The sequence below is a fragment of the Amblyomma americanum genome, chromosome 1 (assembly GCF_052857255.1).
Source record: "Amblyomma americanum isolate KBUSLIRL-KWMA chromosome 1, ASM5285725v1, whole genome shotgun sequence".
In the NCBI taxonomy this organism is placed as follows: Eukaryota; Metazoa; Arthropoda; class Arachnida; order Ixodida; family Ixodidae; genus Amblyomma; species Amblyomma americanum.
The window spans coordinates 350,754,438-350,826,526 of record NC_135497.1 but is presented as its reverse complement, the minus strand read 5'-3'; the positions used below and the strand labels follow the sequence as shown (position 1 = coordinate 350,826,526).

The window sequence follows — 72,089 nt, the reverse complement described above, 5'->3', positions numbered from 1 at the left end:
CTCATTTACTGTCACACTGCTGCGGCCGGGAACCCATACTAAATGAACAAGGCTCAAATGCGGAGGAAGTAGGGATAAGAATGTTGTTAAAATGGGACCGTCAACATGTGCAGCGAGGGACGAACACAAAGATAATGAATCATAATTACTGCAACTGCTGTAATAGAGGAGTCTAGCTTGCGTAGTGTCCCATGCCCATGTAGGTACTACTACTAACACCGGAACATGACTGTTCTGGGGGGCTGGCAGAGCGGTTGGCTAAGATATCGAGAATATAAGCTATCCAAGAATCCTTGCGATGCTCAGAAGCCATATCAATGGTATTGAAAGAAGGCGTGAGGCTGGAAATAGAGGGTTGGTCGAGTTCAGAGGACACAGTGAGCGTGAGAGAGCGTCAGCATCGGAGTGTTTGTGTCCGGAGCGGTAAATGACCTGAATGTCGTAGTCTTGTAATCGGAGAGCCCAACGAGCGAGGCGGCCGGAAGGATCCTTGAGTGACGACAGCCAGCAAAGGGCATGGTGATCTGTGATGACAGCGAACGGGCGCCCATATAAGGGCGAAATTTTGTGAGCACCCAAATAATTGCCAAACATTCTTTTTCCGTGACGGAATAATTAGTCTCCGCTTTCGTGAGTGCACGGCTTGCATAAGCAACGACGTACTCATTGAAGCCAGGTTTCCGCTGAGCAAGAACGGCACCCAGACCGATGCCGCTGGCGTCCGTGTGGAGTACTGTAGGGGCGGAAGGGTCGAAATGGCGGAAAATCGGAGGGGAGGTGAGAAGATGGCGCAGCATGGCAAAAGCTTCGTCGCATGCAGTGGACCAGGCCGGTAAGTCGTGGCCGCCGGCGAGAAGTTGTGTCAGTGGGGCGATAATTGCAGCAAAATTCTTGACGAACCGACGAAAGTACGAGCAAAGTCCAATAAAGCTCCTAAGTTCTCTCAGGGAGGTGGGCTTCGGGAAATCAGCAACTGCTCGTAGCTTGGCAGGGTCCGGGAGGGCACCATCCTTGGACACGACGTGGCCTAAGATAGTCAGCTGTCGGGCGCCAAAGTGACACTTCTTCAAATTAAGCTGCAGGCCAGCGTCACTGAGACACTGAAGAACACTCTCAAGACGAAGATGATGAGACGGAAAATCCGGGGAGAATACGGCAACATCGTCCAAGTAGCAGAGGCATGTTTGCCATTTCAGCCCGCGTAGGATGTTGTCCATCATGCGCTCGAAAGTTGCAGGCGCGTTGCAGAGACCGAAGGTCATCAAATTAAATTCATACAGCCCATCAGGCGTGATGAAAGGTGTTTTCGGGCGATCAGCTTCGGCTATCGGCACCTGCCAGTATCCAGAGCGCAGATCTAACGAAGAAAAGTACTTTGCCTTCTGCAGGCAGTCAAGCGCGTCATCTATATGAGGCAGGGGGTAAACGTCTTTCCGAGTAATTTTGTTTAGCCGGTGGTAGTCTACGCAGAATCTAATGGAACCGTCCTTTTTCTTGACTAGTACAACGGGAGAAGCCCACGGGCTGTGAGAGGGCTGGATCACTCCACGGTGTAGCATGTCGCTCACCTGATCATAAATTATGCGGCGCTCAGCGGAGGAGACGCGGTAAGGGCGCTGGCGCAAAGGTCGATGTGCTCCAGTGTCGATGTGATGGCGAACCGCTGTTGCACGACACAAGGTGTCTTGATGAGAATCGAAGGACGCGCGGAAGCGCTGAAGCAAGGCGACAAGCTGGGCGCATTGGAGAGGTGGCAGAGTGGCATCGACGGAATCGGCAAGCTGGTCGGGTGAGGGCTGAGCGGTTGCGACGATGGGAGAAGTGAGGGCATTGATGTCATACGCGGGAGGGTCATCCGGAACAGGTGAAGCGTCGTCGAGATCGATGACATCAACCATGCCAAGCGATTCTCCCCGGAATAAAGTGGTCGGGATAGGCAACGGGTTCGCAACGTACAGGGCGCTACAACCACCAGAAATTGTGAGCACAGCATGCGGGAGCATGACAGATTTGCGGTGCGCACAAAGGGGTGAGGGCGAAAAAAGGACAGTAGCGTCAGAGAGTGCAGCACAAGTAAGGGGCACAAGAACAGAAGAGAAAGCCGGCACGTCGGTGTCGTCAGTGGCGAGAATATGCGCGGCAGTAGCAGGGGAGGCGTCCACAAGAGGATCACACAGCGGCGACAAATCAATTTGAGCACGTGCACAGTCGATGATTGCGTGATGCGCGGACAGAAAGTCCCAACCGAGGATGATGTCGTGAGAGGAGAGGGCAAGAACGAAGAACTCAATGGTGTAGGAGAGGCCTCGGATGATGAGGCGAGCGGTGCACGCTGCGAGAGGTCGAATGGGGTCAGCGCTGGCAGTTCGAAGGGAAATTTCAGAAAGCGGCGTCGTCACTTTTTTTTAGTTTGCGGTACAAGTTTCGGCTAATGAAGGGCACGGCAGCACCAGTGTCACTGAGCGCATGAACAGGAACACCTTCAACCAGCACTTCAAGAATGTTCACAGGAGCGGCAATAGGGCTTGAGACGGTCGGTGACGGCGCAGTTCTTGCCTCCGGAACTTCGGCGCCTAGTTTTCCGCTTGGAGGGGTGGCGACCGGCGGCGCATAGGAGAGACCGAACGGCGGTGAGGAGACAGCGACCGGGGAGTTCGGTGGTAGGAGTCGGAGCGATAGGTAGAGAGATGCTGGGGCAGGTGAGAAGAGTCAGGTGCGGAGGTCACGTGAACGTCGTACGTCAGCGCTCGCCCATAGTCGCGAGGACGGGATCCGCGGGTGCGGCACCAACGGGCCACATGACCAGCGAGGCCGCAAGTATAGCAAATCGGGCGGTTATCTTGCGTGCGCCACGGATTCAGAGGGCGTGGAGCGGTGCGAGGCAAAGGCCGGTGAGGGTGAGGCATTGGAGCGAGCGGCGGGTCAGGAAAGACGGTGCAAGGTGGCGCATAGGCAAGAACAATCGGCTGAGGTCGTGGCCGGACGACAGCTTCAGCATAGGTCAGCGGTGCAGTGACTACAGGAGGTGGATTAGCCGGCGGCAGGACCTCTGCAACCTGCTCCTGGATGACACGCTGAATGGAAGGCGACAGCGTTGGCGGTGGAGCGGGTGGGCAGGTAACCAGCGATAGCTGGCGAGCGACCTCCACCCGCACAAACTGCTGGATCTGCTGAAGAAGGGTCGACTGATCGTGAGCAGGACCGCCGACAGCCAAGTTCGAAAGGGTGTCGTCCGGGCAAATGGTACGGCGGGTGACAAGACGCTGTTTCCGGACCTCGTCATAGCTCTGACGCAAAGAAACGACGTCGGAGATGGTTGGACGATTTTTGGACACGAACATCTGAAATGCGTCGTCCTCAATCCCTTTAAGAATGTGTTTGATTTTGTCCGCGTCGCTCATGGTTGGATTCAGACTGTTGCATAAATCAACCACATCCTCGATGTAGCTTGTGAAATTTTCGCTGCTCTGCTGGGCCCGACTGCGCAACCGTTGTTCGGCACGAAGTTTTCGGACAGCGGGGCGGCCGAAGACATCGGTAAGGCTGGTTTTGAGGGCCGCCCAGGTAGAAAAATCGGCTTTGTGGTTGCGAAACCACAAGTTGGCGACGTCGGTCAGATAAAAGATGACGCTTGTCAGCTTGACGCTGTCGTCCCACTTGTTATAGGCGCTTACGCGTTCATAGGAGGCGAGCCAGTCTTCGACGTCGGTGTCGTCCGTGCCGCTGAAGATCGCAGGGTCGCGCTGACGCACGGGACCGGAACAGACGACGGTGGCGGAAACAGTGGAGCCAGGCTGGGGCTGGGTGTCAGTCATCGTGATAGAGGCTGGTAAGGGGTGTAGATCTTCAGGTCCGTAGATCCGTAAGGTCTGTAGCTCCAGGGTGGGAACAGGCAGCACCTCCACCAAATGTAAAGACGCAAATCAGCCGCACAAGAAATGTGGACAGGCAAAATCTTTTTCGACACAGCGTAGCTCCAAGCCAAGAGTTCGAGAGCGTCAGCTTCGTCTTCGTTGTTGGCACATACCCACACTGGGGGATCGGCCAAGAATCGGGTGGCTATTCACCTGAACGCAGTTAACAAAAAGGAAAAGCACGTGGGAGCGCAACACCGGTGAATTTTTCGTCGTGAACAGAAAAGGGATGAGTGTTTTGATTTTAAAATTTTAAGAATAATAATAAAGATAGGGATTAAATATTCATGATTTATTCAAAATGTAATAATTGATAGAAAAGAAAAGGTTGGAACACTTAGCAAGGCAGTCGGTGAGATTCTATCAGGAAATTTAGAACAGCGGTACAAACAGATCTGTGGCTGAACCCAAATGTGGTGGCGCCAAATGATAGCAAGAGCGGGCTGCTCAAACTAAGACCAAGATGCTGAAAGGGCTCCTCCAGCAACCTTTTTCTCAGAGAGTTGAATCGGCGACAATACAGCCAAAATGTTCAATAGATTCAGGCTCACGGCAAAATGCACAAAGGGGAGAGAGCGCCAAACCCGACTCGTGTAAATAGAAATTTAGAGGGGGGATGCGGCAGCGCAGCCTCGTCAGCGATACTTCAAGCTGCCGAGAGCAACAAATTTTCCTGTTCCGATAATATTTAAGGTGCTCATAATCCGCCGATGTTAAAAGTGATGTGTCTTGCGTGCTTAAAAACGCACGTCGCCGAAATCTAGATGCTTTAATATAGGCTGTAGCCGGGATGATTGGCAACACGGGGCCGCTGAGGGAAGCCTTTGCGAGATTATCAGCAATCTCATTTACTGGCACACTGCTGCGGCCGGGAACCCATACTAAATGAACAAGGCTCAAATGCGGAGGAAGTAGGGATAAGAAAGTTGTTAAAATGGGACCGTCAACATGTGCAGCGAGGGACGAACACAAAGATAATGAATCAGTAATTACTGCAACTGCTGTAATAGAGGAGTCTAGCTTGCGTAGTGCAAGTACAACTGCTAGAAACTCTGCTTGAAAAACAGGGGTGAAATCTGGAAGGCGCAGTGAAAAGGACCAGTCTAAATGCGAGCAAAATATTCCCACACCTGCTTTTTCATTGCATTGCGATGCATCAGTGGCTATTGCTATATCTGTAGGTAGGGTCCTCAGATGATCTTCTAGAAGACCATTTAGAATACTCGGTGGCAAAAGTTTTGCATTTTTTGGGAATATGTCGTTGAAAACAATGTGGATAGCGGGCCCTTTGCGAAGCGCAGGAAGGATATCATAAATGTTTACATCTAAAGGCTGAAGTAATCTTTGCACAAACACTACCTGAGGGGAATTGAAACGAGACCAGGGGACACCAAAAGAGGAGGTCGGCTGAGAACAGAAAATGCTTTGGGAACGGTGGAAATGGGATTCATAGATCCTGAGGTAAGTTTGCACAGTTAAAAATTGAAGTCGTGATAAGAGAGACGGAATGCGGGCTTCAAGGTACAGCACATTGATAGCCACAAATTTTGGAAGGCCGAGGCACATGCGAAGTGCTTCCCTCTCTAAAAGGACGAGAGGGCGAAGTTTATATGTAGCCGAGCCTGAAAACACTGATCTAAATTCTAAAATTGGCCTGACATACATTATGTAGATCATTAATAGCGCATCTCAGCGCATGCCGTACCGGTGATGACATAATCTCCGTAACATGCCCACGGCACGAGCCCCTTTCGCCGCGACATGCTCAATGTGAGGTCGCCAGGTGAGTTTGTTGTCATAAATGACCCCTAGGTATTTTAGGGATTGAACCTGCGGTATTATTTTTAACGGGCAAGTGAGAGAGACCACTACAGGAGTGAATAGAGGGAAAACAAGAGTAGCGCACTTGCCACATTTAACTTCAGGTGTAATGCACTCAACCAGTGCTCAAGTGTATTCAAATAGGACTGCAACAGACCATAAAGAGAATGTATATCCGGCGCAGCAGCAAAAAACGCAATGTCGTCCGCATAGACGTAAGTGCGTACATGGCGGTGTAGAGGAATTGAGCTCAACAGAATATTAAAGAGCAAACGAGAAAGAACAGCTCCTTGCGGTACACCTCGCGTTTGTCTGTACCGCTCTGAATGAACACCATTATGGACGCAAAAGAATTCCCTGTTATGAAGAAATGCAGATATTCATGCAACTATATAATCTGGAAATTGAAGAGACTGTAGCCTATGTATCAGGATGGAGTGTTCTACACTGTCGTAAGCTTTGGCGACGTCTAACGTAACCAAAGCCGCGACCAGGCGTTGACGACGAGCAAGGAGAATTCTGCTCTCAAGATCAGCATGTACATTCTATATCGAACACCGTGGCCGGAAACCGAGTTGGCACGGGCTGAGTATACTTTTGCGGTCCACAATGGCTGACACCCGAATTAGTAACACCCTTTCTATCAACTTTACCACGTTTGATGTTAATGAAATTGGCCTAATATTATCCAATTCATAGCCTCCACCCTGATTTTTAAGTAAAGGGATCACCTTGGACAGCTTCCACTCTGAAGGTATCCAAGCGTGTTTGAGAGAGTAGTTTATTAGGTGCAATAAGGAGTTGGGAGACTCTTCAAATAGAATCTTGAGCATCTTTGTAGTAACACCATCAGGACCAGGAGCAGAAGCTGGCAATCTCTGGACAACTTGTGAAAGCTCTGATAGATTTACTTGTGAGGCATTATCATTTGGCACGACTGGTGCAAACAACAATGATCGCAAAGGTAGTAAAGACGAGAACCGCTTTTGCAGGCCTGTGGCTATTAATTCAACCGCCTGGATACCTTCTACAGGTGACATAACTAATGACTGAAAATTATGAGAGGACATGAGCTGTTTCCTAGACCGTAGAAAACCGAATAGTGCACGTCGGTTGCCCGCCTTTGAAAGATAATCGAAGTGTTCTGAGTCATATTTTTCCTTCGCGCGAGAAACTGTGCGTTTAAAGGTGGCTGCAATAAATTTATAATCACTCCAGTTATTCGGACATTGGTTATGAAGGAGCTCTTGTACAGTCCGCATTCCACCAGTTAGAAGAATTCCCTTTTGTTGGCCTCACCAGGAACTCCGACTTTTTACGGCTTTCCTCTATAGCCAGACATATGCTTGCTGACTGGTGGACCTCGGCGATGTTAGACACTGAAGCAAGGGCAGAGCGCAACGCCGTCTGAAATCTGTCATAATTTACATGCGACCGCAACTGAGAAGACGCCGGAGTAACACGACATATGATATCAAAATGAATAGGTATATGGTCACTTGAGGTGCCGCTATCAACTGTCGACCAATTCGTTACGCCAATTCCAGGACTAATGAACGTGAGATCTAAAACAGATTGAGTGTGTGAGCGAAGATAAGTGGCCGATCCTGAATTTAAGCACATCAGGTTGTGATCAGAAACCCAGTCCCAAAGGCGCTTGCCGCATGTATTAGTCCTAAAACCCCACGATACATGGTGAGAATTGAAGTCCCCAGCCACGAGAACTGGGTTTTTACAGTTTGCGAGTAAAAAGTCCAGAGGTCTAACATCCTGGACTCCATTGGGGAAATAACAATTTGCTATTGAAAATGGAGAGCACCCAGGAAGTACAAAGTCTAGTTCCAAAATCTCATAGTCAGGAGACATTTGTTGAAATGATACCACAGCCCTGTGGCAGAATTTTGAAGAGACTAAAGTTAGTAAACCCCGGCTCTTGAGTGGCGGTCTAGGCGAAATGAACGGTAATTTTTGACATTAAAATGTTTGTCGGTTGAAAGCCACGTTTCTTGCAGAATTATGACATCCGGATTAAGCTGAGTAGAAATGCAGTGTAAATCTGTGGAAGCGGAAAGAATAGAGTGACAGTTCCACTGCAGAACTCGCAACGACGCTATGGTTGCGAAAGTCTAGCAGCAGCAACTGCCTGCTCCAAAATTGTATCCTTGGGTTTAGTGCCAAGCTTCTTCTTCTTTGATTTGGGCTGGGTGCCCAGAGAAGACAACGAATGAGACATGGGGGACCCACTGCGCTTAAGAAGCCGCGCATCAGGCTCCACCATCTCGGAATAATACATTATATCAACATCCCTCGAAGTACCCGAGGTAGGTACAGCGGAATGGACAGAAGTTTGTTCCTGGGGTTGTGATGCTACTGGAATTGGAGACCGGATAAGAGGAGAGGGAATTGCTGTCGAAAGAGGTGCCAAACTAGCCTGCACGGCATGTGTAAGCTGAGTCGCTAAAACATTTGTAAGGCACTCCGACACACTTGCAACAATCTTTTCTACCATTTTAGACATCGAAGCCTCCACAGCAGCCGCAATTGCCTGGGACAGCGTTGAGTCTACCATGACACCTTGCCGAGCGGTCACACCGGCATAACCGTGGTCACGTTCTTTGACCTCTGAAATAGCGTCACGGCGCGAACAGCGTTTCCTGTCAATTATTTCCAGAATTTGAATTTCCTGAGCTCGAGAGGGACAATTTGAGTAGTTTGCAGAGTGAGCACCACCGCAAAGGCAACACTTCTCATTCTTCTCAGTGCAGGTGCTCGTTGAATGACCATCCCCACAGTTGCAACACGTCAAGTTGGACTTGCAACTGCCGGTGCTATGTCCATAGCGCCAGCAGTTGTTACACTGCAGAGGCCGAGATGATAATGGGTCTACCCGAAAAATTAGAGGCCATGCCTTGATTTCAGAGGGGCAGGAAGTGCCGGCAAAGGTAGCAATCACTGATTCAGTGGGCATCCGCAAGTTGTTTACATCCCGGCTACAGCGGTGCACAGAAACAACACCTGCAGCCGACAGAAGCTCAAGAGTCTCTGCCGGAGACAGGGAAGAGTCTACGCCTCGTACAATACCTTTCGTGCATGCCAGATGTGAAGGGATGAAGGAACTGACCCGAAGGGAGGCAAAGGATGAGGAGTTTAGTAAATCTCTTACACAGGCGAGGTCTGGCGATCTGCACAGAATCCCGCCGCGTCCAAACTGGTGAACCTCTGAGATTGACTCATAATGAGAAGTCGCCGACTGGAGAGCAGCCCTAACAGCACCAGGGTTGTTCATCTGGATTGCACCACCATCCTTAGGCACCAGCGCGACAGGGATACTGCCGACACCACTGCGCAAAAAAGCTTCCAACGGTAGGAGATCAGTGGACAGAGAAGCCGACCAGAGGGAACTCCCCTGGCCGGGAGACTGGGTGGACATAGCCCGGGCTTACTGCCTTACCGCGCAAAGACGCAGAGAGAAAATGCCACAACCAGCCACCCGAAACTTAGCCGATCGTTCCCAGCAGAGCAACGATTTTAGCCACTGGATACCGGCACTGGAGACCGGTCGAGGCGAGGCTGCTATGAACCGAGTTCCAGCTGAACTGCGTCAGCTTCGTCTTCTTCAGCTTTCTCTCTTTCGGCGGCACTGGCCGGTGGGGCATCAAACCCCAATTGTATGTCTTACAGCAATAATAATAATAATAATAATATTAATAATAATAATAATAATATTAATAATAATAATAATAATAATAATAATAATAATAATAATAATAATAATAATAATAATAATAATAATAATAATAATAATAATAATAATAATAATAATAATAATAATAATAATAATAATAATAATAATAATAATAATAATAATAATAATAAATCAATCTTTGTTTTTCGGTGCCCAGGAACAACCCAAAGGTCTTGGTGCTGGTACACCATTCACACGCACAAAATGTAAATTTACTTCACCACAAAGGAAGACACTCAGGGGAGGTAATGCAGCAATCAAGGCGATAGAAAAAAAAGACATAAACTAGGCGTGACAGCAAGCATGAAGCAAAAAAGCGAAAACAAGAAAATAGCGAGAGCAGCGGTAAATGAAAACAGCTAGAACAGGCAACAGACATAAATAACTAATGAAACAATAAACAAAGAGAATGAACACAAGAACGACCGATAACAGCTAAGTACAGCATATATCAAAATACAAACAAGAATAAAGCCAATACTAATATGAACGAATAAGAAACCTCTGAAATACAAGCTAGAAATACAATCATACACAATAAGAAATGTAATTAGTGAACGCGTTACAGACAATCAGGCGTGAGTACACAGTATTAAAGAAGTAATATTAACGAAACCAATTAGACGTGATGAACAATTAAGGAGAAAAAACAACATAATACCGGTGCAAATGCACAAGTGTAGTAAAGACAAAATGCTGAAAGGGGAAGTTATGTATTAGAAAAAGAGTGCTCAAAGTGGAACGTCACGGACATCCAATATAAAGGAAGGGAGAGAATTTTCGAATATATCAAGGTGGGGACAAATAGAATTAAACAACTTTTGCATTCTGTCTAGAGGGGAGAGGGAGTGCAGGAGCGCAGAAACTTGGAATGGTCTGAATTCCCTTATGCTCTTTCGCGGTACACGCAAAAGGATACGCGCTAGGAGCTGAGGGCATAGAATGTGACCATGAAGAAGTTTATACAAGAAAATTATATCTGCCCTCACGCGACGGCAGCTAAGAGAAGGAAGCTGCAGTGAGCTACTCCGTCTGGGACGAGAGCTGGAAGTCTTGCAAGAAAACCGATGTTGAAATATGCGTAAAAACTTTTGCTGAACTCTGTCGATTTTTTCACAGTTTGACTGGCAAGTGCTGTTCCAAACAACAGACGCATATTCCAAAAAAAATAATAATAATAATAATTAATAGGCATTTGACTTGGGATGAGGTTGATTAACGAGCAATGTTAGAAGATAATAAATGGTGAAGCACGGTGTCCTACAAAGAGGCTGACAATGCTCGCTGCATGAAGATTGCATACTGGTGAGATGTAAGGAGATATGAGTTTATCGAGTAGACCAACGTCGTGTAAATAGGCAAATAAAAAGTTCACTGCACGTCTCTGCTGCGTAAGGCAGGCTAAGGGACCTAATCCCAGTCCACTGTTAAAGGCACTCGGGTGAGCGACTCCGTACGATGTTGAAAGAAAAACCATTTTCAAATATTATTTATATTTTCATTTTTTGCACATTTGTACCTTTTACTCTGAAATGGCTCTTAACAAAACGCTGAACTTAGCGGCATGGGAAGACGCACGCATGTTCAGACCTGGAACTAGAATTTTAAGCCTGCAATAAAAAGTGCTTCTTTCAGAATGTTTGTTTTCAGTTGATCAATTCACTACCTGAAACTAAAAAAAGTTCTAAAAAACGCAGTTTTTTTGTAGGCATATAGTTGTCGTTCATGGTGTATAATATTAGTGTTCTTTTAATAATAATATAATAATAATTGGTTTATGGGGAAAGGAAATGGCACAGTATCTGTCTCATATATTGTTGGACACCTGAACCGCGCCATAAGGGAAGGGATAAAGGAAGGAGTGATGATGATGATCATGGATTTTTATGGCGCAAGGGCAGCTATGGCCAAAGAGCGCCATGTCACAAGGTATTTTTTCTTTTTCTCATGGTGGGGTCAGAGACCCATTTCCCAAGCATTTCACCCTAAATAAGCCGAGCACCAGACCAGGGGAAAGCTTGTACCCATTGTATCACCGGTGGGTACCCGGCGGCAGTGGGGATCGAACCCCGCACCTCCCGCATACGAGGCGGATGCTCAACCACTTGGCCACCGCTGCGGTATAAAGGAAGGAGTGAAAGAATAAAGGAAGAGAGAGGTGCCGTAGTGAAGGGCTCTGAAATAATTTCGACCACCTGGGGATCTTTAACGTGCACTGACATCGCACAGCACATGGGCGCCTTAGCGTTTTGCCTCCATGAAAACGCAGCCGCCGCGGTCGGCTGCGTGTTTGCGTGTAGAAATTTTTCATTTCCACACGGCGAATTTAAACATTGTGTGAATAGCTGTTTAAAAGGAAAAGGTTCAAGCCAGTAAAAAATGACGATAAAAATATGAGCAAAACGTAAAACGCTTCTCGAGAAATTTTAGGCTCTTTTGTAACTATTGTGCTTAGTACAACTTTTGTGCCAACTGTCATTGACGTAACATTGGTTAAGTCGTTGCTGCGGCATAATTTAGTATTACAACTTCTGAAGTCTCATCGAGACTTAATCAGGAAGTCAGCGGCACATCTTCAACTAATTTCTCTTAATCTAGAGAATCTACACACTTCGTTTCTTATTTCGTAGGCTCAACGGCGTCCAGGCAAGCCCCGGTGCGCTTGCGCAGAGCGATGGACGATGCCTTTCGAGGGCAGAAGGCCAGACCTCTTTTCTTTGGTAAACAAAAGCCCGTGGAGTCGATTTCAGCTAAGCCTGCCGAGATTTACCGTACCCAAAAATTCTGTAGAAAACCAGTTTTGAACGAAAAAGAGTGTATAAGCGCAATTTTTTTTTCATATATAGTAAGATTTCACAACAATCAATATATTAGGAAATCTGCCGTCAGCGGGCTTGCATTTCTTTGTTATAAGGTTTCTGCAATCGTCAAAAGCGTTCTCCATGGGTTTTCTATGGCAGTCCTAACTGCTCGATGCGGGCGGTGGGAACACTATAAAAGAAAAATCTTGTTACATATTGGAAGAATGGCTCATCAGCTTCAATATTTATATACCCGTATCTTCCAGTTTTCCACTTTTCGAAATTTTTGTCCAAAAACTTTGAACATGTGCTGCTCCGCGTACCGCTTATTTCATAATTTTGCCTCAATGTTGCAGCATATCCATTTTTGTGCATCGTTTAAAAATTAATCGGGCATATCGTTAATTTGGCTGGTTGCATGCTTCACAGCAGTTAGTTTTCAACTACAACATTTGATGCTACGCGGAAATTTTTCACTGACAAATGCCTATCGTGTTGCAATAGTGAACGGCTCGAAAAATGAATGATACGAAGCCCTGAGTCTGAGAAGCGACGTTTATCTCGGCGGTCACAAATGAAGGGCTCCGGAGTGGTCACGCCCACATCACCCTTCTGAGCCTCGCACTTCCCCGAGTGTGCGCGTTTAAGGTGCAGGTTCTTAAAAAAGCTGTAAGACGGCGGTTTCTGTCCCGCAGGTGGCTTACTGCAACGCGAAAGGAGAAATGAGTTGTCGCCATGCACTGCGGAATAATGAGAGCCGGTTAACGGCAGTTGTCAGATAAGAAGTTATACCCTATGTCCCCGCAAAAATTTGCTTTAAAGCATCCGAGATACTGTTTCACCGCTGCTGCAGCACATTGCGGTATGACAGTGCAAGCGAGATAGTCGTAGAGAAGTGTTATGCCGATGGTCCTTCGTTTCAGTTCGTAAACCTGTTACGTCGCTAGTGAAGCGGTACGTATGCTTTATTACGACCTCATGCACGACAGCATCGAAAGAGGCACCTGGTCAGTCCTCCATTTTGGCTGTTTCGGCGTAAACGGGCATTACGGATGACCATTTAGCGTGCGGGGCATCTTCACGGGGCGGCCACCTTATACTTGTGCCGTGCGTGATACAGAATATCGGAGAGCCGTGCCTAAGAAGAAGTCTTGCTAATAGCTGGTCGCCTGCTGATATTTACTGTTTTGCTGCGATTAATATCGCAAAATAGGGAATTGGAAGTATAAATAAAAGTAAAATAATGAAATTGCCCTACAACGCGAGAAGGATGCGAAAATATAAAGAGGCTGCATCTGACTGGAAACTGACTGTTCGGAACAGTCGAACTCAGATGTACGTCACCTGTAATGTGTGGTAGAGAGAGCGTAGGCAGATAGTTTCTTGACCCTCACAAAGTAAATAAGCGAGGGGAAAGCCTCAGAGTGCTTGCCAACGTTTCGGCAAGAGGACCTGCCTTCGAAGGTCTCGGCAAAGCGTTCGACATTTCCAGGGTTTAAATAGTCGTGGTTAACGAGCGCAAAAAAGACGAAGACGAAGAGAAGACGACGACAAAACAACACAAGCGCTCCCTCGCGCTCACTCGTTGATGCGCGTGTAATCCATTCCTGATTAAGATTCCTGGTGCGGCGTCATTGCACCTTAGTCTCTTGCTTCTTTGTATTTCCGCCTTTTTGTGTACATATTGCTGTTTTTTCCCAATAAATATCCAGTTACGAGTGAGCGCTTGTGTCGTGTTGTCGTCGTCTCTTCGTCTTCGTCTTTTCTGCGCTCGTTAACCATGAAGACGTACCAACTATCCCAACTTCTTAACTTAACGTTTAAATAGTCTTCACTCCGAGGAAGAAGGCCCGCTGAGGGGGAGGAGGGCATTAAGTGCGAAGGGTGTTAGGAGGGGGGGGGTCAATATTCACCCTCCCCATCCTAACACCCTTCGCACTTAATGCCCTCCTCCCCCTCAGCGGGCCTTCCTCCTCGGAGTGAAGACCATATTTAAACCGCGCCAATGATTAACGCTCTGCCCAGACGACAAGTCCTCTTGTCAAAACGTTGGCAAGCACTCTGAGGATTTCCCCTCGCTTGTTCACTTTGTGATCTGTAATGTATGCCAGTTGTATACTGTACTATTTAGTGCAGTACAATCAGTGCACTGCACTAAATATTAAAGAGGGCTAGCAGTTTCTGTATTCATCTAGACTGCTGCCGTCCTCGCCAGAAATCGAAGCCGTTTTCATCTCCCAACAGCAGCACTATCTGAACACACTGCGCAGAATTGTTCTTTCTCCCTCTTTTCGAAAAAATATATTGATTCCAGTTTCTCTCATCTCGGGGGCAGGTCCTCCGTTCTCTCATTTAAGCACCCAACCCTGCACAACCTGGCGCCTTTAGCCTGGCGTGGCCACGTGACTGTAGAACTAAAAGTAAAGTACGACTGTACAAGTAAAATCGCAATTTGTTCTGGTGCCGTCGAGCTTTTCGGCTTGATATTGCTTGCGGCTGTAGCTGAGATTGTCCTCAGTACTACCATCTAAACCACTGGCGCAAGTTACGCACGAAGAAAGTTTGTCGAAGTGTGCTTTAGGGGCAAGGCACAGAGAAGGCGACCAGCTTTTGATGCTATATTGTCTTCACCGCCTTTTCAGGAGGGTTTTTCCACGTTTTCTTCGCTGTACATAGTCTCTTGAATGTTTATGTTTACAATAAAAGCCAATATAACTCACCATTCTCGAATTTCCTTATGTTACCTAGTGGGCTTGGTTTTTATAGCATCTTGTCGATGTTTTCTAGGTACTTTTACACGACGGGAACTGTTTTTTTCAATGACAAATTGACTGTTTATGTATTGAGAGCTGCAATAACCTTGACGCATTGTAATCCATTCTCTCGAGCAGTATCTGACGCTTCAAGGAACAACCGAACAAATAAATAAACAAATGTGTTTAATTTACGGAATTAATCGGTCAACTGAGCCCAAATAGGTACCTGCTTTCGTTGTTTTATACTCCCAAGATTTCTCACAATATTCATTTCATATATTAATGATTTATATCTTAGTACTCGGCATTCAAGTTCCCCTTGATTGTGTACTTATGCACTGGGTGCGGAGAGGCCGCATCTACAGTCTGACGAACCTCGCAACACATGGCGCAACATATCAAGTGGGGTGTCTGAGCATGCTGTTGCCGTTGGCACTGCAAGTGCAGTTGACACTGTAACGCAGCCTATAGACGCTAGCAAGCATAAAATCAGATTTTATAGGACTTTGTGACATTTTGAGGGCCGATGTGGCGCACAAAGTATTTGAATTAAGTCGCTTCTAGTCAGTTACTGATATTCCTGAATAACCAATGTGCCCTGCTAGCGGTTGCACGTGAGTGGGTTGATAACCTATAGGGCTGACAAAAGGTCATTGAAATTGGTTAAAGGACAGCGCAGAGAATTAGGGAACGTGAAACGACGAAGATACATGACGTCACGAGACACAAAGAAAAGCAGTGTCGATTACAGAACAAGCGCGGAGTAACAAAACCAAATGAACAAGCTGAAGATGAGGTTGGGCACAGCATGTAACGCGAAGAAAGGATAAGCAACGCTGAACCAAGGAAACGATAACCAAAGGAAAGTAAGCGAGGCCGGAGGAGGCAGAGGTTCAGGTAAGGATGCTACATCCCCTGGAGTGTTCGAAGAAGAGCGGAGACGTGTTCTTGCTGACGTGTTCTTGCTGGTGCTTGGCTTCGAGCTCAACTGTGGTTCCCTGGTGGTGCCTACGTGGTCATCTCTGGTGAGGCCGTTCTCTGTGGGGGATTTGGCCAGGTCTCAGGTTAGGTCTGTAGGCCAGGTTAATGTGCATTTGAGGGTGCGTTTGGCTTAGGTATGTCGCTGACCTCCCCGGGTGGAGGGACGGCAACCTGGTTTGCCAGCTTGCCCACCCAAAGCTTGCCGCTAGAAAATTTTCGTAAAAATGGAATTGACATCATCCCTGTGGCTTTCGTGCCGATCGGTGAGGGAACGATCAAGATGAAAAGCCCCAAGGTCCTTCAGCAGGAGCTAAGATCTCTCACTACCCACTACCTCCAGATCTCTGAGGTGCGACCGTTCGGCCGGAGAGGCATTGTTTGCAGGTCCGCTGACATTGATTGTGTCACAGACCTGCTCCAGTGCAAAATATTTCAGTCCTTAGCGGTTAAAGCCTTCATCCCGGAACAGCTCGCATGTTCCAAAGGTATTGTTCGTGGCGTGGACCCAGCATCTTCCCCGCAGGATATACTGAAGGAGTTTCAGGATGCAGGTGTGGGGGTTCTTTCTGTCTACCGGTGCAGTAGAGAATTCAATGGTGTGCGTGTTGCGACAGAGTCAGTTATCACTACGTTTGCTGGTTCCTCCTGTCCTTCTGAACTCAAGGTTTGGCCGATAGTGTATCGTGTGGACCCTCTGCAGCCCCGTCCTCTTCAGTGCAACAACTGTTGGCGTTTCGGTCACAGTGGTAAAGCGTGTAAGTCGGCGACCCGCTGCCGGGTTTGTGGAGAAGGGCATTCAGATGACAGCTGCGCCTCTGATCAGCCCCAGTGTTGCCTATGCAAGGGCAACCACTCAGCTGATGATGTCAACTGCTCGAAACGAGCCGACGAACAAAGCCTGCTCGATATCATTCAAGCGAAACGATGTTCGAGAGCAGATGCTTATGCACTTCTGGATCGGAGGGGTAATACATATGCCAGCCGTGCGCGAAGCTCTGTTGCTGATATACCGTCAAGTTTGACTACTTCAATAGTGTCCTCAGTAGAACAGGCTCTTTCTGTGGTGGTCGAGCGAATGCTGGGCAGTTTCACCGAGGCTCTATCTCAACTTGTTGCTGGCCAATCTCTGCCTACTGAATCACATGTTTCGGCGGCTACGCCGGCATCACTCCCGAGTGCTGCTAGTAAAAATCATTCCATGTCGCCTCCTACCGTGCCCCAAGTACCGCCTGCCAACAGCGCTCCTGACAGTGTCGCTCACGTAGATCCTTGTAGTATGGACGTTGAAATGCTCACCACTTCCCAGAAGCGTCGAGCTTCTTCCTCACCCTCGAAGTCAGCTGTTCCGCAAGTCAAAGCAAAGAAAGGACCCCCCAAATTAATTCCCCAGACTGATGTGCTGAAGGAGGCTGTTGATGCCTCTTTAACCAGTCGATAATCATGGCGGGTCTAAAAGTTATGCAGTGGAATTGTCGCTCCGTACTTTCTTCTTTACCGGATCTTGAATTACTTCTTCATAAACATAATCCAGATATTGTGATTTTACAAGAAACGTGGCTCTCACCACTTAAATCATTCACATTTAAAAAATTTCGTGTTTTCAGGGTAGATCGCGTTAATGGCAGGGGTGGTGGGTTAATAACTATGATCTCTACGAAAATATGTCACCGGGCATCAATCTCGCAGACAGTTATGCGCCCTGACTGTGAGTTGTTGGCGGTTGAAATCTCCCTTCCACAGTGCGCCAAAGTCACTATTGCTAACGTCTACTTCCCAATCGGTGTTCACAGGACAGACTGTTTGGACACCTTACTGAGCGGCGCAAACAGCACAGTCATCGCAGGAGATTTTAATTCGCACCACAGTGCCTGGGATAGTCGCTCTGACTCCTGCGGCCAGCTTCTGTGGTCCTGGATGTCAATGAATGCAGTGCGCTGCTGTAATTCCGGAGCAGTAACCTTTATGCGTGGAGGATCCCGTTCAATCATAGATTTAACATTAGCATCTCGTGGGGTTGGCGTATCTGCATGGTCAACTGAAGAATCAGGTACATCTAGTGACCACTTTCCAATAACCTTTTCTATTATATCCTCGCCTATCAGAAAAGGTGGTGCAACCATGAAATTTCTAAACCACATTATGTACAAAAAATTGATATCTGCCTCACTCCCCTCCATAGTTAGCTCAGGTCGAGCACACAGAGCTCAGCGGACAATTACCTTTCTGCAAGATGCTGCTGAGAGTTCTGTATTCTCGGTGTGCACTACTGCTCCTGCCAGACAGCCGTCTCCTTGGTGGACGGAGGAGTGCGAGAAAGCTTATCGTCGTAGAAAAGCAGCCTGGAAAAGCCTTTCCTATAATCAGAGCCCAGTTAATTGGATAAATTATAAGTTCTTCTCTGCATGTTTCAAACGAACTGTTAAAAAGGCAAAGGAGGATTATAATCAAAATTTAAACACGTATCTCTCAAAACCCCAGAATAAGAAGGCTCTCTATAGATTCATGGCGCAGAATAACAGCTCTCCGGCCTCCAATCGCATAAGGTCAACGGTAATGTCTCCGCAGGAGGCTAAGCAAAACCTTGAACGCATCGCGCAGGGGCTGGCCTTACGTTTCCAGGTACAGAAAGCAGAACCTTTGCACACTCTCACCCCCAGCTCGGACTATCCTGAGGTCGACGTGTCGGAGCTCCTGCAAATTGTTTCCTCGATGCACTCTGCTGCTCCGGGATCTGACGGGATTACTGTGGGCATGTTAAAGATTTTAGCGCACGACTTTCCAACTCACCTTCTAGATATTGTAAATGCGTCATTGGAAACCTCTTGGATTCCTCACAGTTGGAAAATTGCGAAAATAATTTTACTTTTAAAAAATGCAGACAATGGATTTCAATTAGACAATATTCGGCCGATTGCTTTAACCTCAAATTTAGTAAAGCTAATAGAAAGAGTAGTACACAGTCGCCTCACAAAGCATGTTCATCATATTAACGGCCTCAGCCCCGCACAGATTGGCTTTCGTCGCGGTTGTTCCATATGGTCCGCGCATGTGGATCTCGAGAGCCGAATACGACTCTCAATGCGCCAGAGAGAAGTTTCGGCCTTGGTGACGCTTGACGTTGCGAAGGCCTATGACAGCGTGGAGCACACAGTCCTCATTAACAAGCTTGCTCAACTACAACCACCGCATTACCTCTACGCCTGGATTTGTGAATTTCTAAAAGATAGATTTTTCTTCTGTACAGACGGATCTTTTTGTTCTAATACCTATGGTCAATCAAGAGGTGTGCCGCAAGGCTCTGTTCTTTCTCCGCTGCTTTTCAACATATTAGTTCGGGACATCCCCATTCATCCTAACGTTACAGTTTATGTATACGCAGATGATATAGCTTTTTTCGCATCAGCAAATGATATTCATGTGCTCTACGGGTATTTGCAGGCATATCTGAATGCTCTTGAAGTCTGGTTGGACCAAATCAATTTATCACTTAATGTCAGCAAATGCGGCGTGCTGGTATTTCCACCCGACGCTCCTATGTACATCTCGCTAGCCTACCGCTCCACTCCAATTCCGCAGGTGGAGTCGGTTAAATACCTAGGTGTTACTTATGACCAAAATTTGGACTGGCGACACCATATTAAGAATAATGTTATTAAAGGGGAACGTGCACTGGGCCGTTTGACCCGAGTTGGCAATAAAAAAGTTTGGCATGCGTCGTGACACGCTACTGTTGCTCTATAAGGCTTATATGAGACCGATTCTGGAATTTGGTTGCCCCTTGTTCTCTGGTAGCGCGAACTACAAGCTGCAGCCATTAGCCTTACTGGAAAGACGTGCCCTACGGCTATGCCTCGGGCTCCCAAAATCAGCTTCCAACGCTGTCCTTTATCTGGAAGCGCGTATCCCCAACCTCTATTCCCGCTTCCAACTTCTAACAGTGCGTACTTTGCTCAAGTCTTTTGACCCGGCCCCAGGCGTTAGTGTTCCAATTTTTGTATCCCAACCACACCTTTTTTTGACTAATCACTGGCCACGTTATCAGCTTCCGCAAGTTAGGTTCACGCAGAATCTGTTAGCTCCGCTTCAGGTTGATCTGATCTCCTTGCAACGAGTTGCTGACACGCAGGCTGATCCCGTCTTCTATTACGACTTTATTTTCCCGTCCCATGCGAAGCATATGCCCGCACATACCCTAAATGGTCTTCTTTCTGAACACCTACAGAATTTTCCACATCATACTGTTCTCTCCACTGATGCCTCCGGCAGCTGTGAGAAGGCGGCGATTGGCATATATTCGCAGGATCTAGATTGGAGCTACTCCGTTCGTATCCCTGATTATACTCCTATATTCTTCGCAGAGTTTTTGGCCATTGGTTTGGCTCTTCTCAAAATTCCCAGACATGTCGCACGGGTTCTTATTCTCACAGACTGCCTTTCAGTTATTGTCTCTCTCCAAAATTCGGAAAAATCTTTCTTGACTCGTTCACTTAGGTTTTTTGTTCCGAGCACAGTGCGCGAGATCCGTTTGGTCTGGGTACCTGGGCATTCAGGCGTCTATTTTAACGAGGTGGCTGATTTATTGGCAAGGTCAGCTCTCAGCGCACCTGTAATATATCCCGTCCCTCACCTCATTCTGTTAGCAGCTTCACGTTTCCAGCGGTTCCAACATATTTCAGCCACTTTGAGTGATCCGTTGCTGAATACCGTGGACTTTCAACACCTAAAGTACCCATGGAATATCCGGTGGTGTAAGTCAAGGCTTTGTGAAGTGTCCATGACGCTCCTGCGATGTAGAATCCCTCACTTAAACTTGTACTTATGCAGGTGCGGGTTCGCTGCGACAAACCTTTGTGTATCATGTGGGCAAGTTGAATCAATCGATCATTTTCTCCTCTCTTGCCGGCGGTTCGCGGTTCAGAGAAAGCAATATCTGGAGGTTCCTCTTTCGAGACTAGGACTGCCTCTGTCTCTTACAGTTCTTCTATCGTTCGGTGCGAGTGCCAAGGGATTCCCGTTAAGCAGTGTATGCGGCTACCTTCACGATTACATAAGTGCAACTAATCGATTATCCTGTTAGCTATACACAAAATTCTTTCGCATGTCCAAAAAGGCTAGATTGATTCTATTCCGGATGACTCATACCTCTTGAATTCATTTTATTTTTCCCAATTTTTTTTTTTTATCTTGATTCAGTCTTCTGACGTTTCCTTCCCCGCGCAAATGCTTCATTGGCATTCTACCCTATACCTTGGCCAATCCCCCCACGTGGGTATGTGCCATATTACTTGAGGAGAAGAAGAAGAAGAAGAAGATGCTACATTAGGACTTCTTATGGGATAAAGTGCATGGTGGTTGTAGTAAGTCTGCGGCCAATGAAGATGAATGCGATAGGCGGCTGTCCCGCAATTAACGCCACCTGGGTGATGGAAGTAGTGTAATGCACTGCTCGGCACGTGCTTATGAGCGTGCAAAGAGGCATAAGATGCAGAGGAAAAGGACGAAGAAAGCAGCCGACCAGACCTGATGCCAACAACAACAACAACAACCTGATGCCCTGGAACACAAGGTCGGGGCCTTCTAGCCTGCCCACTAAGCGGGCTTGTCCGTCGTCGCCGCACAGCTGTGGTGGTTCGGCAGCTTGCCGGTCACAGCCGGCAGACGTGTCGAGCCTGCGGTCGGTGCCCCGTTACGCGGTGTTCGTCGCCGGTGTGGCCTTCATCGCCTCCGTGTGCCTACTCGTCGTTCCAGCCGCGATCGTGTCGAACGCGGCAAGCTGCGAGGGCCTGGGCAAGTGCCTGTCCCTGGAAAAGGACCTGCTGCGATCCTTGGACAAAAGCGTGCACCCGTGCGACGACTTCTACCAGTAGGCGAGAGCGTTCTCATTATGGTAGACGATCGACTATGGAGGCGTGACATGAGATTCGTTGTTGTGGCGAGAGTAACCCGATATAGACCGTTATACAGGGGTGCCCAAAAATTGGAATTTTCCGATTTTTTTAAAGCAAGAGTTAGCAGTACACGAGAGCTGTTTTTGCACGTACGTTGCGGGTCTGGGTGTACTTAAAGTTAGAGAATGACTGGCGTGGTCAGTGCAGCTAACAACAAAAATCAATTACTAAACTTATTACTCATGGTACTCTGCCTGTATGTTGTTGTATGTTGTATGTTGTATGCCTGTGTGTTTCCAGACTATTTAATTTGTTAGCACTATCGTAGCTTGACTGTGTTCTCAGATATCTGCCTCCGAATCCCGAATGAATGGGTGACATCACACACGCAAGGCGGTAACGATCGGCGCGTAATTTGCTGGCGAATATTTCTGAACACAGTCGTGTCAAATAATGCTGTCAAGTGGAGTAGTCTAGGAATCTGACCGCCTTAAAATTTTGAGAGTAGACACACAGGCTAACAGCAGACAGGAAAACATTAGATAATCAATTCTGCCTGAATACAATATTAATAGCGACAGTGTCCTCACGCTATTTATCCACCTGACCTCATGAACTACACGCGGAAACTGCTTTTGTGTACTCCTTATAGTTTGGTTTTTCAAAAATCTTAAAATGTTTATTTTGAACTTCGCGCACAATTTGGGCTTGTAAAATACTTGTACATAAGGTGTACAATACCTGTCCAATGTGGGAGGTACCGACGGTGCCAGCTTTATATTAAAAGATAGTATGATAAGAGCTCAGGCGCAGCTACATGTTAACCATGCCGAATTGAGAAAATAAATGCTGATGTTCACCACTTGAGCTCACACGGCAAAATAGTTACAGCCTTAAAAACTAAAAAAAAAATTCTCATTAACATAAAATGCAGCGGAACCAAGTTCTGGTAAATCTGCACTGCTTGCAGCTGCCGTTCGCTTATTATTTTTCGTTTAGGGCTCGATTTTGGATCTCTGAGCAGCGCCAATGGTTCGCTTCCGCTGTCGCTACCTTGCATTCGCTGTCATTGCCTTCTCCCCAGTCTTAGCTGGTATTGTCGCAAATGGTATAAGCTTAGCTGACTCTGCCAGTCTCTTGCGCGGTATTTTTTCATTATTGCCACTCTCTTGTGTAGTCGCGCACTTTTCGCAGAGGTCGGTGCTGCTGAATTCCGCTTGTAAGGCTAACGCAGAGTCTGGTAGAGCTCTCCGTCAGTAAGTCTCTATTCTCGCATATTCCCAGACACTCAATATATCTGCTGTTCGAGCTATTTTGCGCGGTATTTCTTTCACCTGGGCATCGGATGAAAACTCATGTGACCGAGGTCGTCCTCACAGGTGCTGAAGCAGCCTGCCCCAATTAATTTGCTTTTGCTATTTTTCGCTTCGTTGACTTTTTCGTCGTTTTTTTCTTAGCTTTTCGCCTTTTGAAGAAAAAGGGAGGATGCAGGAGCCGGTAATTTTCTTTAGGTAAACTACCTAAAATTTGGAAGACTCATTGGCTATCAACACCCATTTAAGTGTGCGTTTGAGTGTAATACAGATGAACGATGTGCGCATCGCATTTAAGTGCGATGTTAGAGTGTAAATACGAGCTTAGGGATGTTTTCTTTGTGCCTGCTGTAAATTAAGGTGTATAACGAGTGCGTAAATTCCCCATGATCTCAATGCTCGTGCAGACTTCTGCATAAAGTTAATTTCAACCTATCCTTTCGCTATTTGTCTACTCGAGGCACGTCTGCGGCGGATGGGACGATCCCGTGTCGGGCCACGACAAATCGCCGTCGGAAAGATACAGCGGCCACTTCAAGGACAACTTCCTCTGGAATATGCTGCGGCGGAAAATTCCTCAAAGACCCCTGACAGCGGCGGACAAAGTTTCTTTCATGCTTCTAAGCTGCCTTAAACAGGTCCGTGGTGCAGCTTTTTGCCTATTTTAAAACATAAAACTGGAGAGGAAGGCGCATTATTCCTTTCTCTTATCATTCGCAGTTGAACTTATTGTGATTAAATGCTATATACTACATTCGACTTGACAAACTAGCGACCCCACGATTAATGTCTAATGACAAACAGTAGGCACCATGTAAGAGCAAGGATCTTGATTTGCTTCCTTGTGAATGCTATAAAATGCATTCACTGATGGCACTGTCGCAGCTTCACTTGTCTACTCATCGTTGCCAATGAAGTCAAAACAAATACTACGTCCATTTTTTCTGTGCCACACACTGAAGCGACGCATCACTCAGCTTTCAGCGATATTCGACTCGGGTGTCAGAATGCCTTGAATGGTGTTCTCGTTATTGTTGCGCCGTACAATGTCCAATATTTTGCGAGACTGGAGTCAAAAACAAATGGAAGATAGTGCTCTGGCCTAACCCCGGCGACTTGAGTATACTGCAGGTCGTGAATTTGAAAGCGTAGCATATTCCTGCTTTAGCGCCACAATGAAGTGCTCAAAAATTAACGAGGTCGCCCTTGATCAGAGCATTGATCCATTAGTAATTTACGGCGTTTGCACGTGTCCAAAAGTAGAATGAAGTGGCAGTTCTCGAACTTTATCCTTCTTCACACCTTCCCTTCGAAGCCTTTGCAAAATGCAGGGTCAGGTGCCGCGCGTTCCTGAGCGCCAAAAGTAACACACGTCCTTTCGCGCTCCCAAAGCGCCTTGCCGGACGTTCTTCGGCCGTGGATGGCTTTCGACAAATTCAAAAGAAAAATCAGCGGCCAAGAGTAAAACCTTCATTGGGGCTAATAAAGCCGGCCTCTACGCCTCCCTCGAGGGGCTTCACTGGGGGGTCACGTAGATTACCCGCAGCAGTGGGCTCAGTGGCTATGGCATGGCGTTCGGTGGCCGAGCGCAAGTTGGCGGGTTCTTTGCGGAGTCGCGGTAGACGCATTTGTTTACGCGCAAAAGGCACAAGCATTTGAAATTCGATGCACGCTGAATAATCTCAGTTAGTCGAAATTGTAGTGGAGATCCACTATCAGATTGAGGACAGTTTTTGATGGGAAATCATGCCGACATCAGATTACGACATGCCTGAGAGCCCTGGTAGCAACACCCTCAACGAACACACTAATTGCCACGTTACGAAGCATCCTGCGCCTGTTGTAGTCATTGGAAGTTTTATTCTTTTTCAGGAAAAAATAAAAGAAACTCCTGCAGTATAATCAAAGCAAAGAGGTCACTTCGCGTGCACCCTCACCTACCGCGTCATTGCTTGCATTCGTATACTAATGCAACGTATTTATTTATTTATTCATTTGTTTATACAAATACCCCTAAAGGCCCTCAATTTGAGGGTATTACATGGGGGCGGGGGGGGGGGGGGGTACAGGCAAGTAATCAAAAGAAAGAAATGAATAAGCCAAAAATTCAAGAAACTACAAACAAAAAACAGATAAAAGCATATGGATCCTTGGAATAAAAATACAAAACCGAGAAAATTAAACATTGAAGCATAAATGGCAAGAAAAAGAAACATTAACAGAGCAGCAGACAGCAAAGTTAATACAAGTTATACAATGTCTATCCACAACGGATGAAAATAAAACAACGAGAATCATCAATAACATAAATAAATGCTTTCCGAAAAAGTGCCGTAAATTGGAGCTCTTTTTTCGAGTGTTCACCGAGGGTGACAGTTGCTGCGAGTTTTCTTTCCTCGTAGTGTGCGCGTTGGTGTGCGTGTGTGTCCGTGCGCGCTCACCATTAGTAGCTGTGGCATAAAGCTCATGCATTAAAAACAGCACCTTTTTTTTACCTAATGTCTGATGTCTATTCGAAATTTGTTGAAATAGTTCTGTAACAAACAATTTCTGGAAGCCATGACGCACATGTCGCAGGCATTTGCATTTATTTGTGTTGGGCAGTTTCTAGCCCCACAGAAGTTGAAATTTAAGTATGAGAGTACGTGAACGCAGTCGTCATTTTAACACTCACTTATCGAGGGCGAAAACGTACCATAAGAGCCAAATATTTATGAAATCTATATATATATATATATATATATATATATATATATATATATATATATATATATATATATATATATATTAATGTTGAACACACCGGTCACTTGCCTTCAGTGCAAGCATACGCTTGATATGAAACAGAATCCAAAATAGCTTGGTCGAAACGCAGTAACGGTAGTCGTTGTACTGTCGTAGTAAATCCAAGTGTGTGCCTCGGCCCAGTGGTGCATTTCGATCGTGGCCTATTGTTAAACTTTTTTCTTACACCGCAAACTTACCTCAACGCACCACGAAAGTCGTACACATTTACACGCTTAGCTTTAAAAATTTTTCTTCAACGCGTTCTGACACTATTCAACAAGGCGCATTTTCTGCTGAAGCAGCTGGTACTGTATACTACTTGCCCTAGATATTGAGAGCGGTGGTTCTCACGGCATCCCTCTGAATGTGGGGCCTTAACTGCTGCGCGCCCAATGTCGTGCTAACTTCCGAGACGCTCATATTGTGTGATAGTACGTGCTGATGCATCTGCCAGAGCTGGCATTTGGGTCCAGTTGAGGCTTTACGAATGTGAAATCGCCCTTTTGTGTCCCCATTCTTTCGACATGTGTAACCTTTGACTATGACAGTAGACTTGCATGTGTTCATACTGCATTCGGCACGACGCGTTGTGTGTTTCAGCTCGGGCGCGACGGGAGTGACGAGCTTAGGGCCTTCCTTCGGGACTTGGGGCTGCCGTGGCCGCACAGGTCCCCGGCCACCCGAGCGCAGCTGCTGCAGTCGTTGGTCAAGCTCTCCCTGACTCTCGGGATGCCCACCTTCTGGGCCTTCATGATCGGTCGCCACCCGGCACGGCCCTCTCAGAACACCCTATACATGACCATGGACCGGCGGCTGCTTGAGTGGTCGCATGATGTGGATAAGCTTCACAGTCATGGCGCGCTGCACCAGTACCTCCGTCGCTGCGCAGAGGTGCTTGGCGGTACGGGCCAGTCTTACAGCCTCATGATTGCCAATGTGCTCGAGGCGCACGAGAATATCTCCGATATTGTGCAGGTCAGGACCTTTTGTGATTACCTTTTGGATTTGCACTTTCATTACATTTAGCGCACATGGAGGCCGAACTCGTTCGGCGCGAACATTTTCTTAACCTTTCGTCTCATTTTTTGCTTAAACCGAGCACGCCAGGCTACCAGGAGCGTCCGTGTATATCAGCGGGATTATACTAATGTGTGAAACAGTAATATTATACTCTGATTGTATACGGAGTCGTAATCCTTCTTAATTGTTGAGTACAGCGATTCTGTACTGCATCTGGCATGTTAGTAAAGAATGGTAAGCTGTTGGAGTTGGATTAGGAGCATACGAGAGAATTCAGTGTGCCTCAGGCATCAAAAACAGTCCTCTATTGCGTAATGCTTTGTCAGACTGCAACGCACCAAAGCAGGAGTCGTGTGCTAGTCGCGAAAGCGTTGAAGCAGACCGCAGTTGTAACGTCACAGTCCTTCTGTCCAGTCCCAGGCGGTGGTCTGAGCCGTTTTGTGTTCAGGGCTGCAGGCGTAGATTTTTGCTTAATTAAAAAGTGTTTCTATGTTGTTTCGCGCTTTAGCATACTGTGTTCTTCACCGAAAAACATGTGAAATGACAGTTTAACTTGGTTTCCTGGAACTCCCTTAATCAATACTTTAAACTACGGCACATATAAAAATTGCGCAATGCTTGTGTAAAAAAATACAGATTTATTCATGCAGACCAGAAAAATGGACTTAAATCGTATGCTACTATCGATTGCAAAACGCCTCGGAACTCAGGCGAGCCGCGGCCAAGGCGTATAGCTGCGCCATATCTACTGCTGTGCGTACAGATCTCAGCACAACTAGCGTGCTTTCCTGTGTGGTCGGAACTTATAGGGGCTCGCTAGCCAGGCTCACGTGATGGCACATTTTGCCGTCCGGCGTGCACTTAGGTTTCCGTTCACTCTGCGGGGTATTGCACGATGGCGCGTTTAGGCAAGCACGCTGTTACAAAAGTGACCTTGAAAGAGAACTGAAAACGTGGGCAGGCACGAACGGGTCGTATGCTGCATAAACACTTGGCTGCGTTCAGTAGCACATATTTTTTTTATCGCGCGGGAAAATTCAGCTCTCATTTCTAGTCAGGCCCCTGCATATTTTTAGCGCATAGAGTATGAAAAACTCTGGCCAGCATGTGCGGGTGCTTCAGCGAATGCTTTAAAAATTCCTAAACATCGGGTGCTCACTCAGGAGATGAGCTGCAAAGCATGATAAATGAGAAAGACAGACAGAATATAACGGTAGGTCTTAAAATGAACATGCAGGAAACCAAAGTAATATTCAACAGTCTCGTAAGAGAACAGCAGTTCACAATTGGCAGCGAGGTGCTGGAAGTGGCAAGGGAATACGCCTACTTAGGGCAGGTAGTGGCAGCTGATCCTGATCATGAGAGAGAATAACTAGAAGAATAAGAATGTGGTGGAGCGCAGATGGCAGGTTTCTCAGGTCATGAATGGTAGTCTACCAATATCCCTCAATATCATTCAAGAGAAAAGTATACAACAGCATAATCTTACCGGTACTCACCTACGGGGCAGAAACGTGGAGGCTAACGAAAACGGTTCAGCATAAGTTAAGGACAACGCAGCGAGCCATGGAATGAAAAATGATAGGTTTAACGTTAAGATACCGGAAGCGGGCAGAGTGTTTCAGGGAACAAACGGCAGTTAATGACATCCTAGTTGAAACCAAGAGGAAGGAGTGGGCTTGGGCAGGGCATGTGTAAGGCCGCGCTTCATCAACGCGCATATTTTTTTTATTCCCTTAGCTTGCGGTCACCGCGGGCCTCATGTCTACGCCCCCCCCCCCCCCTACCCGCGTGCCTCTCCCCCTCCCCCTACCTCCGCAAGCAGTGGGAAAGGCGCTGGAGGCACTGGCTGCTTGGCCCCTGTGACGGCCAAAGACACCTGGCTTTGTTAAGCGCACCAGGAAAACATGCGAGGCGCACACAACGAGTACGTGGTGCCGCTTGGTCTTAGGCAGCATTCCCACTGCGGCAGAATGCAGACCACCTCGCATTCCGCGATGGGCCCCTTTTTCTCTTCTTTTTTTGGCATTCTCGATGGCACCGACGCGTCGCGGTTCTCCGCCGTCTGGCATTCCTGCGGCGAGCCAGTGGATCAGTGGTCCCGCCAATTAGCTGAAAAACAGCTTTTCATCCTTCTAGAGGCGACGCGCGGGTGCGGTAGGGAAAAGGAAAGCATCAAGCACTAAGGCCGAGAACTCCCCTCGGGGAGAGGGCTTTCAGAATGTTTTCTGTATGTGTTTCTTTTTCTTTTTAGCCAAGCCACGGGCTAGAAGTTGGGTCCAACCTTCAGGGGCTGTGGCTACCTCCATTGGTTATCGAAGCTTAGGGCGGGCCTCGATATATGACCGCCCTAAATTCTTTGTTTGCAAAAGCTTTAAAATTGCATGTAAAATCATTGGAGGGCAGTCTTGCCCAGTTGAGCTAGAGGTTCCGTGCACTGGCACGTAATTGTACAGACCTAGACTCTAACCTCGGGTCGATGAGTAAGGTCTTGTCTAGTTTCTCTGTGTGAGATCTTTCCTTTTGAGTTACAGTTCGAGTGTCTGTGTGACTCAACTTGTAACGCAGTTTGCCCTTGTACATCCTGTAAATATATTTTCTCTTTGTCTTCATCATCTGGCATCAATCATCGTCTGCTCCTTCAACACCGCCGAATTCACCATTGGAGAGGTCCTGTGCCCCTCCGAAGAAACGCAAAGAACCATCTTTGAATTTACTGCATGTAATGCGAGTGCAAGATAACCGCTGGTCCTTAAGGATAACGGAGTGGATTCCAAGGGAAGGCAAGCGTAGCAGGGGGCGGCAGAAAGTTGGGTGGGCGGATGAGATTAGGAAGTTTGCGGGCATGCGGTGGCCGCAGCTGGCAAATGACAGGGTTAATTGGAGAGACATGAGAGAGGCCTTTGCCCTGCAGTGGGCGTAGTCAGGCTGATGGTGATGATGATGATTTGAAAAAAAAAAACACGATGCGCTGAACAAACAACACAGGCGGAAGACAGACGTCTGTCTTCCTTCTGTATTGTTTGTTCTGCGCATCGTCTCTTTTCAAACCATGCACCAACTAGCACCCCCCCCCCCAGGGGATTATATTACTACGCTGAGAGTGACAATCTAGAGAAGAAATAATAACTGAAATGAGCTAATTTTGTTTTCTTTTTGGCCTTAGCAGCAATGTTATATCGCGGAGATGGAGGCTGTTAACATCGAAGGCGAGCACAGTTTTAATTACATCTGGATCGGCACAGCGATTATAGATACAGAATAGAAAATTATACTTCGAACCAAGCCGACGCCGAAGCTGAACGCACGACCTACACACAACGTAGTATAGCGCTATCTCGCGCTAGGAGGATGAGTTTAAAGGTCCAAGCATGATTCTTTGCTGTCAGGCCGACGTATTGCTTTTAACTTTCGCGATTTGCCTCCGGCGGCGCCGAGAGAGGAAACGGCGGTCAGGCGCCTGAGAACGCTCTCGTTGTGCCCCGGTCTTTAAACGTGTCCCCCCTTGACGTGAAGTGGCTTGAATACTTGCTGCGCGGTCCGCGACGCTGATTCGCGTCATTCCGCCGCATGTTGGTGCCCCCCCACGCCGCAACCAGGAAGGAATTTACGATTACTTGAAGTTTTATTATCCGACCGCCACTGGTCATCTGTGTCGCTTTTCTGATTCCTTAATTCTTTGGTGCGGCAGCACAAGCCGCTCCGGCTTGCGCCCACTACCGCTGCCACCGCAAACAGAGCAGCCCCGATGAAGCAGCTCTTGAGGCTTTTTTTGCCGGCCACATTGTCCATCTCCCGCAGGTTGCACACTGTGGCGTTATGCGCTAACTTGCGATCATTTACAGTTGTACGAGCACTCTGCATGGCAGGCCTCACTGGCAGCCACTTTCTTCTGACCGCGCGCAGGAACACTGGCAGCTCTTCTGCATTCCGCGATACGACAACTTGAGCGACGCCGAGCTGCGGCGCGCCGTTAACGGCCACCTGCCAGATGACTCGCAGCTCTGGCCGGAGGACGAGATTGTCAACCTTCAGCCCACTCTCTTCGATGTCCTCGACCGCTTCCACCTGACGCCGGACGAGAACCGGGAGCGGTTCAAGCTGTTCCTAGGCGCCTACCTGGTGTGGACCGTGGCTCCGCTCGTTACGAGCCAGTTGGCCGTGGCCATGCTGGGCGACATGGGCTACCGGGACTCGCCTGTCAGCTTCATGTCACGCAAGTGCTTCTCTTCGGTGTCTTTCGTCCTGCCGCTCGTTGCCTGGAAGCTCCAGACGAACTCTGTGCAAAGCAAGCATCTGCTGTGGAGCGTATTCCAAGTTGTCAAGGCGGCACTGCTCAAGGTGATAACTAGAGTGACTCTATATGCAGAGCGGAGTGATGGCCCGCCACCTTTCTCTTCGCGCGCGGCCAAGCGCCGTTTTGTTCTTGTGTTTTCGTACATCCTTTCTTTGTTGTTGCGGCATGTTATAATTAGTCGCGCTGCTGGTCAAAAACGGTACCGCAGCGCGGGGCCAGTGTAGAGAAAACAGAAGACACATTTTGCATGTTTTTATTCACACCTCCTTCCCGTTACTTGGTGTCTAAAAGAAATATTGCTCCTCATAATGCATGACATGTCTCTGTTACAGCATTCTTTACAATACAGGTAATGTGTGTCTACGCCCCAGAGGTGTTATCTCAAACGGAGGAGCTGACATTTCCAGTACAACAATCAATTCGTGCGTAATTCGCTCAACACATGTACAATCTATCCGTGCATACTGAGTTCACGCAATTCAGAGGGTTCATTCCGTGCACAGTGAGGGCCCACTGGACAGAATTTAATGCATGCACGATGTACCTTGCAATCGTAGATATTGGGGAAAAGGTTGTCCAGTATTTTTGTAAGCACATGAAAACAAACCACTATCACGCAGTGGCCTTCACTGTGCAATCTTATATATGCGACACCACTAGAATGTAGTTATTTCATACAGTTGATTAATTGGTTCCCAGGATGTGCCGACTCTTCTGCGGACTAAACGCGATGACTTCTTCGTTAACAGCAGTGGCTAAATCATAGTTCATGGTCGATGGCGCGGAAATGATAGCTGGCTTCCGAGAAATCTTACGCAGGTAGCGGTTCCCGTTGAATCTGTGAGGGTCTCGCTGCACTCTTCGCAATTTAGATGGTCACGAGCACGAAAATAACGCCACCGTAGCTCTCGCAGCACCGAAATCACAAACACATGAAGGAATACGAAGCCAAAGTGACGTGATCGGTGCCGCAAAGCAGGCGATAGCTTCCGAGATAAGCGACTGACGGAGATCATGAAACAGGCAAAGGACGCGCGGCGGTTACAACAGCCGCACGGGACAGAAATTCAAGAAAGAGAGAGAGATACTTTTCTCCTTTCAGAACCTTCTTGCGGTTAGATCTTGTTCTTTATTACAGACGCTAGTGCCAATTCGTCCTGCAGTAACATTTGTAGCGGCCGACGGCGCAGTAACGGAGTCAGCGGAGGTTTCTCCAAATAGCAGGGGCGGAAGTGGCCGGCGCTTTCCTCCCCCCGGTGTAACTGCATGTACTAGATAAAAAAAAGACTTAATAATGTAAACTTACGCTCAAGGAAAAAAAAATTAAAGGGCGCAAACCGCAAGCGCAGTCGGTAAACCGGCAGCTGCCGAGTGCCAACTAATGCGGAGTTGCTGAATTCTGTGCAATGCATGGATGCTTTATAGCCACCTGATAGCGAAGAGCGCATGAAATACAAATGTCTAACTCTGAGACAGCTGGTTGTTTGAGCCAAGTCACGAAACTATCAGTGCATAAGGCAGTATGCGATCTGTAGTAATACAGTAAGAACCACATCTCCCAGAAGTTGCTCATTAGCTTACTCGGCATCCCTATATTCCAAGCTGAGCTTCCGGATCTTAACCATACCATACCGTACCATGCCTACCATACCATACCATACCATGAATACCATACCATACCACACTACCTCAGTCTATTGTCTTGAATAATAATGATGATAATAATAATAATTGGATTTTGGGGAAAGGAAATGGCGCAGTATCTGCCTTATATATAGTTTGACACCCGAACCGCGCCATAAGGGAAGGGATAAAGGAGAAAGCGAAAGAAGAAAGGAAGAAAGAGGTGCCGTAGTGGAGGGTTCCGGAATAATTTCGACCACCAAGGGATCTTTAACGTGCACTGACATCGCACAGCACACGGGCGCCTTAGCGTTTCGCCTCCATAAAAACGCAGCCGCCGCGGTCGGGTTTGAACCCGGGAACTCCGGTTCAGTAGCCGAGCGCCCTAACCACTTAGCCACCGCGGCGGGTGCCTTGAAGAGAAAATGTAATTTTAAGGGTCCCCGGAGCCTCTTAGCCTTAGTAATTTACCACCGTGAATGCCATTTGTTACTCTGAGTAAATGCCGTGCTCGGTACAACCTAAAGCGCTCTATACCTTGCCTAAGCCTGCTGCCCGCTGGTGCAGCGACGCTCATCAGCCAGCCTTGAGCTTCTCCGCAGAGAGGAGAGGGCTCTGGAATTTTGAGATCCTTCGGGACCCCTTCCTCGCTTGTTCTCATCCGCCCTCGGAGAAATGTGGGCCCGTGATCTTAGTGCTACTAAGGAACTTGAGCTAGTTGGGGGACCCGGCGCTGACTTTTAGCCCGCGTACAGCGTATGACTTTCAGTCCCACATATGTGCGCGTGCAGTGCAGCCAATCAACAAGTGCGGTCTTTATCCGAGTATTGAAGTTCAAGAGAGTGTTCTCACAGCTCACAGCGAGAAAAATGCGCTTCTCGAATGAACAAAAAGCAGAAAGGTGCTGGCCTTGGGTTCAGGAAAGCCGGACAGCGTCAAAATTCGGCCAGTCTTCTCCGTTTGTACGACCATGATGCTGAGGGAGCGCCGTTGTGTTACCTTGTATTAAAACTTAGGAAACGATGCATACAGGGGAAGGCTTCGGAAGCGCACCCATAGGAAAACGTTTAAGCGTGGCTGATTGGGCTAGTTGGTAATTGCAGGTAAAAACATAGCGCAGGTTTCAGAGAGGGAAAAAGAAAAGACGGACACCACAGTATTGACTTCAAGTACAGTTTTTAATTGCAGAAAGAGAGATATATATGTAGGAGGAGTGGGCGTGGAAACATTCGGGGCGGGGAAACATGCTCGGCGGCAAAAACTAGTTGACGTCAGCGTTGAGGTGTCCGTATTTTCTGTGTCCCTGTCAGAAAGTCTCGCTGTGCTTCTTACCTATCAGGAAAGCTTTTGTCGCTAACGAAAACAGAAAGCGTGGTGCTTCGATAGCGACTTGCGCACTTTGAAGTCGCGGTTATGAATATGTATTTAGACATGACGAAAAATTTTCAGGTAACCCTCGAGAATTGCAGCAGAGTCTTCAACATCACAGAACTAGGCGTTCGTGATTGGAAGCGTTCGCAAATAATATCCCGTCGTCTCCTTGTGTCGCGGTCGTGCACATTGCGGCGGTGAAAGAGGAAAAAGTGGTTCAAAAATTAAACATTACAGCGCTTATCGGCCTTACGATGAAGAAAGTCGCTAAGCTATAGTGAGAAATAAAAAAAAAACAATATTTACATACGCAATATACCAATTACCAATATTTTATCCTACGCAGTGCGGGCAGCTATAAAATACAGGAGGGTGTAATTAAAACCTAAGACAATAGTGCGACATTGGTTTTGCATACAGTAACAGATAATTTTTACAGGATAGGCAGTGTGTTTTTCATTTTTCATGATACCTTAGAGTAAGGAAAAATAGAATTAATAATATCTAGACTAATAACAGGTAACGCGCGAAACCATGGAAATATAGAAGCGCAAAAGGAAAAGAGAACACATGTTCTTCGAGTTAAATGGGCGAGGCAGCTACTTCCTCATAGTTGACTGAATTCTATACATGATTTAATAAAGACTTGGTGAACTAGAATTAAATACTGGAAAGTACACAGAATTGTCTCAGAGAAGTTTTAGTCTTTATCTTTTGTGTATATAGGGGACCGACTGGTAGTTACGTTTCGGTTTTTTATTTAGACGGATTAGCATTGGTCTGTGTGGCCTCAGGGGTCCGAGGTGACTGCTTGCTGGAAAGAGGTATGTTGCCTGTTACCGTTGCAGAAGTGGGGAAAGGGGGGAGCAATGATCAAGACTGAGGCGAAAAGAATTAGAAAAATAACTACTCTCCAAGTGCGGCCCCAGATGCAATTTCAGGGCCTATTTTCAAGCCGTTTCAATTTTTGCTATTTTTATCCTCAAGTTCTATTCCAGTGCTTACCCCAAATTGCAGAAAGTGCGATATGGGCAATGCAGATCCTTTGAAATATAATAAACATGATTGTAACACTCCCAGTTGTCTGTGTTGACGTGCAGGCACTGGGCTCATACAGGGAGGCTATCGCCGTCAGGGCCAACCATGTGGCGTCGAGACTGCTCGTCAACGCCTTCAACATGAGCGCCACGTGGGCCACGGTGGACAACATCTACGCATTCCTGGACATGGGCGGACCGGACTCTATCTCCTACTTCCACATGTTCAGGTGCACTGCTTGCGCAGCATGAACCCTCTGTCGCTCCAACGCTCTTAGGCACATGTTTCCCGCAGCACAGCAGTGGTGGCCTCGGCGCCGCCACGGCAGCATATCTTCGCTATCGGAAGCCACGCATCCTGCGGCCACATGCCGTGGAGCAAGCGCGGATCAGAAGATCTCGTTCCGCGTGTATGCTGTGAGAGTTTCGGCCGTACTACGAATGCCAGCGTATCTCTAGGGAAAATATGGTTCACTGGTGTCACAATGACATCATTTGGTTTACCGCTGTGAAAGGCAGATATTACCGGCGGGGGGCAAAGTGAGCTGGCCGTTGCTGCACCTCACACGAATGGCACTAGCCCTGGCGCACGTGTTGACTTCCTTCTCCTTCCGTCTCCTTCTCGCAATGACATCAATGCAGAGTTCGGGATCAACCTTGACAAAGAGAAAACACGCTGTGCCTTCTGGCATAGCTGCGACTAATCGATTGTGTTCACCGCTTTGTACAAGGAAGCCGACAATAATATAAGATACCCCTTCCCCCCTCACCCCCACCCTCAACGCGCCTCCTCTTGAACCAAAAAGATTAAAGCTTACAGCGAAGTCAGAAGCAGTTTGGTAGTGAATCCCAGAATGCGCTCTGCGCTGAAAGCTTTGTTCGAAAACCAAGCCGGAAGAATATGACTATTTGAACTTCTTCATTTTCAGTTTTTTTTTACATTCACAATTGTTTGAGAGTCGCTGCTCCCAGGGATAACGGTTACGCCCCGCTGCCGATGGCAAAGAGTACAAGAAGTAAAAATTAAATTGCATCTGAATTCGAGCAGAAACGCCATAATTATCCGGTGAAGCATTGAACATAAAATATGAAGTTTGCAATTTACTTTCATTGGAAAGGTGCCCATCTGGAGTATAGGTGCGCTGGCCGAAAGAAAAACCAGGTTATCCGGACGAGCATATAGGCACAGTTCAATTTTTTATGATTCCGTGCTGTTTAACTGTCTAATTTTCGTCATTGACGCAATGCCGAGAGTTTAAGGGGGTGCGTTGTAATTTCGGTAAAATTAATCCCCTCTCAACAGCTACAAAGCTCAAAAAAGTTTGAATCAGAAAACCGCTCAACTTGAAACGGAGCTTTAAATGTCGCAGTTTCAAGAAAGGGTAGCTGTACTCTCGGCATTTTTGTAGTAATCCACAACTATTTAGTTCATAATTTTCCGGTGTGTCCAGTGTCAAAAGGAAGAACTTTCTGATCTCGTTGTCAAGAAGTAAAAAATGTTCCTGCTTCCTTCGCGTGGCTTTCATAAAACATGATGTCATCCTGGTAGCCTTTCTGATACTTTTTTTTTCCTTTTTTTCCGTTGTTCCCCTATCCATGTGTACGGTAGCCTACTGGGCATCGCCTGGTTAACGTCCCTACCTTTCCGTCCTTCTGTTTCTCTCTCTTGTGATAGATATAACCGACATGAGCATTTTCAAAAATCACTTACTGATTTTTGAGACTTTTTGTTGTGGCCGTCGTAAACGAGAGGACGCAGAAATGGATGCACAGGCGCATATTTTCCCCGCCACTTCGTCATCGCTGCCGGACGAAGTTAATACAAACTTTTTTATTTTTTGGTTTACATTATTTAAGTTACCCGATTCTGAACTAAAAGATTGCACTGCACGCTGACAACTTAGTTTCTGACCTCGAAGCTCCATATTAGTTGACATCATCTACTAGGTGAGTTCTAATATCCGTGTTCAGCCGCCACGCTGTCACTTCAGATAATAAGAATTAAACTTCAGCTCACCGAACGGCGTTGTGACCGGCCGCCATTGCAGGCACGTCTCCAGGGACACCGTCACGCTGTACAAGCAGTCTCTCCGTAAGCCCCGACATACCATGTTCTACGTGCCGGGCGTGGCGCGGGAGCCCATCTACCGGCTCCTGGTGACGCGCGAGGTGACGGTTCCCAACCACTGGACGGCCCTAGCGCTCACCGGGTCCACGCACTCGCTGCCCGTTATGGCGGCAGTCCTGGGCATGGGCCAGGTGGCCCAGATGCTGGCGCTGCTCAACTTCGTATTCTTCTACGACGAGCAGTTCACGGTAAGTCGCGAAAATCCGCAGCCACTGCTGGCTGTGCTGTAAATGTTGCGCCGAAACACGCTTTCCTCAGGGCGGGCTGTCTTTGTATGTGAATGGCGCGGCGCTCGGTAAACGCTTTCGTGGTGCACTGAAGGGCTCCGAACAGTTTGTGAAAGCACGCTTATAAAAATGACCTATAGACTTTCTATAGACCTCATATAGCCTCTAATGCCTTCCTATAGATATTTTTGTCTATTCGTAGTCTATAGAAAAAAATCTACTGAAAGGTATGACCATAAACCTACTGATTGTCTATAAACTGTCTATCGAATTTGTATTGTCTACAGACTAGTGCATAGGATTTGTCAATAGAAGGTCTATAGTCTTTATTAACAGACGTCTATGGACAATCTGTAGACTGTCAAAAGAAATTTTTGTAAGGGTTGTGAGATTTTCAGCGTTTATCAGACGCATGTTTGCATTTGTTGAAGGGTCACTGAACTTTTAAACTTGACTTTAAACTATCACTTGTCCTAACTAGGCAGGCCATGCAACAAATGCGAAACACTGCAGGGGTGTCTCGTCACGATATTTTGGTGAGAAAATACCGCATTGCTGGTTGTTGGTGAGTGGTGCTTTTGTAGGGCATCTGGCTGTGCGTCTGTGAATTCGATTTCGCCGTCGCTTTTTCTTTCCGCTGCTGAGCGGGTTTCTAGAGAGGATGGACGCCTAGTGGCGGGTAAAGGTAGGTGGCTGGTGGATGGCGCAGTTGTAAAGTGCAGGGTGGGATCAGAAAGTGGGTTGATGATGGCGGTGGGTAGGCTTTTTTTTACGGCACATTGTTTCGGGGACACAGCATTGGCACACTGCCACTTGCGACACCTTCACACGTAACGTGATGGCTTGCTTAGAGACGCTGCTGAGAACGGTCGGCCTCGTGTGGAAGGCGGTATGACTCGCCGCGCGTCTAGGAGGCAGGGAGAAGTTTTGGTTTTATGACGGTGGCCTCAGTGCAGTGGAGTTCCGTACGTTTCTTGGCATAGGCATATTCTGAGAAAAAGAAGTGATACCCGGCCGAGTTGGTATAGCGTCGTTTTGCACATGCGGAAAGCGCGAAAGACGGGGTCTTGAAAGGCGCTGTATTAACAACTCAACATTATTGGAGCGGAGAGAGATTATATAGCCACACTAAGCAACAACACAATGAAAACTATACAGACAAACACCAAAATGATTTTAAGATTACTGCCCTCTACAGTCCTGATTGAGAATGCAAACCTCGCGGTGTGTTAGCGAGACTGGTGGCTGGCTGACACGTTCTTGTAAAATTTGCGTGTCTAGACGATTTACCAGTTAATCTGGTTAGAATGAACTGCCAAAATGATCGTTGCCGAAAAGACTGGCTGGCAATGTGAGTGCGTGACCAAGTTGGAACCCCTACCATTTTGTAACAGCCACTCAGGCTCCCGTAGACGTATGGATCACACTTAAAAGAAACACGGCAACGCGTGGCCGCCGCGCTATGCGAAGCGCTGTATTTTTGTTTGTTTGTTTATACAGCCGTCAAGAATGGGCGACACTAGGTGTATGCGCGAAAAGAGCAGCCGGCCGTGCTTACTGCGCATTCACCTTTGCCGCCCACTCTCGTCGGCTGTCGGCGGAAGCGCTTCGCGAAAAGCGCCGGCTACGCGCAGCCGATATAGTGCATTGATACACCGGCTATTCTATCCCACTTATACTTTCATGCACGATAAAGGAAGTCAATAAACCAGATTCATTTTGCGAGACATGAGAACTTACCCCACACTTCCTTCTTGAACCGCATTAGCTGCTTGTCTACACAGGTACATATTCTGGATGACTTATTAGCGGTTGACAACATCACTTCAGTGCGATAAATTCTGGCAATACTTTTGCGATAACCAATAACCTATGCACTATCGGGGACAGAAGAGCCCATGGAGGACGCGCCGCCGCTGGCTCAGATGCATAGCTGCGTCACAACAGTCACCAAATGATCCAAGAATGGCACGTCCAAATCGCGCATCAAGGGGTGCTCATCTGGAAGCGCCCGTTCTGCCTTTTTGCGCTTGGTGCGAGCGGCCCACGCGGTGAGTAGACAAGCGGGCGCGCTTCGTGGCGTGTGCCGCCACTTTGTTAAGGCGCCTGCAAGCTATATTTCCAATTGGATTTTACCAGCATCTGCCGGGGCGTCGCTCCAAATACCAAGCTGACGGATTGAAGCACCGTTCAGGAGACGTCGGACTGCCGCCCCTTCTATAGCAGTCATGGGCATGGCAATGAAAAACATATAGGTGCCAAAGATACGCTTCGTACGACCGCTGGCACTTCCTGGGCTCTTGTGTTCCTTTTAGTATATATGGTAACAGAATAGGTTGTTTAGCATTTGGATGTCGAACCTCTGCTTTCTCTCGCAAAACTGCCCCTCCTCTTATATACTTCATCCTTTCTAGAAATCTGTCACGTCTTCCGCCAATAACGTTGTTAGGAAACTACCTTTGTTAGTCTTGAAACCTGATCTTGTGAAGTAATCGCCACGCTGTAATCGCATGGCTCCAAGACCAAATTTAGAGTGGATATCGCAGTGTCATCTTTAATAGGTTAGAATGGTTAGGCCCAAAATCAAGCAGAGACTTAACTGGCTTGGTAAGGTATCGTCAATGCACATGGTGTGGGCGAAACGCAAAGGTCAGATTATGAAACCGAAGCTCCTTTTCTTCAGACATCGAGAACCTCGAACTAAGGCCTTGCTTCCCGAACAATTTGAGAATGTGCACAACTCCTCCACTGTAGTCACACCCTTTATAAAAGGAAAGAAATTCGTCCATGGCACGTAAGAAAAGATGTTTCCCGCGCCGCCGTGCAAGTTCTTGGCTACCATTCTTTCTGCTGGGCTTAAGATATATCAGTACGGGGATAACCGCTGAACCATGACGCTACCAATTTCTGGACTCCGGATATGCGGTTCTCGCGCCAAAGTATGAGACGTGAGAAACACGGGCGAGTATGTGAGAGTCGCAACAACGTTTACGCAGCGCTACCCCTACGAAGAGCTGAAGGACGACTTTGGCGGCTGGCTGGCACACTTGAAGAGATTCGAACGCGTGCTCGAGAAGCACTCTCTTCTGCCGGACCTGACGACCAGCGACAAGCGCCAGCTGATGCGGCTCAGTCTGTCGGCTCTGGTCGGTGCACATGCCAGTGCAAGGCCAGGCAGGGACACGGTCGGAACTGCGCCGGAGTTTGCGTCCGCACAACGCGGGCAATGGTCGACGTCCGGGCCCGCTTCGCTGCATGGCATTCCGAAGGAGGAGCTGTTCTTTCTCGTCAGCTGCTTCCTCGACTGCGGATTAAAGGGGCGCCAACGCTTGCTGCAGGCAAGTATGCTTGAGCGCCTTTACCGCTGCCTAATATTTTGTGCCCTTGCATTTTTCTGCAGTCAAAAATGGCGCGAAAGCCGATGGGCTATAGCATTCGGCAACACGCACACTAAGAAAAAACAACGCGCTTATGAGGTTTTTTTTTTTTTTTGAGGCGCCCCGTTTGAGTAGAATCGTTACAAATGTCCATGAAGGAATAAACGACAAACGCTTGCTGTCTGTGACGAATTGGTCACTTGTTACAAGATGTTATTAATGGAATATAGTCGGGATTGTTGATAGAAAAACTAAATTTCTCATGTCACTGCCGTTAAGTACAACGGGCTTAAGGAAATCAAAAACTGGAATCACGTAGGCAGTGTCGAATAAAATACTAAGAGAAGAAAGGCAAACAAAATTAAAGGCTGCGTAAAGTATCAATAAAAAGTTGGAGTAGGGTCTCTTGTGTTGTATCTTTTTGGGCAACTAATTTGGTGAATGTATGTCGGCATTTAAACGCATTCTTTGTAAGTCACTGCCACTGGGTTCAGCTGGGGGCGTTTCTGGATCGTTCCAGTATTTTTTCGCCCATATATGCGCGTGTGTGTGGAGCACGATAACGGGAATTCGATAAATCGGGCCCGAGGGGCTGGTACCATAGGACGTTAAAGGGCAGGGGAAGAGGTTTTAGAATTCGACGAGTTTAAAGGGGTAGAATGTGTGAAATTTGGAGGTAACGCATGCGAAGTATTTTTGTGCTAGGATTTAAAATGGTGACGTAATCGCAGAATAAATTCGCAATGGTGGTCAGGTTTCTCTACAGTGCGCAGCGATGGGCAGAGGTCGAAACGATGACGTCACATAAGGCGGCGCCGCGTTTCCAGCAGTGTTGGCGGTAACGTGTTACAAGTAACGGCGTTGCCGGTAACACGTTCTTTTTTTCGGTATTTTAGTAACGTACTCGTTACCACTTGGGAACTGTAACGGGTAACGTACTTACGTGAACATTTTTTGGGTAGCGTGAGGTGTCACGTTACTAGTTACTTTTTGTTCCAGTTGTCCCCCACTCCGCCCGCTTTTTTTTAGAAAGAAAAGCGCAGAGCACCTAGATTGATGTTGCAAATAAACAAACGGGTGCTATCGACGACCTCTTTCGTGGCCCGCATGCATGCCAGAAAACACCTGCTCTTTACGACGCATCCAACTAAATAAAAAGGACACAATAGCCATAAAACACGAAACACATGCACGAACCCGCATTCACACACTTGCCTTCACCTCCCTCCCTTCCCGAACCGCTCACACACACAACTCTTACAGAGTAGAAGAATGCCGAGCATTTTTGAACATCACATTTTGCAGAATTAATGTAATTTTTTTTTACACTTGAGCGCTGTTTTCTTTTTGAAGTTAGAATTGGTGATGAAGTGTCATTTCATTTTGTGTTTAATGTCGCATTCGGAAAATGGCTTCACTGTGTGCCACAGTTAGAATCCATCACATGTAACTCTACAGGCAACTTTAGGCCACTATAACATTTATGAGCTCCTGCACATTTGTGCAAAGAATTCCCGTTAAATCAGGATTTCGCGTAAAGTCTTTGGGCAAGAAGTTTTGTGAAATTGGAGCTTTATGAAATTGTTATCGTGAGTTCTTAACGCGAAGACGCAATAATTAGAACTTATGGCCATGAAGTAACGGCAAAGTAACGTGCGGAACTTTTTTTCGGTAACGGTAACGGTAACGCGTTACTTTTTTTGTAGGTAGCGTAGGGCGGTAACGCGTTCCTTTTTCCTTAGCGTAACGAGTAACGTATTTAGTTACTTTTTTCGGTAACGCCTACAACACTGGTTTCTAGCTAATAAACGGTTGTTTCAAGAAATTAAACCAACACCGCCTACGGTGAAGCCCACGAAGCATTGTTTGGTGGTGTTGGAAGGCTCACTGCAGCTCGTGGGCGAAGGTAGCGGACATCGGAAATTTCGGCAACAATTACGTCATAACGAGTTTCTCCCCGCTTCTCTACCGTGGTGAGGAGAAGCCTGACTATCGCTGTGGTTTTAATCGGCGATTACGTCACTATTTTAAATTTTGGCAAAAAATACTTGGCATGCTTTGCCTTGAAGCTTCATAGATCCGATTTCTTGAAGAACTTGAAATTCTCAATAAACCATTTCACCTTCCCTTTAAAACTCAATGCCTGTCCCCTATGGCTTGTAGCGAAAGGGCAGAACACGAACAAAGGTTAAGAAATTGAGGCAAGAGCAGTGAGTGCAGAGGAAGGTGAAGGGGTTATGTGTCTCTCCTTCTCCGACTGTCGTTTTCAATGAACTAGCATTAGTAGGGTGATTCCCAAAATCCTGGCGTTGCTGATTACACGTTTTTGAAGCCTCAGAGAAAGTGGTTGGTTGTGCTTTATGGGGGTTTAACGTCCCAAAGCAACTCAGGCTATGAGAGACGCCGTAGTGAAGGGCTCCGGAAATTTCGACCGCCTGGGGTTCTTTAACGTGCACTGACATCGCACAGCACACGGGCCTCTAGAATTTCGCCTCCGTCGAAATTCGACCGCCAAGGCCGGGATCGAACCCGCGTCTTTCGGGCCAGCAGCCGAGCGCCATAACCACTCAGCCACCGCGGCGGCTCAGAGAAAGTGGAAGAGCAGCGTGGATAAAAGGAAAGTGAAGCAACCAGTCACAGCCGGGGGTAGAAGGCGAGTGGAGAGGAATGGAAAGCGGAAAGCGCAATGAAATAGTAGGAGGTGGAGAGGAGGAAAGTGGAGATTGAGCAACTAATGCCAAGCTTCCTAAACATCACCAACTGGTGCCATCTGTCGGCCGCCAATAGCGAAGATCAACTAACTGATTGGCAATTTTTTAATTTGTCACTCAGAGAAAACTACAACCTCCGGTGAAAATGATATCAAGATGTATGAACATCTTGTGTGTTTCCGCGATGTTGATACCCCACCAGTGTGCGCGGGAAAGTGTTGATGCTGATGGCTTAATCTTCCTACACTGTGCAGAATCGGAGTGATAAAACACTCCCTGCGTTCGCACCAGAGACCTAGAAAGCCATAGGAATCAATGGAGTGTACCAAATATCCAAAATTCCCACGGAATGGATGGATGGACGGACGGTCGGATGGAGCATTCCCTTTCAAAAGGGGTGGTGGCAGGTGCCAACGTTGCTCGGTATTTCTTTTTATTTATATTTCTCTACCCTGTCAAACTTCCTGCTATTTTCTCTAAGCTCGCCATTTCTTTTAGACATTAAATCTATTGACTTTCACGTTTAAACGGTTTTTAACCTTGAACATTAATCCTGAACTTTTTTTTTTTGGTGCTGAACGCCAGGCAGCACGCGGCGCCAACCGTACAAACTAGAAGCGCTTGTCCATATTTCGTGGGCTTCAGAGAGGAGGACAGTGCCGGAATCGCACTGCTACCGCAGACCCCACCACATCAATCGCAAAGATCTTTCATAATTCCTTTCTCTTTTTTGGGGTCGTCTTGATGTTTCCTGGGATTCTTGAAGTTGATTCTGATTTTTGATCCTGGTGCAGACCTTGTTTGGTAATATATTGGTCGCAGTGAGAGTGTCCTGGCGGGGAGCAGGTTATGAGAGTGAATGATTGAACAAGGTTTGAAAATCTGGGTGCAGACGGCTGGCTTGTGTCCTTAACAAGGAACAGAGTGAAGGATTTGTTTCCGGCTTTTGATTTGAGTGGTTAGTAGTTTATGGGGGTTTAACGTCCCAGAGCGACCCAGGCTATGAGGACGCCGTAGTGAAGGGCTCCGGAAATTTAGACCACCTGAGGTTCTTTAACGTGCACTGACATCGCACAGTACACAGGCCTCTAAATTTCGCCTTCATCTAAATTGGACCGCCGCGGCCGGAATCGAACCCGCGTCTTTCGGGTCAGCAGACGAGTGCCATAACCACTGAGCCACCACGGCGGTGCTTTTGAGTTGAGTTGGCTTGATTGATGGATAGTAAGAAGGTGTTGAACATGTGTCTTGAATCCGCACATGCTGTCGATGAGCCAGCAAGAGGTTTATTCTTTATTACGGATCAGTCGTCAAGTCGACATCGGCGTTTATGTCGCCAGAAGGGGGAGGGGGCAGGTAGCAGTCTTGTCAGCGTGAAAACATGAGTGTTGAAATATGAATGGGAAATATGAACCAACTGTTCAACGCGCCTAGTTCTCCTGCAGAGCTCAGTGCGCAAGCCGCGGAAAGACATAACCCATTAGGTGTCAAAGATGAGCGCCAACCTCGTAAAGACGGTGTCGAACACACACCCTGCTTTTTATAGGGCCTGAGTTCAAACCTACGCATAATTTCTACTTTCGGAAGTAATAATTTCCGTAGTCTGCCGCATGGTGTGAATTTCGATTAGTGTGGAGTGGTAGCTGGCTCCGATAAAGGGCACCAATATCTCCTGAACTTGCATCTAAGTGGAAACTGAAATACAGGCGGTTGATTTTCCCTCTAGGATGGTACAAAGGGAAATATGTTGATGATTGGTGGCAGAAAGATGCTAGACGTCTTGCAGTTTGTATGTTCCCAGGTCATATTGCTCGCGGAGAACTCCCGGGGAATGGTTTAACATTTTATTCACTGTAAAACAGAAAGATAAAAGCAAAACGACAACTATTTCCAGTTGTAGAGTAACTTGAAACCAGCCCTCGGCCTCGCAAAGCCGCTTGTTTTAACCCCTATAGGTGTCCCCGCCCTCACGGGAGACAACAATCAATCACCTAGTATCACACCAGCTGAGACAACCAAATATTCGGGAAAGCAAGCCACGTCCTTCTAACCAATAATGTAAATTATTGCCACTCGCCCATTTTGGGATCTCAGTAAATTGCCTTTCCTCTTGCGATCTCGGGAAATACCCTCGCTTTCCCATGTGTGCGGCATTTTTACAGACTCAAAAAGTAAACGTGGTATAAACAGATTCGCAGAAAGACTGTCTCCGAGGCAAACCGAATTAAAGTGCCGTCACTCAGAAATCCTCGGAGACTGTCTCGCATGCGGAGTAGACAGGCGGACACGCATTCTCGAACAAAGCGCAACTCTCGCGTCTACGCTCAGTTCACAATAACTCGTGCTGACGAAAAGTGCTCGCAGACGGAATGTGGAAAAAGATTTCCCCTTCCTGGTTTCGCGCAACCCTCCACTTTCCGGCATTCCCCAACATCGCCAAACCAAGTGACTACCAGTGTCCCCAGTAGCGGCTGTGACTCACTCCTTCTCTTCGCCGTCACACAGAGAGAAAAGAAGAGAGCTCGAATGGGCAGGTTTTACCGCGAGCACGGACGCATTAAACACGCACAGCGTGAGGAACTTCATTCAGGCCAAGGCGCTGTTTCTCATACACGGGCTATATTAATTTCTTAGACAAAAGTATAGTGGGGCACATGGATGGCACTCCACGAGACACAGGTAGTGCCATTTTTGCCATTGTTGTTCGTACTTTGAATCCGGCGATGCCACGTAACAGCCCTCCCTTTAACGACTTCGCCTAACATTCTTTTTTTTTCAGCAAACTTACTGCAACGTTGCTCTACCCTCGGTTCCGGCCTTCGGAAGTACCTTCCAATGCAATGAGAGCCATCGCATGAAGACGAACTTCACATGGCAGAAAGTTGACGACGACATCAACGTCGACGATAGCTGAAGTCTAGAGACTGGAAATGCTGACAGGTGGCATGCACTTGAAAGCTTCGTGGTCTTCTCGGCAGCAGCCTCGACAGAATCGTCGCATGTGCCATTCGTGTCCAATATGGTCAACGCAGGATATATACATATATATTTCTGTTCTAACCACATAGGTAGCCGTTATTTGAGCATCCGCCTCGCATGCGGGAGGTGTGGGGTTCGATCCCAAGTGGCGCCGGGTATCCATCGGGTATAAGCTTTCCCGTGGCCAGGTGCTCGGCTTCTTCGGGGTTAAATGCTTGGGAAATGTGTCTTTGACCCCATAGTAGACAAAACCACCTCGTGCCATGGCGCGCTTAAGCCACAGATGCCCTTGCGCCAAAACAATCAGCCAGTCATCATACTTTTCTATTAGTAACTGCTTACTTCGGTGCAATTCAGGGCACATATATTTTAAGAACGCTTCGTGAGCCTGAGCACTCTGTCAGTTTTTGTCGCTCTTCTGCCGCAAGAAATCGCCTGTATATAAAATGGTGATTGTGACTGGGCAACTCCCCACCCACCCCTCTTTATTTATTTTGCCCTCTTTAATTTACTTCTTGCTAGCTGGAAGCACGTAACAAAGCCTGAATAGGATATTCAATATTTAATGTATTTCAAATATCATACGATAAACAAATTCCCTAGCCAAGGCCACCTTTCTTAAGCCAGGAAGCGCACATGGTTGCAATCTTTAAGGATGATATGCATCGTGTTCTCAGAAAAAAGGCAAACATTGTGAAAAAATTGGTGCCCAAGGGGCGCCAAAATAGCGGGTTCCAAAGCCAAAATTCTCGTCCCAGAATGGCATTCACATGCAAACAACACTCGGACCTGAATTCGAACCAATATGAATGATGTCTGGCCCCTGGCGCTTTGGACCACTCGACCACTGCCGCACCCACATACTCGGCGTGTTCGATTTACAATTCAGCGTAGACAGCACCATTCGCTGGCCAATAAATTGTAGAATGCCATCAGATTGCTTGAGTGTTGTTGAGCGAGAACACAAAGGTGTTGCCTTCCGCAAGGATAAAAAGGGCACGGGTAATCGTTATCGCAATTATCATCATTTCTGGCTTCTTCTATGGGCAGGGGACGTTAAACCGATTTTATGCCCTGACAGGAAAGGGCGGAATGTCTTTTCAGTTGGATGACGGATAGGATAACAGTACGAGCCGGAGCCTGACGAGGTTGTGTAGCAGCAGCAGCGCCCTTACGCAGCAGCAGCAGCACCAGCCGTCGAAGATGATGACGCCGAAGTGCGGTCGAATTGAGCTCGCTCCTCGTGCCGGTGTCACGCGCCGTTCGGCACCACGCCATCAGACGTTCTAGCACTTCAGCCAGTAAATCTACCATTTCCTTCATTATGCCGGCCTCACACTGATTGGCGCGACAGTTGCTTCATGGCACTAGTCTCATTCTCGTTTTTTTCTTTCGAAATTCGGTGGGAGAAAAATTGGGCGCTATATTTTAAGTTCAAATTCGGGTGCATATCGGGCTATTCAAGAAAGTGTTTCATCATTCCGTTTTTCCCGGATTATTTTTCTCCTGGTAAAAATGCTTTAATATTTTTAAAGCTTGTCTTAGAGCGAAATATGAAATTGTTTTTGCTCATAATTTTCTTAAATATAGAAATCATTGTTAGAAGCAGTTTACCAACTGATATTCCTGTCTTTCCATATCTGCTACAATTATTACCATACTTTGGTGCTGCTCTCCGCGTCAGCGCTAGACTTGCTCGTTGTGATGAGCTGCAGGGAAATTCATTCAGAAACAAAGCAAACTTTTTAAACGCACCTCAATCTTATAAAACTCTATGACTCTCAACTTCCTCCCTCACTCGCTCTGAATTCCTTGGAGTAGACAGTCGTTAGCGCAGGTATAGTGCTCATGTAATGGCTCTAGTAAGATACCCTAACAGGGCGAGTGCTCTGGCCTCTCACATTTAAAGCGTAAATTTTGCACTTATCTTTAGAGTAAGCCAAACAACGAATAGCAATTTAAAGGAATATGAAGTTTAAATTATAGTTAATTGAAAACATTGCTCTAGAACAACTACAATTAAGACATCGCTAGTTCCCGCGTGGTGCTTGTATCTTTGTGCTCTGGGAGACTACACTGTCTTGACTCGTTTTCCGTTAGAAATCGGGTTTAACCTGATTTTTCAGAAATCTATTCGGGGAGCAGAAATTGGGTGGATTTTGCATGAAAACTCGCTCTACCTGTGCTACACTGTAAAAATAAAACTCCTTTATAGCAGTTTTCAGGTGTCCTTAACTCACACCCTACCCACCACTGTCAGGCAGGTACTTAACGGAAACGGTACACCCGAAAATGATGAAATTGAAACAAAAGGCGTTAGCGTGCACTTGATGCAATAACCTGCCACCAAAGGGCATTTTTGCGATTCTAGCACGCTTGGAATAAAAATGCATGTGTTGGGTCCAGGCATTTCATTAGAAGCAAATAACAGTGTTTATATGCCTTAATACTTAATGTAGCTTACTTATGCGATATGTCCACCGATTTTCATAGCAGTGGAGGGGTGGCATGCACTTGCAGAAAGGATGCATTCAGCTGGGAACGACACCATGGTACAAATATTCAACATTTAATGTGATACAGAAGTGCACACATAAAAAAATGCTGCTTGGAGAGATCCTCCAAGGAGAGACGCAAAAGAAAGCCTGGTGCAAACAAGAAGCGGCAGAAGGATCCTAGAAAAGTTGGGATACAACTTAGAAAAAATACTAGAAAAGGAAGCAGACATCCCCGACAACATCAGAGCCATTATCAGTCTGCTCACTCCCCAAAAACATTGACCCAAACCTACAGCCGGCTAGGAAAAAGGCGAGAGCAAAATATATAGAAGAGAAACTGGCGGTCAAAGAAAATACACTATATGTGGACGCGTCCAGATATAGAGGAAGAGACGTGAGAATGGCAGCGGTAGCACTCAACTGGGAGGGCACAGAATTTGCTAGCGCATCTATTAAACACGGTACGGTTGATAAGGGCGAGGAACTCGCAGTTGCTCCAGCGATCGCCGAAGGCAAACGGATCAGAAAATCTTTGACCATCCTAACGGACTCGAAAGAGGCATGCAGGAACTATATTAAAGGAAAGATAGGTGAATGTGCAAGACAGGTCCTAGCACAAGTGGCTCCAAAAAATACCAGGCAAGGCATATTATTTTCTGGGTACCCGGACATGCGGAAGTATGGGGCAACCTCAAGGCCAATGAGACCGCTCGAGCTTACACGAACCGAGCCTCTCATCCACTCAGCCCGGAAAGGGCCTCAGAAAACGTAATGCCCTTCTTCTCAGAAATCACCAACTGCTAAAGGGCGGTAAGAAAAAGATATCCGGAACCGCACTCTAGCCTGACTCAGGAAGAGACAGTCATATAGAGGGGGCTCCAAACAGAAACCCTAGCTAATCTTTTCATATTAAATAACATGTATCCAACGCAGTACAGGGTCACGTGCCCCAAATGCAGAGGCAGACCCAGGGTGTATCACACAACGTGGGAGTGCAAGGACAATTATAGTTTCCATAATCAGAAAGTACCGTGTCGGGAGCAGTGGGAGGAAGCGCTTTCCAGCCACAATCCAGCCTTCCAACGAAGGCTGGTACAACATGCTGTTAAAGCTGCCAGATCCAATAGGGCCCTGGAATAGGGGCTCCACCCGCTGAAGAGGGCGAAGACATCGCAAGATGATGACGACGTCTGAACTCTGAACTTTATAGAAACTAGAGCAATAATGTTTATCCTATCCTATCCTATCCTATCCTATCCTATCCTATCCTATCCTATCCTATCCTATCCTATCCTATCCTATCCTATCCTATCCTATCCTATCCTATCCATCTCCATGTAGCCATAAACGTGGCTGCTGATAAAGCTATTAACCCCCTCTAAAGCAGAAACGAACTTAAAAAGTCTTTTTTGTGCATAGCTATAAAGCGCTTTGCACTGTGTCTAGACTGAAATTGTAACTCCAAGGAACAAATGCTCTATGATGCACATGAAGTTGTAAGCACCGCTTGGGTATGTTATATTAAAAAGCCAGAAAGCTGCCATAATGGCAGTTATGGCAGCTGGCGTGTCGATGACTCGCATAAGCTTGCGTTCCTACAGGAACAAGGTATCTGCCTGTTCCAGATCACTTCCAGAGAATGCCACGCATGGGGTGACGCAAGATACTGCTTCCTCGGCGTCCTGCACAAAAAAAGAAAAAGATGGCCAATTCGACAGTTACTTGCTCAAAATTATTGTGATCTTACACGTACTGTCGGCAGCACTTAGGGTCCCTGAAAAGTGGTTCAGAAAGTGACTTTGAAATGCGCGCATTATATAGAATAAATGCCACTGAGTGTGCGCCCCGTACAAGTCATCAGAATTTGGCCGACAATTTACACATCATTTTTTTTAAACTCTCGCTTTAATGTCTTCCGGCGGCATGCAGTGCCAGATTTTCGCGCGGCACCTTGCACAACAGGTCATGTAGAGCTCATGCTGGCAGCACTAGGGGCTGTCAATGGCTTGCCAAAAATCATAGCGAGGAAGGCTGGGTGAATGGCTGGCAGCAGATTACGGCATCTTCATTTCGACCCTCTGATGTATTGTCTAACCGTGGCAGGAGAGTAAGCGCAAAAAGAAGAGCTGGAATGGCTGGGTGGTGCTTTCTTGGGCAGTGTGGTGCCAGTGTGTAATCTTTTGTTTCTTTCTCAGCGAGTTGAGAGGGAAAAAGTGGAGGCTACACATGCTAGATCAAAAAGTTTTGCACAAAGATATAGGTGATGCAACATCTATCAATATTTTGCTCTCTCTTTTTTACCCTGAGTGACATCCGCGACTTCGCAAGAGATCGAAATCCTGTAGCCGAATATTCCGAAGACTCATACCACAGAATCAACTTTGACGAAACAGCATCTTCGGAACAGAAACGAATTACCAAAAAAGGCTCTTTCTCGAATCCTGGCACATTCAAACTACCCGAGCAACAGGAAACCAGTCTGCAGAATATGCACAGGGACTTCGCTCTACAGCTCAAAGAAAAGTCGCCACTGACTGCCTCCCCAGAGTCAGACGTGACTCATGGCCTTAACCCTTCCCCCCATCCCCCGCGCCTTTCGCATCAGCACTTTCTTTATTTCGACTTTTCTCCCCTCCATGCATACTTAAAGACGCTAGCTACTGGCCCCAGTCACCCCTGAAGAAGGAGCCGAGCCGGCTCCGAAACAAGGATCGGCAAGAGTAAGAAATTCATCTGACAGTTTACTCTACACATAATGATGCCCTGTGCAGCCAGCAAGCCGCCATCGGGAAGTTCACCTTTTTGCTGAATCAGCTACGAAGGAACTCTGCTAGGAAGGAAGTTTGGTTTTATGCTGTTCAACGTCCCGAAGCAACTATGGCTATGAGGAACGCCATAGTGGAGGCCTCTGGATGATTTCAACCTCCTGAGGTTCTTGAACGTTCACTGACACCACACAGTACCCAAACCTCTAGCATTTCACCTCCACCGAAATGCGACCACCCCTGTTCGGGATCAAACCCGCGCCTTTCGGGTCAGCGCCGAGAACCATATCAACTGAGCCACCACAGCGGTTTGCTAGGAAGGTATTGAGCCTGGAAATATTCTGCTCCTTTCGTGCATATTTTTCTTCAAGCTGTTCAAATGTGGCGGCTGTAGCTGCTATAGATGTCAGGAAGGTTAGCACTGTTTTTAGCCTTTAGAGGTTTTGAACGCATTGCATAGAATTGAAAGCATGCTTTTTGTTATATGTTTGGAGTATTTGTGTAAGCAGTGCCAGTGCTTGCAGAGATTCAAACGTTAGTTATACTGTTACGGTGAATCGGAGGTGGTGAATAGCTGACCATGCAATTGTGAACATTGTAGCACCACCCGAGTTTTCTCATCTTCCTCATTGTGCTTGTGTAGTTTCGCTTGCAGTTTATTCTGCACCCACGAACACAGTTGTTACTTGCAACACGCCTCTAACCAATTGGTTAGAGATGTGTCAAAGTTTATTATAGGGACACAGTTTTAGTGCCCCTATGAAAGCAGTGAGAAAAAGTAAGCAAGCAGTGGCTGTTACCCATTACCCATCAGCTCGTTCAAGAGGGCCACTGCTGTTTCAAGGAAATTAGTAGTTCACAATAACAACATGTTATTGACAGACCCATCTGTGCATAAAAAGAACATGGATGGTTTTCTTTACCAGAAAAGGCATTTTTGCAAGTGCAACTAACAACTGTGTTCGTGGGTGCAGAATAAACTGCAAGCCAAAGTACACAAGCACAATGAGGAAGATGAGAAAAGTCGGGCGAAGCTACAATGTTCACTATTGCATGGCCAGCTATTCATCACCTCAGATTCATTGTAACAGTATGACTGACGTTTGAATCCCTGCAAGCACTGGCACTGCTTACACAAATACTCCAAACATAGAACAAAAAGTATGCTTTCAATTCTATGCAATGTGTTGAAAATATTTAAAGGCCAAAAACAGTGCTAACCTTCCTAGCATCTCTGGAATCTACAGCCGCCACATTTGAACAGCTTGAAGAAAAATAGGCACAAGAGGAGCAGAATATTTTTAGGCTCACTACCTTCCTAGCATGCCGCTGCGGTGGCTCAGTTGATATGGTGCTCGGCACTGACCTGAAAGGCGCGGGTTTGATTCCGAATAGGGGCGGTCACATTTCGATGGAGGTGAAATGCTAGAGGTTTGTGTACTGTGAGGTGCCAGTGAACGTGAAGAACCTCCAGAGAAAATCATCTAGAGGCCTCCCCTATGGCGTTCCTCATAGCCATAGTTGCTTCGGGTCGTTGAACCACATAAAACCAAACTTGCTTCCTCACAGAGTCCTTTCGTAGGTGATTCAGCAAAAAACTGAGCGACCCAATTGCTCTTATTATCCCTTCCAGAAATTATGGTGGCATAAGGATGCATTCAGGGGCAGTCACAAATGCTGGCTGTACAGGACATCATTATGTGTACAGTAAACTGTCAGATGAATTTATTACTCTTGCCGATACTTTGTCTTAAGCATTCAGGCATCATCTAGACAACAGAACTACAAACTGGTTGAAAACAATGGTTCAGATTTCCAGCCTTATGATGCAGTGAGCCTGGAAGAGCAACTTGCCACGTCATCTGGAAGAGCTTGTTGCCACGTCATTTGACCTTATACTAGTTGTTACTAATCAGACGTGCAAAATGATAAGAGGTGCCGTCGCGTGCCACTGCTTACTGTACAGGGGCTATGACCCTTCTGAAGTGGTAATAACTTTCATTCTCCCCTTTTTCTAAATCAGTAATGATGACAAAAATAAATCATTCTTTATGTGAAGGGGACAGGTAGCAGCTTTTTTTTCAGAGTGGTCTTTTTACCACTGATAGCTGGCACATTATGCCAAGAGGAAATAACACCAGCGGCTGGTGCATTCCCCTTATGAAGCTCCAACTGTACTTAATGGAAACTTACCAAAGGAATGAACAGCAAATTCATTTCTCCAGGCCGGTTGATGATTTTGCATAACAGGTAGAATACACGTGTAGCTTGAACGTCTGGAGACATTTACGAAAGGCAATGTAAATTTGGTAGTATGACATAGAGCTACTAAAATTACGCAAGCAGGTCAAATTGCATTCTACCTACACTGGTGTATTTTTAGAGCTTTGAAATGATTTGAGTTTTGAAAACTAGGCAAGCAATAAACTTTCAAATTTCATTCAGTGCAGCAATGCAAAGGACTCCACAGTAGGTTTATGACAACACAGTTGGATGTCTATAGCTGGAGATGTTGGCTAGCCTGCAATAATTTCACAGGTGATTTAATCCTGCTGTGCCTAGCGCATTAAATGTGATACGGAGCGTAAAATGTGCATTTTTATTTTTCCTTACATCAGTATTTGAATTGCTGGCATAATTGAAGTTTTAAGTAACAGTCTTCTCCAACATGTTTATCAAAGGAAGGGCAATGTGTAAGCTACCACATATGCAGGAGATCAAAAGATAAATTCATGCAGAAGCTAACCCCAATGGCAGAACAGCCTGACATTTGTGGTCGTAATGCTGCTTTGACAGGAGATGGAGAAGGTTTGTATTTTGATCCCGATCTACTGTATGTACCTGGGTATTTGAGGGCAGTTGGATCAACCTTCAGCACACAGAAATTATCAAAATTAGCTCGAATAAATATGCTGTAATCACCTTTTCCATGATAAATCTTTCAGTTGTTTATACTTCTACAATGAAGTGATCACATAGTAATGAAATCCTGGAAATTCTTATATTTTTTCTGAAGCTTTCAATTACTGCTCATTACAGGGTTAAATAGCATATAGCTCTATGTTGTGAACTAATAATTACAATTCTGGAATGTTAAAAATTCATTATTACTACGTAAACAACTCACTGCAAGTATGAAACAAACAGTGACATACGCTATAAGTATGAAAAAACTTCCATTTTAACTATTAACTGACATCCACTTACGCCTGCGGCTGACCCCTACAGGGTCGACCTGTAGCAGGTGCTTCAGGTCCTTCTTCCTCGCCTTTACCGACCCTAGAACAGCAAGGCTGGTCACTTGCTGAATGCCATCTTCACCTGCTTTGCGGCAGTCTTTCTTCACGAGCAAGCTGAAATCCCGCAGGAACTGAAATTTGAGTTGACAAGTGACAAAAAATGATTTGACAATTTTCTCTACTCCCCTCAAGCTATGTCTATGCACATCAAGCACAATAGTGAGCAGACCACAAGATCGTCATCTTAAGTTGACTATTCAAGTTGTGCACAACTTTGCATTTATTTTTCCCTCTAGCTGATTCTACAAGGGATGAAAAATTATGCACTAAACAAAACAACTTGCCTGCTCGGATATTTATTTTTATACATGATTCACGCTGCTCATGCAATCAAGGTAAGGAAACATAATGCACAGAATTCATTGAATATGCAAAAGGTATTTTTTAAAGTATTTTTTATCAAAATAAATTCTCCAATTCCTTTACACAACGTGACCCCTGAAAACTTGATTTAATCATTGCTGGCACAAAAGATCAACCTTTTTTTGTGACACGTATGGCGCCCGTCACTTATTGTTTTTTTTTTCACCATGTCTTCTGGCTTGACAATTTCATAAGCTAACCGATGGAAACTTCAGCCGATGACATACCCCATAGTATTTGCAATGCCACAAAGGATGCCAACACATTCAAGTGGGCTGGTTAGTGACCACGTTCATAATGCACTTTTTCTAGTGCTTACAAACCTAGAATAAGCTCTTTTTTCATAGGTGCTCTTGATTGATTAAAAAATACATGCATTTTAAGCAACAAAAGAGGCGCCTCACAAAAGGGATCAATGTACATTGCACCTATAGCGGTGCTAAAAAAATGTATCATAAAAATGCCTGCTCGTTTAGCATATGCTTCATATTACTTCATATTAGATGCATTTCATAAACAACTTAAGCTTTGCACCAGTATGAGTCAAACCTTATGCTCTTTTCACAGCCAGGTAGCGTTACCGGAAGCTTGAGTAATTCAAAACAGCTCTTAAAGGTTGTCTGGGAGGAAGAACTTTTGCTTTATAGTGTGCGACATCTGTAGAATGTGCGAGATAATCACTATCACCTGTTTTTTTTTAATGCAAGCTGAGACATGAGTACAACATTTTTCTTTATCCTCAAGCCTCTCAATATGCAATCCAATCATCGAGACCCACACATGCCTCACAAAAAAAAAGACATCAGAGAATGTAACTTTGCAGCCTGAAACATTATGCACACCTTTGACAGTATTCTTAAAGAATAACTTTACAGTAATTTTCTTTATAATAGCAAGCTGTTGAACCAGCTGGTCGGCCATAATGGTGAAACAGTGCAACATCAAACGGACAAAGAAAGGAAAACAGGACCTAATACAGCGCTGGCAACTCATTCAGTCATAAATCAGTGCTGTACTATATTTTTTTTTATTTTTTCTAAGTACTAATTCACCATCAATAAACCTTTCGGCCAGCTAAGCGAACAAAAACATCTCTTTTTCCTTTGAGGCTCGAAGGCCCAGTGCAAGCGGCCGACTGAATAAACTTCATTGCACAAATAGTCATGTGCGCCAAGACTTCAAGCCTGAAAGGAGAAAAGGTTCTTAGGTAAACTGGCAGAAAGGTTTACAGCAAACTTGTCCTTCACAAAAACCTCAGCAGGTCACCTCCAAATGCTGTTGCTGAAAGTTTCAGGCAGAACACACCCAGGTTCACAAAGCTTGTTTTCTGAGGCATGTGCTGGGCTTGGTAGCTGTCACTTATTAGGAGACAAAGAGGCATGAATTAACTGCAGCTTGCAAAAAAAAGATCTGCCCCGTACATTTGCCAGGTGTTGCTCACTGCAAAACAAACAGCTAATATTGGTAACAGCATAAGTAACATACGCATGGAAGTAGATGTTTTAGTATTAGGCTTTGTAAGGACAGGTGTAACGGTGACCACCAGTGGATTGGACATCTTTTTGCTGCATTGCAAGGAATGCAGATGTGTACCATGATTAGCCGATTTGTGTTGTTACTGGCTGAAAAGGTCATCCAATGACACAAAAACTGCTGAACCAGAGAACAACGAAAAAAATTGTGTGTGTTAGTGGCAGCCATCGCTAAATTTTTTTTTCTGCAAGCAGCAATTAAGGGCAGAAGAGGAACTTAAAGAAGTACAGACACCTAATTTTGGTGGCATGTTTTCTTCTCTACAAAGATGCGGAAAACACTACTACGCATGAATCACCATGTGATATATGCCTACGACCACTAAATAATTTATGATCAATTTTTTATCTGTCATGTTGTTTAGGTTTCAACACCTGAACGATGTCTGTGGCGTCAAAGAGTGCTTTTGTGTAACATGATCAAACGTCCACACAATCGCAGCTTCATTTTTTTTATTCATTTACAAATACTGCGATCTCAACGAGACCAAGCAGGTGGGCATGTGGTACAACATTTTCTCTCGATTAACATCAATTATAAACAAGCTCTTGCGTTTAACATGTGAAAGAGAACAAACATGCGAAGAGAACAAAAGTGAACAAGCACGCATTTCAGTTATGTAGAATGATTTTTACGTAGTCTCACATAAATGAACTTGCATACGCTACCCCTCAGAATAATGATAACCTGATAAAATTATAGAAAAAACGTTACAGAATGTCACGACGCAAAATGCAGCAGCAGTGCCTGGTCAAAATTATCACTGGAAAAAAGTTCAGAGGGGAGACCATTCCACTGACTAACTGTAGGAGGAAAAAAAGAATATTTATGCAAGTTAGTACGGGCATGGAAAGGCAGCATATTGTGAGCGGGACGGTGCCTTGACACGCGTGGCAGGTAACGTTGAATGTATGGCCGTCCATTAAATTGTAGCGACTTGTCATACATCGTTTTATTTTACTACAGCGCTGACGCCAGCCTTCGTCAAGAGCCGCAATGACAACGAAGGTGGAAGCAGACACAATATTGCAGTTTTTTCACTTCTCACATGACTTGTAAGCACACGTTGACGCCACAGTCCTCATTTGGCTGTTGAAACCGAAACAGCACGGGAAAGAAATGAGATTTTAAATTATTCAGTGGTCATAGGAGAATCTCAGGTGGTAATCCATGTATAATAATGGGTTATGCATTATTACAAATAAGAAAACAAGCACCTAAACGTTAGGTGTCTACTTCTTTGAAAAATTTTGTATTAATGAAGTCAAAATTATAAAGTCTAGAGAATATCTATTTTTACATGCTGATTCCAAATACATAATTTAATTGCATGTAAAGCAAGTCCGTGCGCACTCATGCAGTATATTAGGTAACTTTTTGCCGAGATCTTTCGAGACGTTTTTTGGCAGAAAACTTGCTAAAATGTGTGCTGTTCATTTCTATTCACAAGCAATGCAATGAGGGTAAAACTATTATCCCGACTATTACAGAAGCTGAGTTATAGGCAAGATGATAATTTTACTCTTATTGCATTCCTTCATGTCATAAGAAAGCAACGAAACCTATTTTAGCAAGTTCCCTAGCTGCAGCAAAACTTCTTGAAACCTCTCGGCAAAAAAATGCATAAAATATTACATAAGTGCACGAGGACTTGTTTCACATAAAAGTAATTTATATGCTTGGAATAAGCATGCTTGTTTCCTGAATATTTTAGAACTCTGATTTCATCAATAAATTTTTTCCCTGACCCTCTTCACCCCTTAAGATGGGCTCGTGATGGGCACGCTCGAAAGGTCTTGTTTCTTTTTACAGGAGCCTGAAACAAGAGCTTTCGAAGGAACCGGTGTTACATGTGTTTTGTTATGTTGACGACTATTTTGTGATATTAGATAACTGTTCTAAGCTTGATCTTGACAATGCTACTGCTAGCATTCTCGCCGCCTTCTCCTCTGAGGGGCTGACTCTGTTTTACTCATGAAGTGAAAAGAGACAACTGCATCCAGTTTCTAGATCTAAAATTGCATTTTTCTAATGTTCATGTCTGCTGGTCTTACAGTCCTAGGTCTAACAAAAGTCTCTTACGTTATAAAAGTGCTCATTCTAAGTAAAGCGTAGCATCATCATGTTGTTTGTCTGCCATTCAGAAGTCATGTGTTCACTCTCTTTCATCGAGTTTCCAGAATCAAGTTATGCAGCTCGAATCTGCAGGCTACCCTCCAAAATTTTTCAAGAAAGTAGGATGTTCACTTGTGCAGCGCTACCCACATGTGGTAGCGCTGCACAAGTGAACATCCTACTATCTTGAAAAACTTTTTCGAAGGGGACCTGCAAAATATGATTCCCAATAAAATAAATGAGTAATAGAACATACATATTAAAATACTGAAAGACTAATAAAAAACAACGCCATCACGCTTACAATGTGTGCTTCAGCATCTCTTGGTGCACAGCATCAGCAATTCTTGTTGCACAGGAACCAATAGAGCTGTCTTGCCCTTCATGCAAAAAGGTGAATTCCCGGAGGAAAAAATTTTTCCCATCGTCATCTTCTTGGCTGAAGAGAGGTGATTGGTATATCTCAGTTTCAAAAAGAAAGCCCCCCCCCCCCCCCCCCACCTAGAGAAAAAAGTTGTGCGAACTGAGAACTAAAGCTATGCAAAACATAAAAAAAGAGAATGAAACACTTTGTCAACAATTGCATCATGAATGGAAAAACAGTGATGCCTTCGTTCTAGAGACTTAGTGTGCCCAATGTCCCATTATTTGAATATAGTAGAACAGTGGACTCAAAACAGATTTCCCACCAACGAAGAATTTAAAATGACAGTGTTCGATATGTTCTGTACAAATCTTGGTAAGATATTCACAGTGGAATGGTGTGAAAAACAAAATGGTGAGGAGAGGGAATTAAGTTCTTGGCAGGCGTGATGCAATCTGCCATACTGTAACAGCACGAAAGATGACAGACCAAGAAAGAGGGAACGCAACACAGCGCATGCTAATAACTGAATCTTTCTTTAGAAATAAATGTTTTATAGGCTCCAGCTGAAAAACAGCACACGCAATAAAAAAGATGACAATAAAAATGTTTAAACGGATATCAGTGTAATCACAAAGTGAAGACTAAGAAAAACGCAGTCAGAGTCGGTGAGTTATGCATTGCAAGAACAGATTGCAAGGCTGTACTCTGTTTTTATGCAAGTTCACTAAAGCCTTTGCCATACACAGTTCCCCCGTCTACCAGGATAAAAAAAATGCTTCTACCACTTCAAGTGACACTTGGTTCCGACTTCTGTACAGTATCCGTGTGCCTTTCAAATCTGGTTGATACCCCTGTGGTCCATCACTGCGTGACGTGATTAGCTAGCTAGGCAGTTTGCCCAGGAAATGCAGGTGTTCTTTCAGGTGTGTACTTGCAAAACACCCAGTTTACCCTGTATATGTCTTGTCACAGCAAAGAGGAATTTCATACACTACCCCTTCCCAGCATGGCAAAAAAGCCACTTTGTGACGAATACTGCACCTGCTCCTCGTGTCGTTACCTATATTGCTCAGCCGCTTGCCAACCGCTGCACATATCTTTTTTCAGCTTATCTTCTGCCATCGCACATGTTCACGGGGTTTCACACCACTTAACAAGATTGGCAATAGGTGTGAGGTTCAAGTCGTTTTCAAAGCAGAAGATAAGGTGAAAAAAATAATTCTAGCAGTCAAGCAACTGAGCAATTTGGATGACACCAAGAGCGAATGCAGTATTCGTCATGAAGGGGTGTTGTCATGCACAAAAGGGGGAGTGTATAAAATTCCTCTTTCCTGTGGTAAAACATACATAGGGCAAACTTGGTGTAGTGTAATACACACCTGAAAGAACACCTGCATTCCCTGGGCAAACTGCTTTGCTCTAATCACGTTCTGCGATGCTGGGACGGCAGGGGTTGTCAATATGATTTGAAAGGCACGCGTGTACTATACAGAAGTCAAAACCAATTGTCACTTGAAGTGGTAGAAGCATTTCTTATCCTGGAAGACGGGGAACCGTGTATGACAAATGCTCCAGTGAACCAGCATAAAAATGAGTGTGCAGTCCTAAAATCTGTGCTTGCAAGACATGATTGATCGGCTCCGATGGCGCGTTTTGCCTGCCATCTTGGCACTTCGTGTTTGTTTGAAGGGCTGGGGCAAGTACAAATGTCACACTGGTATCTGTTTAAACCTTTTATTGTCATCTTTTTAACTTCTGGAAGTGTTTGTTGCTTATCCTCTTTTTCATGTGCAGCCTTTACGTAAAAACAGTTCTTTCTTAAAGGATTCAGTTCCGTTATTAGCACTGCATTGTTTTGCATCTTTCTTGGTCTGTCATTTTCAGTGTTGTTAGAACATGACAATTCAAACCTACTGCCCGGCTTTTAGTCCTCCGGATGATGCGATCGTGAGAGCTTCATACATCCATTTGTAGTAGGAGGCTCTTCATGGGTTGCATTATCAGAAAACAGCCTTCGCTGCAGCTTCTCAGGGAAATGAATCACAATTTTCACTGCTGCTGCCACCCCTCACTTTTCCCTAGTCCTCGCCAATGCATATAAATTACTGAAATACTGCTTAGAAACCTAATTATATGGGCCCTTCTAAAATCAAATCAATAAGTTCATAACCCAAACAGGTCAACGTATAAAAGTCTGCTTCGCAGACCGAAAAGAAATAAAAAAAACATTCCACTGCAAATTAATTTCATGCTAAAGCAGATATTTCCTCCCTATTTTAGTACAACACTATATCAAGCAACCCTGATTTACCTCTTTGTTAAGATGAAGTTGACAGGCTCTTCAGAAGACAAGTCTGCAGGGCTAAGTACACTTGATGACAGAGGGATAGGGGTAGGAGCCCTAGATGTCATAGTGCTAGGTGCACTTATGTACCTGTCTGAAAAATATATTCAAAGAACAAGAGTTAGTGACTTTTATTTTGGCTTATTCCACAGTGGTGCAGTTAATGTAGGAGTCAAGTACGTGCAAAAGGAAATAAGTGCTAATCATAATGCTGCATGCATCCAGAGTTCCATCTGCTCGCTACCAGTTCGAACGAACGACACACTAAAAGAGGAAATATATACGAGACATTACGACAAGATTTTGTTTGGACATGCCACACCGTCATGCAGAAAATGACTATGTATGGTAATGTACTATTCAGGACCACACTTCTCTTAAATTTTCCTGGCATGAACCTGTGAGGCTGAGAAACTGATACTACCACAAAAGTATCTTCATTTTAAGACAAACACGCACGCTGTCTTCAGAGAACTTTTAACGCAGAGTTAATTTTTGTGGGACTATATAAAATATGACAGCTAACACGGCAGTTTCAGTTTTTCATCGCTTGGTTGCAAAACAACAGCACCCGACATAGCTATTATTGGCTCCAGCTTCAAGCGAACTTGCTTTTATTCACACTTCCTTGCATTTCATCAGATTTGGTTCTTTAGTTCTGTAGCTTTGTGCATCGCTTTGGTAAGCGTACTACTGGTCATTCTAAATGTCCCTTCTGTTGCACAGTGCAGCAAAAAATAGCAAGAACAACATGCATTAATATATCTCCTCTGTAATGATCCATGTGCCAGTAAGCTGCTCCACAACCCGAACAACAGCCTTGTCAGGCACTCATCATTATCATTCATGAGGTCAACATACTCATTGAAATCTCTTTCTAGCAGCTTCGCAGAATGTGAAAACAAGGATGACTTGAGAAAGTTTGTAAACTGGGTACAACATATCGGACACTAGAGGATGATCAAAACTAAGCTCGTCAATACTGTGTAAATGTAACATTGTTACTGATTCTCTTTAGTACTCACTCTGAAACATCAAATTGCTCCTCACTTTAGAAGTGGAAAATAAACGCACCGTTTCAAGCTTTCCTTTTTTTAATATTCGGCAGCAACTGCAAGCCATCATAATAGGGTCATTCCACGCCAAAAGTCCGAGACGTCACTGAGTGCGCTCGACCATCTCCACTTTGTTCGAAAAAAATCATGGAAACTTATCGTAATGTGCGTAATGAAAACCTGAAATATTTTTGCCGAAAAAAATTTATTCGTAAGGTGAGGCCAGTTTGAATATTTAGGAAAGGCGAGGAGCCAGGCACTGCTGAATAATTAATATAAAGTTCTAATTTTTAGAAAACACTTCAAAAATTTTTCATTGACTTTCACACACATTCTGTCTTTCGAGATAATTCGGAGGACGAAGCTTTACACCGCATAAATATTAAAAAAATAATTGATAAAGTATGAAATGTACTTTATTTGTCGTTTTTATCTTTTAAATATCAACTTGCTCTGGGAAATTCTGAAATAGTCGTTTTGTTCCCCTAGATGTCTAGTACCTATAATAAATGTTACAGGTGATCAAACTGCGTACACCAAAGTGAAAAAAATACTAAAGTGGCAAAAAGTGCGTTTTGAGCCATAAACACTCGTTAATTTCACCCTGAGGTGGTCCAAGTAAAAATACAAACAATAAAAGGTTAATTAGAACGGCTTATTGCCTCTCATTTCGAAAATTTTTATCGTGGTACTTTTTGATTAAAGCGAGAAAATAATTTTTTGAAGTTGAGCTCTTGGCCCGCAAGTTGCGTCGTCTCTTAACGCCTCTTCACCGCAGAACGCAGCACCTGGCATGGCACGACACTTATGGCCAGATAACTTCGTTTGCTGTCATTCGCTGTCGTGCATATTTAGGGCTGGAGCTAAAGAAGATATCTCTCGACATTCGGCGGATGGTGTGCAATAAACGAGATGGTTTTCGCTTTCGATGTTCGAATAGACCCGATTTGGTGTGGGGCGGCCAAAAGAAGAAAAACAAGGGTGCTGAACGTGCTGTCTCGCATGGACCACGAGGACGGATGACCAGCCGGCATAGCAGGCGTATCACAAGTGCTTTATTTGTATCCGGAAAGATCGCAGAGAGGGCGCGCCTCGGAGCGCATGCACGTGACGGTGCGAAGTGCACACCGCTGCGGCTAGTAACGCGAGACGCTCTGGCGGTGAACGCGGCCCGCTCGCGCATAGGTGTCGCTCGCATGAAGGTGCTTCGCCAGCATAGTGGCTCGTCTACAGTTGTCGCTGGAGTATTAATGGAGAAATTGCGCTGATTAAATCAAATATAACAAACACATCACATCGGAAACAACCGACGGCCACACGGGTCAGGTACCACGTGGTGCTGCTGCGTCGTGGATTGTTTGAACACCGGATCGTTCTGGTCATTTCCAGATCGGCATCTCACAAGCTCTTATGCTGCTGATTACGTCTGTCATGACGCCGACAAGAATGACTGACTGCGACAGAACCACACCGAACAACTAGCTCATTTGGGCATGCGCCGCCCTAGCAATGTTAAGAAAATCTTTTCCCACGAATACCTGTTCGACTACTCAACGTTTTCATGCTTACCTGCCATGCAAACCTCACTTAAGAACAAGAACTATAGATTTCGCGTGGCTGCGGTGTCGGCAGTATCGTGCGTTGCGGTGAAGAGGCGTTAAGAGACGGCGCAACTTGTGGCCCGACAGCTCAACTTCAAAATTTATTTTTTTGCCGTAAACAAAAATTACCTGGACAACGATTTCACAAATGAAAGGCAATTAATGGATCTAATTAACCCGTTATTGTTTGTGTTTTACTTGGACCACCTTAGGGTGAAATTAACGAGAGTTTTTCGGCTCAAAACGCACTTTTTGCGGCTCTAATTTTTTTCTTTACTCCTGTGTACCCAGTTTCATCACTTGTAACATTTATTATAGATACTAGGCATCTAGAGGAACAAAACGGTTAATTGCCAATTTCTGAGAGCAAGTTGATTTTTTAAGCAAAAAACGACAAAATGGTAAATTTTCATACATTTTTTGATTTTAAAAAAATATTTATGCGTGTAAAGCTGCATGCTCCGAATTATATCGAAAGAATCTGTGCAAATGTGAATGAAAAATTTTTTGAAGCGTTTTCTAAAAATTTGAACTTCCCAACAAACACAAAACACCCTCAAAATCTCCCAGAAATATCCCATCAGGACATTTGGAATCTCCCCAGGAGGTGCTAATTTTTCCCGAAGGCATCCAAAAAACGTCCCCACAACTAGCCGTGTCCAAAATTTTGTGCGTCCCAGGGACAGCCCCAAAAGGTTAATGCTATATTTCTCGGCTCTGGCTCAATAAAATTATTTCTTCTTTTTCATGCAGACTGCAGGCATCTAAGCGCACATATTTGCCAAATTTCAGGCACATGCTTACGTTACAGGTGGTGTAATACATCTGTCCACTCGCGTGAATGCTTGCTGGCTAGGCCATTCAGACTTACTGTTTACATGAAATGTGCTTTAAGAAGGTGAAAATTTGGGCTGGTTGGTGCATGATCTTGTGACGGGAGCAGCGCAGCACGAGACAAAGAGAGAGGCGGGACACGACGCTGAATAACAACCAGATTTTTAATGCACGTTCGTCGAATATATACATCTCGCTCGTATAAGAAGGAAAAGAAAGAAGCATGAAAAACGCATAAGATGTACACGTGGTGAAATATTAAGACATCGCACGCAGATAATCAATTTCTCTGTCACGAAGCGCTATTGAAGGTATGCAGACGCATACGTCGCTCTTTGGTCGGATGTTGAAGGCTTCTTCAATCTCCCTGATTAGTTGATCAAAATATGACGGGATGACCATTGTGTTGGTAAGCTGCGGAGCGCATTCATGCTGTCTTTGCTAATTCATTGCTGATGGCGCCCTTTAGGGATCTTTTGTGCTCTTGAAGCCGTTTATTCAAACAGCGCCCTGTTTGACCAATGTAGGTGTGTACACATGACAGAGGTATTTCATAAACCCCGCTTTTCACATATTTCACATGTTTTTTTCTGGTGTTTCTTCTTGCATTGATTTTTCTTCGCTCGCTGTTGACTTTGGCGCACAGGCTACTTAATTTGTTGGGTGCTGACATGAGCACTTTTACACCAGCTCTAGCTCCTACCTTTTTGAGACTGTGGGAAATGCTATTAATGTAAGGAATGACTGCGTACGGCTTCCTTTATCATGATGTGGTTGTGCCATATTCTCTGCCTCTAAGTGCTTGCAGAATCCCTTCTGCGACACTGGTAGCAGTCTCGTCGGACAACCTGGCGCTTTCAGCCGACGGTTCTGGGTGTCAAAACTGCCTTGAACTTCATGATGACAGGATCTCGTCAATGCGGCCCCCATCGCTGTTTTTTTTAACCCCCGCTTGATGATCTTGGAGTGCGCAGGTGTGTAGGGGAGCAGTCCCTTCTAGCTTCGTGGTCCGTACCGCCAGCATATGTGAGCGCCTAGAAAGGCTAGCATCAAGTAGAAATTGCATAACGTTGTTTTCTGGGAGTTCACTTGTTATTTCTAGTCCTAGTTCTTCTAGTCCTTCTAGTCCATAGCAAAAGCAGCAATGAGAGCCGCATTGACGAGATCCTGTCATCAAGAAGTTCAAGGCATTTTTCACGCCCAGAACAGTCGGCTGAAAGCAGCAGGTTACCCGACGAGACTGCTATCCAGTGTCGCAGAAGAGATTCTGCAAGCACTTAGAGGCAGAAAATATGTCACAACCACATCAGAAGAAAGGAAGCCGTACGCGGCCATTCCTTACATTAATGATATTTCCCACAGTCTCAAAAAGGTGGGCTCAAGCGCCAGCTGGTGTAAAAGTGCTCATGTCAGCACCCACCAAATTAAGAAGCCTGCGCGCCAAAGTCAACAGCGAGCAAAGAAATATCAATGCAAGAAAAAGCACCAGAAAAAACATGTGAAATGTGTAAAAAGGAGGTTTACAAAATACCTCTATAATGCGGACGCACCTACATTGGTCAAACAGGGCGCTGTTTGAATGAACAGCTTCGAGAGCACAAAAGAACCCTAAAGGGCGCCACCAGCAGTGAATTAGCAAAACATTGCAGAGAGCATGAATGTGACCTGCAGCTTATCAACACAATGGTCATCACGTCATATTTTGATCAACGGACCTGGGAGATTGAAGAAGCCTTCAACACCCGTCAAAAGAGCGACGTATAAGTGTCAGCATACTTTCGATAGTGTTTCGTGACAGCGAAATTGATTGTCTGCGTGCGTTTCCCTAATATTTTACCACGTGTACATCTTATGCGTTTGTCATGCTTCTGTCCTTTCCTTATTGCACGAGCGAGATGTATATATTCGAAGAACGTGCTATAAATATCTGGTTGTTAGTCAGCGTCAATTCCCGCCTCTCTCTTCTTTGTTTCGTGCTTCGCTTCTCCCGCCACAAGAACATGAAATGTGATAGAATTTTACACACAAAGGAAATATGAATTCATAAAGTCGGCCGATCCTCCCCCATATAACAGGAAATAGCAGCGCATTACAGATGCAATTTCAATTTATTAGATGTGCTCTTTGCATTTAAATGAATACAATAAGGAGAAGCATATATATGCACCATTTAACACACAATGTACGGAGCACTACGGCCCTAGCATATAATAATGGCCAAATTTTTCTCTAGCTCTGAGAAATCTGAAAAAAATGAAGTAATAAAAACACAATACAGGCTGAAAGTTGATGCGCCTTAAGCAAACATTCTAAAGGGTACAAATACATATATGCACACGCAAGAGCAAACGCATGTAAAGAGCAACCTGGGTGACAAAAGAAAAGACGATATAGGCGTACGATACAGATACGCGGTTTCAAGTAACTGATATTCTGCAGGGTGAAACCTCCCTCTCGCTTTGCCCCTCGCACGAGCCTCGGAGTAAGCTTCAGCGTGTTATTAAAAGAGGGAAAAAAAATTCTACGAGGCGAAAATAAAAAAATGAGCATAAACCAACATACCTTGATGACGTTGCCAACGGAAACCCGGGGATGAAATAAAATACTGCAACTATATATCTAAATTCAACGCAGCCTTCTGTCCTGCGCCTTCTCACGGCACAGCGAACGCTCAAACATACGCGTTACATCCTCGTTACACCCCCGTTTTATTTTCTTGTGACTAAGTGTGGAGACAAGACTGCTTGGAGCCGGACCGAAAGGGGGGACGTCTTGAGGTAGGAGCCCTGCGCGCCGCACCGTACAACAGACTGCGCGTGCGGCACAATACGGCGTGGGAGGCGAGATCAAGATGATCAAGACACATGTAATCCGGTGGCGGTGGGTTGGGAGTCAGCGACGCGAACACAACACAAACTAAGACGCTGCGACAGGGCGGCAATGTAGGTAGAGCAGGTTAATCCATGGGCACTCGCAGCGAGAGTCTGGTGGGCTTCCGAAGATCTCTCCCGCCTATGACCGCAGTGGGCGGCCACGCTGCCACCAACAACACGCCACAGTCGTCGGAGGCGCTGAGGGATGCAGAGTGCGCAATAGGAGTCGCCCATTGCCTTGAAATCCGCTGCCGCGAACGACTCCTGTAAGAACATTATGGTGTAGGGCCGTGAAGCTGCGCAAAAGACTTGCGATGCGCCGCTGCATCAGTTCCAAAAGGTATTATGTGGGCACGCCGAGTTGCGCGGGAAAGCTGGCATGAATCCGTAGCTACGAAGTTCACGACAGCCCAGTGATGAGAGCAAGAGCTGCCGCGCGATGGGGCTTGCGCGCGAGCGGCTAGGGGCTGCACGAATACGTGTGCGCAAGATGGCTTCCCTCCACAGAGGAAGCCGGGCGAGCGACGGGAGGCCATTACTGCGCCTCTGCTAGACAGCGGCTCAACGGGGACTGCTGGTAGTTGGAGATACCTGCAGGAACCACTGCACCGTGCTGAAGTTGGAAACACTATAGAAGACGGGCACGTTGGTGACCACCGCTCCCGGCGGTGCGATGAAAAGCCAGACCGCCGTCGCCTGCCTGCTTGCAGCATGGAGCGAACGGCCCACGAGAGAGATGCGGGGTGAACTGCGCTTCCTTCGGCTGTTCGAACAAAAATATTTAGTCTATCAAAACGGCGAGTGCAAGAGCAAAACCTTCTCTCCCCGTAGCTTTTGGCGCGCGCGAGAGAGAAAAGGGAGCGAGGAGTCAATTTGTATTTTTTGTTGAAAAGCATTGGTCCCAAAAACGTTCTCCCAGTTACCTTTCTGGGACCAAATGCTATGATTTGTTTCTGCTTAACACCCTCGAAAAAACGTCTCTAAGCCATTATTGGGCGCACTACCCTTTTGCTTGTGTTTCTGTGTCCTGCCTCTACGGCCTGGAAATGTTTGATAAATGTTGTACTTGGACTGGGACATAACATCCTTTCTGGCGCACCTGGGGAGGTACGTTGTGTGCTGGGTTGTTATTAATTATTGAGCACTGCCTGGTTTCTCGCCCTTTCTAAATATTCAAACTGTTCTCACTTCACGAATAATTTTTTTCGGCAATAATGTTTCAGGCTTTCATTACGCACATTACGATAAGTTTACATGATTTTTTTTGAACAAATTGGAGATGGTCGAGCGCAACGCCTGGGACGTTTGGCGTGGAATGACCCAATACTAAACACCTATATTTGGTCTCTGAAATTCAGGCATATGTTCATGACAAAAATGCAAAGTTATGATCGTGTGGCAGCAGGAAAATAAACAACTCAAGTAATGAGACAGAAGTGTGCGATACGAAATAAATTTGTTCCATTTATTATTCTTTGTATAATTTCCTAGCACTACACAGAAGAGTGAATGCATGCTCACTAGTCCAAAAATAAATACTTATAAAGTAACCAAGATGCAAAATTCGCCACGTTTCCTATGTTTTTGCTCCAAACTACTCAAGCAGACCGATTTAAAAAGAGCTCATTTGATAGTTGCATTTCTCAACTTTGAACCCATAGAGCTGGTTCATTGATGTCAATTGCTTATTTAAAAAAACAAAACAAAATAACAATAGAGTTTGGTAGCTGCAGAGTCCCACATTTCCATACATCTAATACGTATCATTGCAAGTTGGTGAAATTATGTTGAATTTCTAGGGTGCCTAGAATACTAACTCATCATCAGAATTAATACGCACTTTTGGCTAAAAAGCACACTACTGAGTGGCACGTACCTCGTATTTCTTTTCCATAGTAGAGCAACATATGTGGAGTGCACGTTCTGACCTCAGTAACACAGTAAATGTGCAACATGAGTGCTCCCTGAAGGGGAGTGCAAAATGAATGAATGCACCTGCCAACCACGTGTTTGCAAAGTCGAGGAAAAAGGGAGAATTTGGCTGCTGCAGAGTGGCAGGCATCCTTCTACCCTATGCAACCGCGAACATGCTCCACCATTGTGTCGGCCTGGTGTGTAGGGAAATGCAGTGCACTACTGAAAAAAAATGCCATTCTCTTCGCTTTTTGGGTTCTTCAACATCTCCAAGCTGCACACCTCCACATGTAGAACAGCCGAAAAAGCAAACAAGAGATTGGTACTTTTTTAAACTTATAAAATGAAAAATAGTGAAAGGTATGCAAAAAATAAAATACAAGCAAAAAAGAAACAGCATCAATGTGCATTATTGCCGAACTTAGTAAAAGACAAGTCCCAGCAGTAGGATGCGAAACACCCAGACACGACTTTTTTCTTTCTTAGAGTATAGGCTCCCTCATTCTCATTAGTAAGACATTTTATGGGAAAACCATGAAAAGCCCCATTTTTCTACAAAGGCAGTTTAAGAAACGCATCGCGCAAATCAAACAGCCCCTCCCCTTCCCCCTCGATTTTCACCTGCCATCAACAAAGCTAGCTACAAATACCCTGAAAGCACCGAATGTTAATTTTTTCCAGGCAGCGAAGCCCCACCATGGGGTGGTGTAGAGCAGTGCCTGCGTGCGCAGAAATCTGCACGGCAAAAATATTACCTAGCACTTTCTTTGGACGGATGTGACCGTAATCGAGCTTTCAACAGGCTCTTTTGCCAATAACACTCAATAATGAACACGATGGCGTGAAGCACTCCCTGCTGATTTTTAATTTAGGTAATTTTGAGGGGCAATTCCTCAGAATATCGTGCCTACCGAGCGTACAGCCCCGCTCCCGCCGCCCAACTACCCTTCCCTGTGTGGACCTTTGAAGGTAACATGAATAAATAAGTAAATAAGGTTCTCGAACATTACTACAAATACTCAAACACCCACTTCAGGACGCGGTAAATGCCCTTCAAAGACAATGTCATGATGCCACAGTTAATCCCCTTGCAGCTAGGTGAGCAAGGGGAGTGCTAGCCAAAACAGCATAACAATAATACAATTGCAGCAGGGCCTCTTTTAAAAAGATATTTGTCGCAACATTTTTTAGCTGTAAGAGCAAATTTATCTCCAAAATTTCTCCGCGTACACTACAAGTGCGCGATTACATATATAATTATATACTTGAAGTTTACGCGGAGTCGTTGACTTGCGCACTGGCGTGCATGGTTTCGTTTTGTTTGGTGGCGTCTTTGGGCCCTACCGCATGCGGCCGTGAGTTCAGGCCGGATTGAGACAAATCGGCCGCAGCTTATGACATCTGGCTGTTCAACGTGGAATCGCCCTATTTCGGTGAGCCAGATGTCAACAGTTGCGGCCCGACTTGTCTCAATCCGGCCGCTACTCAAGGCCGCATGTGATTAGGCCCAAAGACGCCGCCAACCAAAATGAAACCACGCCCGCCAGTGCGAAGTATTTGCGACTGCACGAAACGGTACACATGAAATTTCGGTGGATAGCAAAAACAGTCCCTGCGAGATGATCCGCATACTCTGGTGCCCTTGCGCCAGTTATAATCATTACGTGCGAACAATGCGCCGGAAAAGAAGGAAGCGTGACTGCCATCTTGGTCTCCTTCCCGTTTCTTCGTGATTTGTCGTGTGTGTACAAT

The 72,089-nt window shown here is 45.9% G+C and overlaps 1 protein-coding gene across 1 annotated transcript; it reads left to right on the top strand.

Moving 5' to 3' along the window:
* The first annotated feature begins 21,567 nt into the window (after nt 1-21,567).
* Nucleotides 21,568-46,711, top strand: LOC144121615 (uncharacterized). The gene is made up of 8 exons (XM_077654924.1): nt 21,568-21,881; nt 23,680-23,857; nt 26,607-26,981; nt 30,933-31,367; nt 35,418-35,584; nt 37,403-37,670; nt 40,706-41,047; nt 46,577-46,711. The coding sequence occupies exons 1-8, from the start codon at nt 21,568-21,570 to the stop codon at nt 46,709-46,711; spliced, it is 2,214 nt and encodes a 737-aa protein (XP_077511050.1).
* The last annotated feature ends 25,378 nt before the right edge of the window (nt 46,712-72,089 follow it).

What these genes read in the sequence shown, in the direction of transcription:
- LOC144121615 (XM_077654924.1), top strand. Translation starts at nt 21,568, where the DNA reads ATGCCCTGGAACACAAGGTCGGGGCCTTCTAGCCTGCCCACTAAGCGG. An exon ending in CCGTGCGACGACTTCTACCA is followed by an intron (nt 21,882 to 23,679) that starts GTAGGCGAGAGC and finishes TGTCTACTCGAG; the next exon opens with GCACGTCTGCGGCGGATGGG. An exon ending in ATATCTCCGATATTGTGCAG is followed by an intron (nt 26,982 to 30,932) that starts GTCAGGACCTTT and finishes GACCGCGCGCAG; the next exon opens with GAACACTGGCAGCTCTTCTG.